At 40.0% G+C, this 72,089-nt stretch overlaps 2 protein-coding genes across 2 annotated transcripts; one reads left to right on the top strand and one right to left on the bottom strand.

The window, feature by feature from the left end:
• Positions 1–6,382: 6,382 nt before the first annotated feature.
• On the top strand, positions 6,383–9,487 carry dusp19a (dual specificity phosphatase 19a). The gene is made up of 4 exons (XM_035407886.1): positions 6,383–6,772; positions 7,105–7,151; positions 7,268–7,420; positions 8,382–9,487. The coding sequence occupies exons 1-4, from the start codon at positions 6,550–6,552 to the stop codon at positions 8,598–8,600; spliced, it is 642 nt and encodes a 213-aa protein (XP_035263777.1). The 5' UTR covers positions 6,383–6,549; the 3' UTR covers positions 8,601–9,487.
• An 8,858-nt stretch (positions 9,488–18,345) lies between these two features.
• Positions 18,346–22,187, bottom strand: LOC118223192. Its single transcript, XM_035409437.1, has 5 exons — positions 22,037–22,187; positions 21,193–21,930; positions 20,301–20,928; positions 19,220–20,180; positions 18,346–18,724 (listed from the first exon to the last, which is right to left on the bottom strand). The coding sequence occupies exons 1-4, from the start codon at positions 22,185–22,187 to the stop codon at positions 19,466–19,468; spliced, it is 2,232 nt and encodes a 743-aa protein (XP_035265328.1). The 3' UTR covers positions 18,346–18,724; positions 19,220–19,465.
• Positions 22,188–72,089: the final 49,902 nt, after the last annotated feature.

Below are 72,089 nucleotides of genomic sequence, written 5' to 3' on the forward strand. Positions count from 1 at the left end.
CAAGTAGTTTAGGTTAGCCATGGTGGGTCTGAATACTAAGCGGGCCATCACAGGTCTATGGTAGGAAATGGTGGTGCTTATGTTGAGTTCTTGTACAGCAGTGGTAACCAACCTTTTCAAGCCCAAGATCACTTTTTATTCCAAAATGTAAGACGAGATCTACCACTCCAATATCTTCCAATTAAAACCCACTTACCACGAGTAAGACTGTTCACTGTCATATATAGTTTTGCAATTTCTGTTACGACAGGCTCTATGTACGTGCATACATACACACAAAGAAAGACAGTTCTGCACAGTTATCTGTTCAATGCACAATATTCATATTTACGGTAGGCCTATCTGTTCAATGCAAAATATTCATATTTACAGTATCTGTTCAATGCACAATATTTCGTTTCTCAATTCAATTAATAATATTCACATTTACCTTGTCATGTTAGTCCTGTAGTTTTATTTTTATTTTTGGAAGCCAAAATAAACATATTGACGCTGAATGCACCTTAACTAACATAACAACATCGATATAGCCGAGGGTTCGGTGAAAAATAAATCAAAAACGTATTATTTCCACCCGGAATGGGAGCATGAATTTCTTTTCACGTCAGCGAATGAGAAGACTATATGCCTCATATGCCAATAGGCGGAAGCCTTGCCAAAACGTGGCAACCTGGACGTTTCTGTAGCTGCCTTGCTTATTGCTGTAGGCGCGTTGAAAGGCGACTGCTGTGCTTTTAGCCCTCTTTTCAGTTCATCGATTCTTTTTGATCTTAATGCGCTATTGAGTGGATACGAGTCTTTGAATGTAGCATGGGTGGTAGCATGATGATGCTCCAGGTTGCCACGTTTTTTATTTCTTTTTCTTTGGACCCTCAGCCATATCGATGTTAGTTAAGGTTGGCACCGCTCGCAACTCCTGCTGTACAAACTGTTAGCGTTAACGTTATTACTTCCTCAACTCTCATTACGTGATTTTTTTTTACCCCCACCCACAATTGCACGCAGCCATTCATAGACCTCAGCGTATCAAATAGCCAATTAGAGATTGTAAGATAACATATGACCCATGCGTGATTCAAATCAACGAGCCAAAGCTAGGTCTAAAGAGCTTGTTAAAACAACTAACCAACCAGAGCATGAAAAAACTTTATTTCTTTTTTCTTTTTATAGAAAATGCGAAAATGCTAGGGATCGACAGTGAAGGCTTTGAAGATCGACCAGTCGATTGCGATCAACCTGTTGGTTACCCCTGTTGTACAGGATATGGTCTTCTGAGAAATGCATTTCCTACCATACTTGTCTGTCATGCATGGAGATGGGAGTTGATGTTCTCAGAAAGCATCAGGGCCCCCCTTCTGTTGGGGTGAAGACCATCTCTCTTTAAAAGAATAGGCCTTGCCAAAAATAGGCTGAAGTTGTTAACATAGGGGACCCTGATGGTAGCACAAATAAATAAATAAATAAATCGATAAATAAGGAATAATATTTAAAAGACTTAAAGGACTAAAAACAACAAACAGAAGAAAACATACATGTCTAAGCAGAAGTTCAAAAGATAATGGTTCTAGGCCATAATGCAGGGTGTCGTGTTTCAGGTATATCCATCGAAAGTGAATTGAATCAGGTCTCACCAGTAGAGTAGCTCCCTGTTGTAGGTAAATTTTGAGGTCTAGGCCTAGGCCTCACAGGAGATAGGTGATAAGGCTTCTGCTTCTAGACAGAAGTCATGAGTTTCCGCTCTTTGTGGGTTGGTAAACAGAGGCTGGGCATCTCCAGGATGGATTGAGCTGGATTTCTTCAGCAGTTAGAAAAATGGCCTTGGCCTTCTCCTTGCCACAGACCCTTGTGGCAATGGAGTGTAAGCCTTACCTCCCAGCCTGCTGCTTTCCTGCTGTGTCTGCCCTGCTGCACCACTGCTGCTGGGAGGAGCTCTCGGCTCTGCTGCTGCACTGCTGGGAGGAACTCTGCAGTGCAGCTACAGGTAAGGATCAACATGCACTAGCATGTTGGGGAAGGTTGAGAGGAAGCTCAGAAGGACGTATAGCTACTAGCTGAGCTGAATGAACTGAGACATATAGCTGAGTGTTGGGAGAGGAGAGTCGGTGAACAAAGCCCATTTGGTTGGACAGTTGATCATAAAGTGGCTGAACATGAAATTGGGGAGATATAGGCAAGGCTTGTAAATGGCTTAGGAAATGTTCCATCATTGTTTTTTTCCAAAAGATACCAAGATACCCTCAATATACCTCCCCATACACATATTTTCATCCTCCCCTTCAGCCCATTCTCTCCTGGTATCAATCAAATCTAAATGCACTCTAGGTTTTGGAAAAAAAAATGGCAGGGTGGAAGCATGGGTATCTATCTCAGAATTTAATGTCAAACTAGGCTATCAGATCTTGTGTCATTTTATTCAGCTGAGCTGATGGCTATGATTATAGGATTAGGATGGATAGTAGAGGTAAAACCTCTCCGAGTAGTGATATGCTCTGATTCTGCTGCAGTGTTTGTCATGGTTCTGTGTTTTCCTGTCTGTGTTTCCCTTGTTGGGCCGCCAGATGGCGGCACTTCTGTTTTGTGTCCTGCTCCCCCCTGTTAATTGTATTATTGTTTGTCTCGTTATTCTATCATTGTTCCCACCTATGTCTTGTTATCCCCTCCTTTTCTGGGTTGATTGTTTTTTGAGTTCACCTGTGTCTTGTTACCCCCTGTCTATTTAAGTTCTTTGTTCCCTTGACTCGGCTGCTGGTTCCTTGTGTTTGTTTCCTACGTATGTTTGCTCTGACCATTTTGTACCTGCCTTTGTACTCTGCCTGCCTGTGTTCTGCCCTGCCCGTGTTTTTGAGTTCCTCTTGTTTTCTGTTTTATTAGATAGTTTTTGAGTTTGTGTTTTTGCCCATCGTGGCCTTTTCTGTTCCCTGCTTGTTTGCCTTTTTTGTTAGTAAAGTCTTTTGTTCCCCTCCCATTTTGGAGTTGTGTTTTGTCCCTCTGCTTTTGGGTCCGTACCCCCCACGAGTCCTGACAGTGTTGAATAGTCTGGTAGATTGGATAGGGGGAACTTGCTTGTGGACATAATGGTGAAGTTTATGGGATTGGAGAGGATGGAAGTTAGGGTTTGTTTTGGCTGGGTAAAAGGAGGAATTATTGTAATATACACAAATCAGTTAAGGAAGAGGTGGGGAATTGGAATTGTAGGAGACAGGAAGTTATATGGAGTAGATTGCTGTATGATTATACAGGGCTAAATGCATCATTGAGACTGACTGGGAGACATGAAACCAAGTTATGTGATGAGTGTTTAGTAGAGGAAACCATAAAACTGTTGTTTTGTGAATTGTATAATGTAGACAGGGAGAGGTTTAGGCAAAAGAATTTAATGTAGGTAGACTGTGACCGGCCTCACACTCCAGCATAGTAGGTGCCGGTGTATGCACCTTAAAGTTTGTGCAGTCCGCCAACCAAACCCAAAGAAGAAGATTTGTAGCATGATTTATTTACATGATTTATAACTTTAGCATATGTTACAAGAGTATGCAGAGCGTTCAACATACCTTACCAAAAAATATGTTTAAACTGAAGATGAGCTAAGATGAGGTGGAGATTACCATTCATACTTAATCTGTAAGGGCAGATACCTTTCAGCTGTTAGAGGCACATTATTAGCAGTGTTTGGTCAATATTAGCTGTAGCTAAATTGCATTCTTCGAATCAGACTAGAGTTGACAATATCTCAGAATTGTTTTTATCAATTTGCTATAAAGGTAAATGGTAACTATAGATTCACTGTGTTTACACGTGGTCACCATAATAATGCCATTGTATCGATGTTTAAAACATGCAACCATCAAGGTTGCCATGTTGTAATTTGTTTTAAATCACAAATATGTCATTCTAAGGCTGATTTAACAATCTACTGGAAACTGAAAGCAATGTACTTCTAGGAAACATAGAAATTTGGAAAAAAATCCAAAAAACCTACTCTTGAAAGGGTTAATAGTAGCCAAATTGTGAATTGGTAGGGCTGGATCTACAAAGCAATATGCAACATAAAATTATTGAATTATCCAAAAAACACTGATAGCATTTCATTTCAAATGAGTAATGCTAAAATGCTAAACAGAAATGATGTGGCATCTTGACCAGGGGACCCTCTTTAATAGTAGGCATTAGGCTATTGTAGGTGGTTGGCACAGAGATAGTAACATCAGGAATTTTCAACATTAGGCTGGTGCTTTCAAGGTTAGTTTTCAAAGTGGCACTTGTAAACTTCCTCACTTCATCATTTTTGACCCCCTCATCAATCTACAGGTGGTGAATGACCAGAGAACACAGCAATAACATTTATAGCTGTTATTACCTGCATGATGGTCCATATCATTGTTTTAACCTGTTGTTGTTTTAACCTTTGGCTCTGTACTCCACAATTTTAGATTTGTAATCAAACAATTCACATGTGGATAAAGTGAACATTCTCAGATTTTATTCAAGGGCATTTTTTTGTGAAATATTGGTTTCTCCATGTAAAAATTACAGCACATCATTTTATACATACCCCCCCCCCCCCCCCCCCCCCCCTATTTCCAGGCATTTCCAGGCTTCACAGGTGTTTCTGATTTGTCTGATAAATCGCTTCCTTAGTGCAGGTATAAGAGAGCTTTCAGCATCTAGTCTTGATTATAGGCCACCTACCACAGTCTACCCACATTAAAAACTGTGAAAAGTGTCACTGTACCTTGTTTCCAGTTCAGTTGAATGTTTTATAAAACCCTTTAAGGACTGACAAAAGTCCCCTGGATGAATGAGGAAACAGTGCATTTTAAAAGAAATTACTGAAGAGTAGAGAGAAAATTGAGAAAGACTAAATAAAATGCTTTTGAACATTAAGACAACTTTGAAAAATACAACCAGGGTATGAAAATTGAATCTGTGTACTTTCAGTTCAGTTCATATCCATTTTGAAATAAAAAATCAGGTCAGAAAATCAGAAAAAATTACGTGTTTGTGTTTACTGATGTATTTCTTTGAAAAGGTATATATATATATTTTTTTTTCTTTTTAAAGCACAAATTATTCTCTGAATATGGTGTTTTATAATACTGGCCTTAATATTGATTTTGGGATTTCCATTTTGCTCTTTGCCGTAGCTCCTCTTAACCCGAAAGTTCAGGTACAGGCTAATGGTATGAACCACAGACCCTGCCCCCTACAGTCTATTCAGCTCAATGTTTTTTTGTCTGAGGGCACTGAGATAAAAGTTCATGAATATCAATTTCAAGGACAGTGTATTGTTTGAAGTATATCACAATGTGTCTGTTGTATACTTGTCTGTGGATTTTGAATGAGGTATGTTAGCAAACATTATTCTGTGTTTATTGCATATTTGTCATACTGAATGGTTTCAGATCTTTAGACAAAATGTAATATTAGATAAAGGGAACCCGAGTAAACACAAAACACATTTTTAATAAAATAATAATAATAATAATAATAATTTAAAAATGATCAATCACCCACATCGCCCATGCAATAATAGAGGAAATCAGGTAGGGGCAAATACTTTTTCACCACACTGTAGCCATAGCACCCATGAGATCAAGGACATTGCACTATACACCCTATACATTGTATTGTAAACTTCAACGCAAGCCACATACTGCACAGCAAATTAGGCACTACAAGTTCAAAGCCAGTCACACTAATCATCTAATCACACTTAAGGGAGAAGGAGAAACCATGGTCAAGTGGACAGTATTACAGGGCACGATGCATAACCCTCCAAAATAACATGCCCTCCCCTCCCCTAGCTCCAATCACTATTCCAAACACTAAACACAAAAAACGGTAGGACAAAAATGTGGGGAGAATAACCATACAGCTAACACCAAATAGTTGAAAACGAATACTTAGACTCCCCCCGGGGTAAGAGTTTTGGCGCCGTCCCACTCCCCCGGGAATTACGGCTGTCCGAACGGAGCAAGCGCACGTTTTTTTGGAGTTAAATTAAGTGTGTTTACTTGCGTTAAAACCCAAACTCGCGAATGGCATATATCTGCCATTGTGAAGCAGACAGGTGGTCAGAAAGTTATATAAACATCTAAAATATGTTCATCCTGCGCAAAAGACCCATGGAAAATATACAATAAACATGAAATAATTTGACATATATCCGGTCGTCTTAATTTTTACATATCGTACTACCTTAATTATTTCACAATTTTTGGACCATATAACATGCGTTTATTTCTCTTTCAAAAGCGACACATGTTCTCAAACGATCCCAATACCCTACTACGGGGCTCACGAAGCCCTTGTGACAGATCTTGCATTCCAAGCCTGTAGATGGCAGTGTCACGCAGCCCGTTCAGAGGTAGATCATAGTTCTCCATTTTCACTGCAAGTTAACATTACTGCCTATCTTTGATAAATGCTGGTTGCACACTGGTGAAGGTGGTTTCGAAGTAGCAGCATCTGTCAACTGCGGAGGGAAGCTTCACCACGGGTATCTTACAGTACTTTCCTGCTTTGAACTGTTACTTATAGACACATGTAATGCATTCGCTTGCGCAGGAAATTAAATCATTTTCCAAGACTAACTTGAGGAAGCAATGCACCCGAGTGACAACATTAAGTGGGAGGAGGATCATAGAGACATGGAAAGGTTCCACCGTACATGTCGTTGAAGATGCCGTGACGCCCGGGACTGCCTGTGGATATGTACAAGACAACAGCTGGGATCTCCAAGTTGGCGTTATTAAGCCTTATCTTCTGCTGGGTGAGGCTGAGTGGTTTAAATGTCTATTTGCACTGTCTTGCACAGTGTACGCCCATACACTGCGCGCTACATCACGTAATATGTAGGTTTTCATAGCTTCCTTGTTAGTTATCATTTGCATGAGACATAACGTAGAGTGTAGAAGTGAGGACGCAGATAATCGCATCACAGCATGCATCTCAATAGATTACATTTTTTCATAATTAGCTGGATGGAACTACTGTTATAATTTCTGTGGTTAAACATACAAGCTATACTATTCCATTTAACATTTACATCGATGTTTCCATGCCACATCACGTCGAAGAAGTAGCCTATGTTTCTTGTTTTAGCCTCGCAAGACGCTGCCCAAGACTTTGGCACATTGAGGAAATTTAAGGTAATTAAGTTAAGTAACTAATTTAAATAAAGTGTTTTTGAGGTCTAGTTACCATTAACGCGTTTGCATGCGGATATCTTTTTGTATTTCATACTAAGCTTTTATTTCCTTTTCAGGTTTCACATATATTGAACGTTGCATATGGTGTCGAAAACGCCTTTACAGACCTATTTATTTATAAAACGTTAAGTATACTGGATCTTCCGGACACTGTCATCACTTCATACTTCGACGAGTGCTTCCAGTTCATAAACCAAGCCGAATCAGAGGTAAAGTGTGCGTTTGTGACCCAACATTTCTGCATCGTGCCCCAGGCGGGCACAGAAGTGCCCATACAATTTGACCTAATGGAACGCTATTTGCGCTAATTAGAGCTCACATATTTTCATTTTTTATAAGCGTTTATTATTTTCTCTTGATCGTTGTAATATATCAACTTGTTACTATATAACATCCATCCACTTTCTGGCTGGTTTAGGACAAAGCTGCCTTCGTCTTTGTGTTAAAGAACCAAACTTTTTGAGTCTTGTCAAAGTAATATCCTGAGTGTTCTGTTTTAGTACCTTGCTTATCTGATACGCAGTCAACTGATGCACAACATCCCTTATTCTAGGTATCGGCATAGCGTAGTAAATAATGAATGCTTAGTTTTCGTGGTGCATTATTTAGCGCGTTGTAGAAAGATAATATCACTACTGGCCATTGTTTGTCATACAGCCTCTTTACCAAACCGCCGAGCTAGCCACTTACAACCTGACACTGTCTCATGATGTAAATTCACAGGGGTTCATAGTTACAATACCTATTTGAAATAAGTTTCCACTCTGTTGTAAAATGAGTATGGGCAGCCTCTCACTGTTTTATTTCCCAAGTAACCTGTGATACACGTAACAGAGACCGAGGCTGAATTAATTAACCCACGATGACTGGCAAAGTCGTTTCTTCACCTTCACCCTCAAGCCATCCCTTCACCTTTTGGCTTCCAAGTGGCTTTGCAATTGCATTTAATGACCTTTCAGTTTCACTTATTATTATTCAGTTAGAGCACTTCGTAACTGCTATTGCCACAGGCAGGTAAATTTGTCACAATTGTTTCCTTAGAATAAAAACTCATGTTGCAGAGGTTTTTTTCTGCATTTGGTTAATATATACATTTTGATTCTTGGATGCTTGGCTTTGGATTCCATACATACTTGAAGTAACCTTTAGTTTGTCTATTCTGCCCTTCAGAAAGGAGTAGTGCTGGTCCACTGTAATGCTGGAGTCTCTCGCTCTGCTGCGGTAGTCATCGGATACCTGATGTCAAAGGAGGGGCTGGCTTTTGATGACGCATTTGCAGCTGTGAAAGTGGCAAGGCCAGCAATTTGTCCAAATCCTGGTTTTCTTGAACAGTTGAAAAAATACAGGCCACAGGGGGAACTGCAAATCAACGGTGTTGGCCACACTTGAACAGCATTGCAATGTATGGAAATATTTGGCAGTCAGTATATATATATATATATATATATATATATATATATATATATATATATACACACACACTGTTTCAAATTTGGAGGGCTCACGTGTGGTATGTGGAGTTACCCTGTAGCTGAGAATTGTTTTGCCCTGTTGAAATGGAAAAAAAATATATGAGTGAGGGGTAGTCTGCTCAGAAGTGACATAATTTGATTTTTTTTTTACTTTTTCAATTGTGCAATTAGGACACTTGAGTCACAATACCCTGCAAATACCAAGAGAGTGTTGTATTAATTTCATTTTCATTTAATTGCACACACACAAGCAAAGAATACTAAAAAGGTTGAAGATATTTTTTTGCAGATGTCCTGACTTTGTTTTGGATTGTCACTTATTAAAAAATTATTACACACAAATGTCTTATATTTTGTACTTTGAGATTAAATTTTAAGCTTATTTGTAACCTTAAAAAGAAATTATATTATTTCTTATAACGTACAGTCTGAGAGAACATTACAGTATATACTAAATAAGGATTTCCACTTTGAATACAGTCTCAGTACCATAGCATTTAAACAAATTTTATCTTGGTTAGTTGTGGTAAGGTATTTGTTTTTAAAATGTAAACATTTGTTGTTCTTTACTTTTTAGTGGTTATTTCTTTCATACTGTTCTGAATGAGTGTAACTTGTTGAAATATGTTATTTATTTTCAGAATCTTTTTATTGTTATGTACATGTATTCTGCTGAGAGTCAGCTTTTGTCCAAGAATTACAGTTTCTGGTTTTTGATTCATCCACACTGTCCTGGAGAGGAGGTGTTCTTCTAAAGTTTGGTTGCTTCCTGAATTTGTCTGAATAAAATATTAATGAAAGTTATGTCTTGTGGGAACATATCAGTAAATTGAATGTCACATTCAAATTAGGAAATGACATGACGAAAAAAGTGGTTTTATGAAAATTATTGTTTATTATTATGGGGGCAAGCACCAACAGTGCATTGGAACCCAATTGATTTTTCAATATTTATTCTTATTTTTCTTCTGCCTCTTGCTACATTTTCACCCCTTTCCCATGCTCAGAAACTCACAAAATTTGTCAGGCAAGTTCAGTGTAGCTGCCAGTTTATTTATTTATTATGCATGACATGCAACTAGCACCACCTGCAAAATTGAAACATTGAAAACAAATATTATGGCCATCCTGTTTGATGTAAATGCACCTGATTATTTCCACATGTCTACATGTCTACCTCCTAATTCTGAACAAATAATATCACAGAACTGATAGTGGCTGACATATAGAATTTTCTTCATTTGTTTTCTTTAATTAAAAAAAAAAAAAGGTATGTATTTCTAGAATGTTTGCCGAATTCTCACAAAATTTGTGCTGTAGATCACACGTCACTGTGTTAAATTGTGAAGAAACGTTTAATATGTCAAAATATGGCCACGGGACTGTAATTTCAATTTGGACAAAAATGGTTGGCATATGCGTATGGCCACAAATGTATGCAAATTGTAAGGCTAATTCAGTGGATAATAGACAACCATATTGTAAATGAGCAGGAACATGCATGCATCAATATCGTGTGATATGGCCTGTAGGGGGAACTTTTTGCAAAATACTAATTTCAATTGGCTAAATGCGGCCAAATGGTATGAAATGTGACAGGAATCCCCAAAAAGCTTCCCTCCAAGAGTCCCGAGAAGCTTGCCCCCTCTGTCCAAGATTATTTAAGAGCATTACATATCAATATGCAAATGTTGTTGAAAAGATATTTGACCACGCCTCTTTTAAATCCCGCCTCTATTCAAAATTGGGAAATAAACAAATTGAAAAGGGATCCATGTAGATCATATGCATCACGTTTCATGCCACTACCACCGAAGGTGACACTATAGCACCATTTCAAAATTGCAATGTTAAAATAATAATTGCAGATGTACCCAAGCATCAAATACACACCAATTTGGTATGGATGATATTTGGATAAGGTTTGCCGTCCATGACAATGTACAAGTTGCTACAATAAATTCTGACTGAACAACAATCACTTTTCTGATAAAACTCGATTCGAATAGACAGACCAACAAAATGTTTCATTTTAAATTTATTTATTGAATAATAATTAGATCAAAAGAACAATATGGACATGTCTACATTCATTCGGTCATAAGTTCATTAAACTCTCACATGTAGAGGATCACAGTATAAAAATCCATTAAACGATGATTAAACTGTACAGGTTACTGCAAAACCAGTAAGATGATTTGCTTTCACTTTCTATCCAATCAATGTTTGTACACATGAAGAGATATACCATCCTTAATGGCTATATGATAAAACATTTACCCAGAGAATATATCAGTTATAATAGATACTGTATATTTTTAATTTAGGAGTAGCATGCTTTTCTTGCATTTCACATTACATTAGTACTTGTGGACGAGAACAGGACGGGCAGAAAGGAAATGATGGGCAGCAACGGGCAGTGGGATAAAAAATCAGCAACTCGAAGGGGAAAATTTGCTACATGGGTTGGTGCAAATTGCAGTAAGTGCTCTGTGGTTCACCCTTATCCCCTGATATCACTGTTTGCAGCTATATTTATGTATAATAATAATAATAATAATAATAATATTGTTATTATTATTATTGTTGTTGTCATTTTGTTGTTAGCATTAGCTGCAACAAACATGTAATTTTCCCTAATAAGGTTCAACTCAGGTTTTGCACAGAATGTAATGTAGGTTATAAGCAAAAAACAAATTTCCACATTTTTTTTTTCTTGAAAGTTTCTTGAATGGACAGACTTGCCAATTTGGACAAAAAAACAAGACGTACCGTATTATACAGTTCCATGTTATATTTTTATGTTTTAGGCCAGGAAAAAGCTAAAACTAACCATAACCTTAACTACAATTAATATCAATTAAATAAATTAAAGGGGGCGATATAGCTCAGGAGGTAAAAGCAGTTGTCTGGCAGTCGGGGGGTTGCCGGTTCGATCCCCCACCCTGGGCGTGTCAAAGTGTCCCTGAGCAAGACACTTAACCCCTAATTGCTCCCAACAAGCTGATTGGCACCTTCCATGGCAGCCTTTCGCTGTTGGTATGTGTGTGTGTGAGAATGGGTGAATGAGAGGCATCAATTGTAAAGTGCTTTGGATATATAAATGTATAGATAAAAGCGCTATAAAAATGCAGTCCATTTACCATACCATTTACTGTATGTGTTTAATGATTTACTGCTAATTGCAACAAGTCATAGATTCTGCCTGTGACATTTATTAAATAATGCCCAAACAAAACAACAGATAGATAACAGATTATCGTTAACCCATTGTTTCCCAGTGGTAGATTTATAAGCATTGCTAGTTCCTCTTAGCACTGTAAATATACATGCCAAAGTATCATTTTCCCTCAAATTTAAATGGATTATGGCATGAAGAAAAATGTATATAATTCTTATGGCCTACTATATGACTTGCTGTATTGAATTGGATTAAACAGTACATGGAATTGCACTCAATTTAAAGAATAAAAGTTGGATTTTGAAATGGAATTGTGATCTAAGTGAATGGAATTGATTCTGGGAGGAACCAATACAACTGGAAATTAAGACGCGGCATTCGTTAATATAATCTGGGATGACTGAGGTTGAGCATTACTAAAGTTTCTGAAGCTTGAAAAGACCAAAGCATCCAGGGAACTGGAAAGAGACATCTGCTTCACAGTCTTCATTGGGTCACTTTCAATATCCAAACCAGACAAACCGGTTTCTACAAAACCAGCCAAATGCTGTTAAACTTGGTCTGATTCATGGACTTTTATTATCACAATTTTACACTGTTTATTGCGACGTACTGTACTCAGAAGATCATTATGATGACTGACTGCCATCATCATCACCATTGTTAAAATGATGAATATGCAATCCATTTATTAATCTCTTGTATCTAAAATAGTTTCGTTCTGATCAAATAAAACATGATGTACGATTTTGCAATGTCGTGTAGCCCAGGTGAGAACGCGAAACGTTGTGATAAAGTAGACTATAGTCTATTTTTCTTTTACTGGATTACCAAAAACGTCGCAAAAATATAAAATTCTATAGCAATAAACGAAATGTTTATTACGTCAGTACATTTCACACAAGAGCAAGGCAGAAAATTAGGGTGCCACCCATCCAAGATTCAGCCACTTTGAAGACAAATTATTGGTCGACCGGGTAACGTGTTGATCACGGACTGAAAATGCGCGCTGCCGGTCACGCAACGTGAGAAATTCTCTCTATACTTCGAGTATTGAAATGATTTACACCAAGTGCGACAGGTAAACAGAATTTTCATCACATACGAAAATGCTGAGCGGTTTATTGTTTTGTTTAGTGTAACAGTGAGATCTGCGCTTCTCATGTTATTTACAAGTTTCCAGAGTCCGTTTTCCACATGGGCACCGTCTCATCCACGCTCGCTAGAAGGAAAAAAACGACAGTTTCGGTTAAAATGCCTCCCAACAGACTATGTCAGGCTGTGGACGTCAGCCAGAAAGCAGTTATTAAAAATGCCGTTCAAGAGGGCAGCCGAGAAGTTCAAAAGGTGTCCATCGTCACCAATGAAGGCAAGTGTTGAGAGCGGTTGCACTCTATGAGCGCTACATTGTTGCAAAGAAACGTATTCATTTTGAATCATACCTCCTAAATTTGTGCTGAAATATTTATGTATGTATGTAAAGCGTTTCTGTATTTTAAATTAAAATGGCTCATTTACTGTTCGTCGTTGAATTGCATATAAGAAAAATTCGCATCGAGAGTTAAGGTCAGCTTAAAACTTAAAAAGACGTTGTTTAAACGTTACAGACTAGTTTGCCCGAAACAATTTGGAATTGTAATCGGTTATATAGGCTACTGTTGCCTGCAGGGAAATAACTACCGGTTTTCGTATTGGGCTGAGATAGATTAATCTTTTTTTTTTTTAACAGAAATCACGTACATCCATTGGCTATGATTCAACACCACAATGACATTTCTGGGGCACATCTTTCACAGGCAATCTGACCGAAATTTGGGGTAAAAACTAACGCGGCGAGAGGAACACTTAACAGTCAATAGCTTTGCAAGTTAACACAAAGTAAGGTATTCAGCACAATTCCACGTTAAACTGTCTTTCATCTATTTTTTTGATTACATAAAACGTTTTTCATGGCCTACCTGTAAAGGTGAAAATCTATCACAGGACTGTAGCCTACTCTTTTCGATCCAAACAGCTGTGTCAGTCGATGTCATATGTCACCTGGACGTAGCCTAAAGTTAAAGTTGAGTTAAATATATTTACAAAGATCATATCTGAGTTGAACTAATCCAACCAATTGGTTAATCAATAATCTACTTACTGCAGGCTGTTAATTATAATTTCTTTATTTCCAACATATCAAAAACCTCCATGGGGACCTCTGTCAGTGGGTCTCTTTTTTTCAAAATTTCTTCATACGAATGCAGATGACTGCTGATTGCCAGATCTACATGTTTGTATATCTTGTCTCTATATTTTGTCATTGGAGACTGTTTTGTGCTTTGTATTGTATGATTGTATGTAGATGCTATCGAATGTTATGATGGAGTCTTTTAAAAACATAAAACATCTTAGGCCTACTGCCTTCTGTTATTGGTAGCATACAAGTAGGGGAGACCGAGGTTGTTCGCACACTTCACTCTTTGCCATATTTTTCCGGCAGAATTTGTTAGAATATTCTAACTAGTAACAAATGAAAAGTTAAGATCTTAGCGATAAATAAATATATTATAATTTCCACAAATATTTTCTAAAATTAGGTCACCAATGATTAAAGTCAGCCAGCTTCAACACAGAGTTGATTGGCACACATTATGGGGTTGGTTGGCACTATGTTAAAATGCTATAGCTACAAGGAATGAAGCAACCAATTGAAACCATTTTTACCATTTAATTCAAATAAGAATCAGTAAATATGAATATTCAATGGAATAAATATAAATATAATAAATATATACAATATAAAATGAAATATAGTTGAAACCAGGGTTGGTTGGCACAATTATTTTGGGGTTGTGCAAACCATAAGGATGCGGTTAATAATGTGGTAACATATGCATTACACATATGTGTACAATGCATGTTATCACATTAACTACACGCCTATACCAAGGTTGGTTGGCATAACCTCAAAATCAGTGTGCCAAAAAAGCCCGCTCACATTGGGACCCACACCTTTGTGATAATATGATAATATTACCCAGCTAACATCACTCATCAGACTTTTAAATCTTACATCAAAATGTAGCTGATTGCCATCTCTACTAACCAGAAGTAACATATTTTCAATATTTCTATCTAACACGGTTTTATGATAAGTTAAGTGTGAATAACCTTTTTTTTACTTTAGATATTACAAAACTGAAATTCCTAAAATGCCTCAAACAGTGAGTAATTTTTATACATGACTGCAGTTGAAAAAAACAAATATTTTGATATTACATTTTTGTGTCTATGACTTTCAAAGGACCAGAAAATGGCTGTGTGCCAACCAACCCCTGTGCCAACCAGCCCCAGTGTCCCCTAGTTGCATACTCCTAGTACTTTCGGTCAGTTGCAGCATAAATGAAACACCTTTCTAGATTTAACTCTGCAGGGGGAGCATTTTGCCTGGTTAGCAATCCCAGCAAGCTAGCACGCTATATGAAAATTGTGCGATCTGTTTGTCACTAAAATACTGTTCACAATTACATACATTTGGATTCCTTGACATCCATACATGATACAGTAGCCAAAAAACACTTCCTGTAAAAAATATTCACTAGCATATAGCCATAGCAGACTTTTGGCAGTATCTCCTTTAAATATTTATTGAAATCTCCCACCGTTCGTTGGAGACAAAGCGAGAGTAATTATGCATGTTTAACCTGAAATACTTTGTAAATGGTAAATGGACTTTGCTCAAGCTCGGTGCACCTAAAAGTTTGTTACATTTTACCAGGTGTTACATTAGGTACTGCTGTCCCTCATTAGCAAAATTACTTGTTATCTTCCCAGGAGATACACAACTTGAATATCATCATATTTTCAGTTCCATTTTCATGGTGCTTGTTCAGCATTCCTTCTCAATGGGTTAAGTGAGGAACACTAAAATAGTTACAACATGGAATCTTCCTGTTTTACGTTATATATTGGCTTGGCTGAATACTCGATTCTGATTGGTCAATACAGACTCCAAGGGTGTGCATTAAATAAGGGATAATCCATGATGAGTGTGTGTCCCAATACTCAAATCACACCCAGAAAAACTTCTGAAAACATAATACTGCAGCCTTTTTCTCAAGATCTTGGTACATCGGCTGTTGCCGATTTTGCCCTGTACTGCTGTCTTGCCTTAATTGAAAACAATAACATCCGGTTTTGTCCTACCATCTATCGTCTGCTCTGTGGATGGTGCATTAAAGTGACAATGGTCAAATTGACCGCTGTGGCACTTCTTTCTGCAGCGTGATATGAAAAGAGTCCTAAGTTATAGCGGTCCGTTACCCATAGATGTGGTCATTATGCAGAAATATTTGACCAAACATTCAACAAAGCCATGTTTTCATCAGGCAATTAGCCATGTAATAAGGGGGATAATCTACGACGAGGCAACCATTCTTTGTATCAGGGGTTATTCGCCGCCGTGCTGGTCATTATTTCTCGATTCCTCATTATTGGTTATCCGTGACATAACAGGATACCTCTGCCTTTTTACAGTACTAAAATCAATATGCTACAAAATCCAACGTTCTAAAGCAGTTAAACAGCAACATCAATTTTGAATTAACGTTCCATATATTACATTGCTCGCTAAAAATATTTGATGGCTCACTAATATTGATTTATCAAAAAATATTGTTCAACCTTTTTGGCGAATATGTCGATTTTGACGCTTGGTGTGATGATGAATTTAATAATAATTTCACTAAACACCTTTAATTGTCGAATATTAATGTGGGCTAACCGCCATGGTAGGAATAGCTCTGTTATGATTCATGTGGTCATTTGTACCTAACCTCTCCGTGATGGAGAATGAAGATAAAGTATTCCATTTTTACTCGTGAACTGTTTCAAGCACACATTGTACGAGTTTTTGTGGTAAAACACATATTTTAAGTTCTTCCTGTGTGACAGAGTTGAATATTGTGTCATTTGCTGTGTGGAATTCACTATGTCCAGGGTGGCTTCAGGTTGAGTGGGACATCAGGTGGAATGGGGCACTTAAGCTGTTTGTCTGTCTATGTTCATGCACAGACAGACATGATGTGGGCCCAGACAACTGTGTCAGTATTAGGGATGAAGCTGAATACAAATATCATATTCGGCAATAACCCGAATAATGCATTCTCTCTGAATGTTTTCTCTTCCCAAATTTGGCCAATATTATTTGGATACCGATCTTGTCTTTCCACCTCTTTGATGTGATTCACTCAGGAGTCAGCACCAAGTTTCTCAATTACACACACACCTGCAGAAAGACAACGAGCAACAGTTTTCCTTAACACTAGATAGGCCAGAGCGACATCATCAGGCTTTGGAGACTTAAAAATTACTCCAACACTGTAAATGCTATATCCTCCTCCTTCCACGACTTTCCTAAATATTTTGGCTTAAAATAGCAGCATTAAAAAAAGAGACTCAGTGAAGAAATACAAGCAGTTTGTGTCATTTTCTTTACAAAACCCCCACCAGACAATAGACAAGTGCTTTTAGGCTTTGAGATCGTGGAGATAACGCCACCGACATATTTTCAGGTTTTCATTGAAACCGAGACTTTGAACAAACTAAATAGAATAGCTACATGGCAACTGCATGAAATATATAACCGACTTGTGTGCGTGCAGTCCCAGAAAACCACCAAAACTGAGCATTCTCTGTGCAATTGTTCAGAGGAGAGCAACGGTGCATAGGCTATGTAAAAGTGCACTCCATGGACATAGGAGGGAGAAATGTGCTGAATGACCGAAGAAATTACTTTAAAAAATATATTTGTATTTCTTTAATCGCTTCTCCATTTTCAGTTTTGTCATGCTCATATTAGCACTCTCAGTGTTCCCATAATAGCCTGTCTCGATACACTTTTCCTTAGTCTATATAACAAAACCGCTGTAATTTAAAAATACAAACATTGAAATCGATTCAGTTGCAGTAATGCTGGATACGTCTGATGCTGCTGGCCATCAGCATAGTGGTAGTACCTATTTTTATACAGTCTATGGGTAGTACATAGTAAAAAACATGGCCTTTCTAGCATTAAAACTTTACAGACACAGGTTGTCAGCTAATGACACACCTAGCACTGGCTCAGGTGGCTGTAAAATATTTCACCTGCCCCCAGTCTAGCAAAGCATGTTGTGCCTCCTTATCACTCCAGACTGCTCCCAGCTCATGTACAGGAGCTTGTTTCTACAAAATACAACTTGGGGAAGTTCGAGTAAAAGCATAATAGCTCAAGATGTATTCCACCCAGGGAAGCTTTTCAGAGTTTCCTTTAATTTACCCAAGCTCATGCAAACATACAGGTAAAGTGGTGCTTCAACAACGAAGTATTAACAAACAAAATCAAGAAAACATTTTAGCCTTACATTCTGTTGTTCTTTTTATTTCATTAGGGGTTCATTGCAAACGGTAGTGCATAATGAAGATGAGGAACCGTTTTTTTTAATATAAAAGCATTTTTCCTGTTTATAATTGACTGCAGTGTCCCTCAGGTAGGGGTGGTGGGGTTCATGCAGTTTGTACTATGCAGTTCAGTGTAAGGATAAGTAACTATGTTTTGATCTATAAAAACATTTTGCTTGTCTTCGAAACTGTTACGGCGAGCAGTACAGGTGGATCCAAACGCAAGACGCAGACACAGATAATGCAGGGAGAAACCAGACGTGATTTATTTTTCTAGGTGCAGGAAACCAGGCTGGGAACCAGGGGGACAAGGCAGGTGTGGTTTGAATGATGGACGGAAGCTGGCACAGGCTGGACAGCGACAGGGAGCAGGCACAGGGCTGGACAGGACTGGACTGGACAGGAAGGCCGGCGGAAGGTGAGCTGGAACCGGCAAACTGCAAACAGGAAAACAAGACCGGATGAAAGACAAGACAGAACGACCACGGAGACTGACACACTGGACCGACAAGACAGATACAATTAACAAGGTATTGAACAAACACGGGATCGGGGAAGCAGGTAGGCGAACCGAACGAGAGAAGAAAAAACACGAACAGAAAAAAGTAGTTTTAACTAATCACTAGGACTGGAGCCGACGTAACACATCAGATGAACTGAAAAAACGATCAGATGCTGGAAAACCGAGAATATATGCTGCGATCAATCAGCGAATGCTCTGGCAAAGGCGTGCGGAATGCAGAGAGCAGGTAGGGGAAATCAGCTGCTAACGGGGTGGTGGAGCTGACAGCGAGAACCCGCCTACACTGCAGGGAGAGAACAGAGAACAAAGATCGTACGAACAAAGACAAGATACGAGGCTAACAGAAAACATGAGAAACAAGAGGGCTATGACAGTACGCCCCCTCAACGGGAGCCTCCTGGCGACCCACCAGGCTTCTCAGGGTGGGCCCGATGGAAATCCTGGATGAGGGAGGGATCTAGGATGAGCCGGGGGGAAATCCAGCTCCGCTCTTCCGGACCGTAACCTTCCCAGTCCACCAGATATTGGAGCCCTCTGCCTCGGTGGCCTGGAACAGTGGGGGTTGGTAGCCTAGAGAGACAGACCGGTGGTGGCACAGGTAAGGGAATTGTGGGCATACTCAACCCAGGCGAGGAGTCTACTCCAGGAGGAGGGATTACGAGCGGACATGCATCGCAGTGCCGCTCCCAGGTCCTGGTTGGCTCTCTCCGTTTGCCCGTTCATCTGAGGGTGGTAGCCAGAGGAAAGGCTCACGGTAGTCCCCAGAGCCTGACAGAATGTCCTCCAAACCTGTGAGATGAACTGCGGTCCCCAGTCCGAGAACCTCAGTGGGAATGCCATGGAGATGGACCACGTGATGCACGAGGAGGTCTGCGGTCTCCGCTGCAGTGGGGAGGGGCACGAAATGTACCGCCTTGGAAAATCGGTCAACGATGGTTAGAATGACCATGTTACCTTCGGATGGTGGCAATCCAGTAACGAAATCAACCCCGATGTGGCTCCAAGGTCGGCCCGGGATGGGTAGAGGGTGGAGGAGACCGGCAGGAGGCTGGTGCGAGGTCTTGCTGCACGCACACACCGTACAGGCGAGGACGAAGGACCGGGCATCCGCCCCCATGGATTCCCACCAGAAATTACGTCTCAGAAGGAACAGGGTGCGGTTGATCCCCGGGTGACAGGCGAGCTTGGAGGAGTGGACCCACTGCAGGACCTGGGAACGAACAGAATCTGGCACAAACAAACAGCGGTCAAGTCTGGTTCGGGGGTCGGGTTGGCTCTGCTGGGCTTTCTTAATCACCGACTCGATCTCCCAGGTGACAGCTGCCACTATACATGATGGGGGAAGGATGGTGTCTGGTTCGGCGGGGCTGCTGTCTGAGGTGAACAGACAAGACAGCGTGTCGGGTTAACATTCCGAGCCGGGACGGTAAGTAAGTGTGAATTTAAAACGCCCAAAGAACAACGCCCAGCGAGCCTGGCGGGAGTTTAACCTCTTCGCCGTCTGAATGTACGCTAGATTCTTATGGTCGGTCCAGACGACAAAGGGTTGTTCAGCTCCCTCCAGCCAGTGCCTCCATTCCTCCAGGGCCAGTTTGACAGAGAGTAGCTCCCGATTCCCGACGTCATAGTTGCGTTCGGCTGGAGATAACCTGCGAGAGAAGGCACAGGGGTGTAATTTTTGATCCTTTACCGACCTCTGGGACAGCACAGCTCCAACTCCGGTTTCCGAGGCGTCCACTTCAACCACAAACTGGCGGGGAGAGTCAGGGTGGACCAGGACTGGTGCTGAGGTGAATCGCCTCTTGAGATCCCCAAAAGTGGTGTCGGTTTCCGGGGTCCAGGCGAAGGGGATGGTGGATGAAGTAAGGTGGGTAAGGGGCACTGCCACCCGGCTGTAGTCTTGGATGAACCGCCGGTAAAAGTTTGCGAACCCCAGGAATCGTTGGAGCTGCTTCTGGGAGGAGGGTTTGGGCCATTTGGCTACGGCACGAATCTTCTCCGGGTCCGTCCGGACCCGTCCACTCTCGATGACGTACCCCAGGAAGCTCACAGAAGTTATGTGAAATTCATACTTTTCCGCCTTCAGGAACAATTTGTTTTCGAGCAGGCATTGGAGTACTTACCTCACGTGCTGAATGTGTTCGTCCAGGTTGGGGGAGAATGAGGATGTCATCGAGGTAGACGAAAATAGACCGGATGGAGATCTCAGAGCACATTGTTGACCAGAGCCTGGAATACAGCAGGTGCGTTGGTTAACCCGAACGGCATTACCAGATACTCGTAATGGCCCAGGGGAGTGGTGAACGCGGTCTTCCACTCATCGCCCTCTTATGCGCGCCAAAGGGTATGCACTGCGGAGATCCAGTTTAGAAAAAATGGCACCTTCCTGGAGGGGTTCAAAAACAGAATTCATTAACGGCAGAGAATATTTGTTTTTTACTGTAATGTTGTTGAGCTCTCGGTAATCGATGCAGGGGCGCAGGGATTGGTCCTTCTTATTGATGAAAAAAAACCCTGCACCAACTGGGGAAGGTGATGGTCTTATAATCCCTGCAGCGAGGGAGTCGTGAATATAAGTCTCCATCGCCTTCCTCTCAGATCGGGACAGGTTGAACAGGCGACGGGAAGGTATGGCGGCTCCAGGAAGCAGGTCGATTCCGCAATCATAAGGGCGATGAGGGGGCAGTGAGAGTGCGCGCTGTTTACTAAATGCTTCTCCCAGGTCGTGGTACATTGGAGGAATAGTGGCAAGGTTAGGAGGTTCGGCGACCGCTGAGGGGATGGCGACCTCTGCAGGCGCAGGAGCAGATTTCAGGCAAGCGGAATGGCAGTGTGAACTCCAGCTCAGCACTCTCCCTGTGGCCCAATCGATGTGGGGGTTGTGGACATGGAACCAGGGCTGACCTAATACAATGGGAGAATTAGGTGAGGGAATGACGTGGAATTGAATGGTTTCACGGTGGTTACCCGAAGCCAAGAGTTGTAGGGGTTCGGTGATGTGTGTTACTTGGCTGAGGGCTCTTCCATCCAGTGCATGGGTGGTCATGGGTACCTCTAAGGGCTGGGTCGCAATGCCGGTTCGTGTGACGAAGGTGGCGTCCAGGAAATTAGCATCTGCGCCTGAATCCACGAGTGCAAGCAGGGAGAGTGACATCGGGCCCCTTTCCAGCTTGGCTTCCAGTTGGGGACCGGAAGGAGTGACTTGAGGGGAAGTGGTATGGCTCACCAGCGTCCCCACTCTCACTGGCGAGCCCTCTCTTTTGGCCGAACTGGATAGGAGTAACGGAAATGGCCGGGCTGACCACAATAGAGGCAAAGCCCCGAACTTTGCTACGGAGGCGTTCCTCCGGCGAGATGTGGGCCCTTCCAATCTCCATCGGCTCGTCGGTGGTGATGGCGGCACTTGGAGGACTGGGAGGAGCATGGGGTCTAAGGAAGGAACCAGGGCTGGGTCGAGTGGTCAGCGGAGCAGGTGCAGGGCGTCAAGCCTTCTCCCGGCGGCTCTCCCGGAGGCGGTTATCCAGTCTGATAGCGAGAGAGATCAGGGAATCAAGGTCGTTAATCTCATCCCACACCGCTAGTTCGTCCTTCACTTGCTCACACAGGCCGGAATGGAACATCAGCCTGAGCGCGGCGTCATTGCACTGAGATTCAGCAACCAGGGTTCGAAACTCCACAGAATACTCTGCGACGCTGCGGGGCCCCTGCTGCACAGAAAGGCGCCGTTCCACCTCCCTGCCGCACACCGGGTGGTCGAACACCTTCCTCGTCTCCTGAACAAAACTGGGGTAAGAATGGTTAGCAGAGTGTAGTTGACCCCACACAGCCATCGCCCAAGCCAGAGCTGAATCCTTGAAGTCCCCGAATAAACAATATTTTCTCCCGGTCTTCTCTGTAGGTTACCGGTTGCTGAGAAAATACCTGATCGCACTGCATCAAGAAGGATTTGCATCTTCCCCGGTCTCCGGCATAACGCTCAGGGGCAGGAATGTGGGGCTCTCTGGACATCACGACCAATGGGGATGGGGCTGCAGACGGTTCAGGTGCTGGGGGGCTGGAACAGAGGGACCGGCCGTGAGTTGGGTTACCTGGTTAGCGATCTGTCTAACGCTGTCAGTCAGGGATTCCAGTTGTTACGCGAGGTCTTGAGCAACTGCTCGTGCTGCCCCACGAGGGCATACGCATCGGGTCTGCGTCTGCTGGATCCATCTCTGGCCAGATCGTTCAGTTATGGCGCGCAGTACAGGTGGACCCAAACGCAAGACGCAGACAGATAATGCAGGGAGAAACCAGACGTGATTTATTTTTCTAGGTACAGGAAACCAGGCTGGGAACCAGGGGAACAAGACAGGTGTGGTTTGAATGATGAACGGAAGCTGGCACAGGCTGCACAGCGACAGGGAGCAGGCACAGGGCTGGACAGCAGCAGGGAGCAGGCACAGGGCTGGGCAGGACTGGACTGGACAGGAAGGTCGGCGGAAGGTGAGCTGGAACTGGCAAACTGCAAACAGGAAAACAAGACCGGATGAAAGACAAGAGAACGACCACAGAGACTGACACACTGGACTGACAAGACAGATACAATTAACAAGGTATTGAACAAACACGGGATCGGGGAGTTGCTGGAAAACCGAGAATATATGCTGCGATCAATCAGCGAATGCTCTGGCAAAGGTGTGCGGAATGCAGAGAGCAGGTGAGGGAAATCAGCTGCTAACGGGGTGGTGGAGTTGATGGGGAGGACCCGCCTACACTGCAGGGAGAGAACAGAGAACAAAGATCGTTCGAACAAAGACAAGATACACAAGGCTAACAGAAAACACGAGAAACAAGAGGGCTATGACAGAAACTTGATTTGACAGTTTGTTTACCTCAGTGTTATAAAATCCTGTTATGGCTATATAGCATATAGGTCATTGTTTTTTTAAATACAGCTTTAAAAAGCAATGAAAAACCTGTTGTTAAACTGGATTATTGTAAAACCATGACTTTAATGCTTTGATATCTCAACAATAGCAGTGCCAATGATAATAATGGTAAAAATCTGTGATTTTTGGCATTTTTTGCATCTTCTGTGTTAAGCCGCGTTTCCACCGCAGGAACTAGGAACCTTTTGAGGAACTCAGTGTGTTTCCACCGCAGGAACTAGGGTCTAAATTTAGTTCCTGGGGCTTTATTTTACCCCCCAAAAGGTTCCTGCTCGGGGGGTAGTACTTTCCGAAAGTACAGGAACCTTTTGGGTGGAGCTTGCAGCGCTGAACATTTCTGATTGGTCGAGTACTCGCAGCATTGTTTTGTATTTATTTTCCGCCATTACCCGCCATGTTTGAAAATATGCAGCCGCAAACCAATTTATTTTCATAATAACTTCAAATCAAACTTGTATGTTATGCGGCGCAGTAGCTTAGTTTTGGTTATAGCCTGCCAACGTCTTGGAATTATAACGTGTGCTCTTCTGTTCTTTTCTTGCTTTAGTATTCATTTTATAAAATGCTAAGCATTCGTGCTGGGACAGCATATTACGTAGGCTACCAAAACATTCAAACGGATTAATTCGGTTGCTGAATATTTTCTTCCGGATTTTCTTTGTTAGCCCGTTGTAATTGACTCAAAACGTTTGATACAGTTATGTGAGGTATGCGGTAGTTCTGCGTAATTAACATTGGTGATACAGTACAAGCAAACTGGAAATCACCTTTTGCACTTTTTGTCAGGGTAAAATAACAGGTTAATTCTAGTAACCGTCCCTTTAGCTTTTTCAGACTGCTGTAATTTTACTCCATTTTAGTGCCATTCTTCAATTCCACGAAAAGACCAGGAAGACTATGGACTAATTTATGGTGCATGGTTCGCATCTGGAGGGCACACTTCGCTGCTCGGCTAGCAGTAACTTCGAAGGAAAGCAAACGGTGGCTGTACCACTAATTTACATTTTCACGCAAGTCCGAGTTTTCGTTCTATTCTTGTCATTTTGCGATTAGCCTATATGGAACTGACGATGAGAAAGTAATCAAACAGAAAATTGTTTACAACGTGTGCATGTTTTCTGCTGTTGTTGCCAGTTATACATAGGGCCTATAAATGTGAATGCATTCTGTCGCTTCGGATGTCAAGACATGAAAGCGAATGTTCGCATAAAAACATAATGAATGTGTTTGAGAGAATATATGAAAATCAATAAATACAAAAGTAACCATATATAGTCATTGTTGGTAACCCGTTGTATATAAGTGGAATAAACCCCTCCGGGCTGTCCCGGTTATTAGAAAATAATGTAGGCTACTTCGGTGGTAGTATGGGGTTACAGAAGAAATCATATGACAGATGGACCGACGACAACGTCGCTTTTTCATACGTCAGTGGGCTAATTTGCCTAATCTTCGCGGGACTTTAGACCGCGGTGGAAACACAGACAACCATGGGCTGAAGGAACCTTTTAGTTCCTGATAAAGTAGTTCCGGGTAATGTTGGTGGAAACGCGGCTTTAAACTCCACCCACTTCTGGTTTACACCATGCCCACTTTTGGTATTTATGCAAATAAAAAAACAAATACTTTTGTTGATTGAACAAATGCAGATACAAATGCAAATAGTTGCATCTCCCTCAACCTCTAGCCTGTATGCGTGTGTGTGTGTGTGCATCTGTGCATGTGTGTGAGCACATTGTACATTGAAGTAATCCAAAATGTAATCATGTTATCTTTAGAAAAGTAGCTGTAATCAGATTATGCTCATTATAAATGTTACCTGGCCTGATTAGTTACTTAATTTTATTTTATTATGTAATCCAGATTACATGTTATCCATTTCTACCCAACACTGGCGAAGATATAGTTGGTTTTTGGTTTGGTTTTTGAATCCTCAGCAGCCTGTCCCGTGGTCAGGGTATCAGAAAATTGTGTTGCAAGCTGTGTGAATGCAAAGGTCAAGATAATGGCCACCATTATCTCACACTAAAAAAAGTTTTTGGGTTGAATCTGTAAATGCTTCCTGTGCATAGAGACAACTTCACAGTTACAAACAGCAAAGTTGATCACAGTGTTCTTGCTTTCTCTGCGTATATAGTCGTGTATATTTCAATTATGTGTAGATTTACGCTTTGGGCTTTTGATTGAAGGGTATTGCAGCTCACTTGAAGAACAATGAATATTTTTTGGATGTGTGTGTGTGTGTGTGTAATATATTGTTTATAAAATAGGCATAAGTACCATCAAGTGTCATATGGATGAATGCTGTATGTGAAAGCATTGTGGTCAGTGTGCTTTTCACGTCTCTTTGTCATGGCAACGCTGTGTCGTTGTACTAGAATCTTATTATCATGGAGCAATAAGTACGCTTTTTGGAGAGTACATGTTAATGATGAAGTCTTGTTTTATTTCAAGCATCCTGAGCACACTGGGATGAGTAGGCAGAACAAAAACCATGGAATTTATTATGCGTCCTCTCTGGCTGGAGTACAACACACTGTAGCTTAATTTGCTCTGTTTGTTTTCTCTTGCCCACACTGTTATTGGAAGGCTGCAAGGAAAGCAATTAAAGATTTGTCTTATAGCCAAATGAACCATAATTAAGAATAATTGATTCAGCCTTTTTATTTCACAATCACAGTGAAGAGCTGTTGGACATTAAATTACCAGAAGTGCTGCAGGGTCAATTTGTACAATATTTTTCCCCAAGGGTTACCCTTCAAAGGAGAAACTGTAGCAGCTGATTTGGTCATTCAGATGGTTGATGGTTATTATGGCTTTAGGATTTTGTTTAAAAAGTGCACCGGTCACACCATTGCATGCCCACTGAGAATCAGAAATAATATTGCCCTTTTTAAGCAGTTCTCTTTTCAAGCACCTTTTTCTCGCTGTGATTAAATAAGTACTAGTTATAGTGACAAAATGATAAAATAATAATGAACAATGCAGCTATGTAGCCTCATTGCATAAGATTTTACACTGCACTGTGTGAAATGACATTGTTTAGACTTGGAATTTACTAAGTAAATTCATTAAGGTATGTTGCAATGTATATTTTAAAGACTGTCATTAAGTTCTTAATGTCCTGCGGTAATGAGTTGTTCTAACTATGTAATGACTTCCACTCTCAGCATTGACCTGCTATATAGAATTCCCTCATACTGTATCATGTCTATTTGAAACTGTGTCCCAGTGAAGTGATATCCACTTTGAATTTAATTAACAAAATCATACCACACTATGCGGAACCAGCAATGCAAATAACCAACATGACATTTAGAATTTAAAAAAAGAGCTGTGATATCCTGCAAAGATTAAATCACTGAGTGAAAGAACATTTTCTCATGGTTGGTGTCACAATCACTGTATATAAGTATGTACAAATGGAGTGTAAGACATGCTAGGAGATCGTATTAAAAGGCTGTCTGCCTCAGGGCTCTCACTGCATAAATGTAAATGGATACCACTTAACGAAACCTCATTAAAAAGAGCAATTGAAATAAGAATAAACTAAGAATGAGATCATCCCTTGTGATAAGAAGTGGCTCTCAGAGAGTAGATGGGATAATTGAGTTTGAAAGGTTATGTTACATCTTCTATAGTAGCACATGTAGGGACTGCATGTATGGGACTCTACCAAGTGGAGTTTGTGTGTTCTGGTTTTATACAGTTTTTATCTTTTTTTAATCCTAAAAACTAATTATTTTGATTGTTAACTGTGTACTGCATAGATTAAATAAATTATTGTAAACAGTAAAACATGTAAATATGCTATTTTAAGTGTTTCAGTATAATTGATTTTTTATGCTTTTAGCGACTATACAAAAAATACTGTACAACAGAACCACTAACTCTTTAGACCATAGACTAATCGAAACATTGCATCACTAGGGAGTTGCAGCAGGTAATCTAAATTCAGTTGTGGCTTTGTGGCTTTTATGTTACATAAGCCTGCAACAGGCCTACCTTGGCTCATACTCTTTGAAAAGGATTCAGGTGCAAGTATTCAGAAAGTATATATACCCGTAGAAGTTGGGTAGACAGAATACTGAAAACATTTTTAGATTCAATTATTGGGATAAACCTCCTAGGTGATGAAAAAAAATCTTTGATCTGTTTGTAAAAAAAGTACAGACATATGCAACTGCGGTCGCCTGTGTACAGAAGATAAAGGTTGATCCTTCTGGGCTTCTAAACTCATTTGCAGTCACATCACTGTTGGCTGTGTGCTTTGCTTTCTCCTAATGTAAAATAAAATAATCTCTCTCATTCTCTCTCTCTCTCTATATATATATATATATGTGTTATTATTATTATTATTAATAAATTAAAAAATGTTTTTAATGAATTTATAATTGAGTGGAACTAAAACAGTTGTGGAAGCATCACAGTTACACAGAAGATGCCATTTTATGAGAAAGAGTTACAGCAGTGAAACAACACTTTTTGTTACTTTACAGGAGTTCTAATCCTAGCATGGCCACTAGTGGGCTCCCTTGGACCATATAGTGCTCATCATTTGGTGACGATGTGGAAGATTTTCATTGCCAGACTGTGGTTCACATTTAACAAGTGTCACCAGAGCTAAAGCATTATTCCATTTGTTGTATTAATTATTGTATACCTACATATTTTAAGCCATTGTCAACATGGTTAACACAACATTCAAAATAGGTCCTCTTTATAGGAGCTACTTTTACAGGGGAATTCCACATTTAAAATTTGTTGAATCATTTGGACTAAAGGAAAAAATTTAATGAAATGAAAAATGTTATGATGTATGTGATTATTAGCAAGTTACATCAAGAAACATTAAAGATTTCTGCCATAGTATAGTCCATAACTACTGTGACGTAATGTTTGTTATTTTGGCTTTGTACTCCAGCACATTGGATTTGAAATGAAACAGCTTTAATTTGAGGGTATTTATATCCACATCTGGTGAACCACATAGGAATTACTGCCCTTTTTATGCATAATACTTAATATATATATAAGTATGGGATAACCGGGGATAAGGGATGACAGAGGTGGCGGTGAAGAACCCCCCGACACGAAGCGGAGGCAGAGCTAATTGATATGGTATAAAAACGAGAAAAGTTTTTTTCCTGATAGAATCATTTTTTCATAGAATCACAGAATTGATGATGAGAGATTTACACCTCTTGAAGATGGCGACACTTTTACACCGAATTTTATTTTCTATAAACATGAAATGCCCTGTCTTATTCACTGGCGTGTTTCACCACTGCAGAATCGTTCATAGAGGCTGCAGACTTGCCTGCACAATGTGTGTGCTTTCACTCCACACTTGTGGAACAGAGGAGTTGTTCATGCACGATGAGAGGACATACCATTTGACTGAAACCCTTCCTCTCTGGGTGACGCTCTGAACAATTAGGTTCTACTGGCCATAAATGGTACTGCCACAATCATGATTCAGTACCAGACTATCAAGACAAGTCACTTGGTCATGACACCAGATTGACACATAATCTTTATTGTGGACTGTATTCTTTTTAGTTTTGTTGTTTTGGCTCTAACAACAGTCTTATCGGTGGAAGGTTTGACATTTGGCCCTATTTAATCAGAGTGGATTATAAATTCACCTAAGGATGATTCTCATAATTCATTCATTCATTAATTTACCTTGTTGCTTTTCCAGCACGCAGACTAGGTCCGAAGGTCCATGTGCGGACAGATTACAGTGGCTTTTGAACATTTTTTGTAGTAAAAAGAGATTATATCAAACATTGGATCTACTTTCTAATAAATCACAGAAGCAGAGCTGATGCTGAGTGACCCTCTGGGCCAGAACCAGAAAAATATGTCACTGAGGTGTGTGGCTGGCGAAAAGGATTTAGGAATAATTTAATCTCCTTTCTAAATCTCTATTTAATTTATTATAATATTTGTGTATTATTTTTTAATGAAATACGGCTCGAATTACGTGAGTGGCCTGTTGGTCTGCTTGTTTATCACATGTTCTAGGGATCAAATATTTCTGCTTTTCAGTTTATTGAAGACTGAATTTAAGGCAGAGTGAAAGGGCTCAAAGTTTGAAATAATCACGGATGATCAAAAGTGAATTTTGTGCAAAGACCTATGTTTTATGGGCAGTGAGCTATAATAATGTGATTGATTCACTAGCTTCAGATTCAGTCTCAGGTATATTACTGCAAGAAATACCTGCAACTGGAGGATCAACTGGAATATGACAGTTACTGATCATTACAAAACTGAAATAGTATCTCACATCTGCAGTAAACATTCTAGTTGCACTGAGTGCTGATTTAGCAAAAGTAGAAGTTGCCTGAAAGCTATGTAATCTCTAAATCAACACAGTTGGGCCTACATATGCTTTCTTGTTGTGTGGTTTCTAGAATAGTGTTTCCCAAACACTGAGCCCAAGCCCCACCTGCTGAACCACTGTGTTTTCTTTAATCTGCAATTATTGCAAACTGGAGCATTCTTTTGTGAAAATAGATAGAAAATAGAACTTGGAACACTAAACTTTGAACCGCTGAATTGAATTTTAAGAGAGTGTATTTGCATTCTCAAAAGTAATCTGGCTGTACTCTGACTTCAATTTGTGTAATAAGCATGTTTATTTCCCTGGATGAAGCATAAAACTGAATGTGAACAAAAGCTCCAAGGTAAAGTTAAAAGCAGAGATAAAACATAGAGCTTTAGCACTGGAAAGGTTTATACCCAACCTCATATTAATTTCTTACCTAAATAGTGTTCCCATGAAGAAAACCTCCCATTCAGATTTAAATATGTTTCAAAAATATTTTGAAGTGCATTCTAGAATAGAAATTTTCTCACAAGCATGTCCCAACTCCCGCATACTTCTCTGCATTGTGTCTATGAAGACTCACCCTTTTCAGAGGATCCATTTCAGTTATGGAAAATCATGTTCTTACTGTACATATTAGCATACAAATGAACTTAAGAATTATTTGCTCATTTGTGTTTGAATTCACTGAAAATGGCTTTAAATCACCAGAAAAATATGGCTACAAGAAACATGTATTGGCGCATGGGAACCAAAGAACCAACAGAAATTCATGTGATTTACATAAACTTTGGTTTAACATCATTTCATTTTTAATCACAATTCATGGCTGGTTATTGGATTGAAAAATGAAGCAAAACATGCCCAAACTGAAAATCGAAAAGTTAATTGTTTGAGTTGTGATTGCAGATCATTTGATAAGTATAAATCAGAAAATATTGTTTTTCCTATAAAAAAATTATATGATGATATCTAAATTGCACCATTACAATACTTTTTGTTGACTAGCAACTGACCAACATGGAACATAAGGATTTCGGGCTTGGGCCAATTGGGCAAGTAGACTGGAATTTCTGTCAGCCCTTTCTACTATGTGGAAAGATATATTAATACAAAATAGTGATCATATGAAACAAACAGGAATGCCTGTAAATACACTGAACCAAAATTAGCTAGCCAGCTAGGTAGTTAGGCTACAATACCAACCATTTGTGTTTGTTTGTTAGCTAGCTGAAATATATGCAAATCACTTGCTAATACTTGCTAAAATTTAGTATTTCTGTGAATTCTGCCTAGCAACTGTTGCGTTAAGTGAATTGGTGGGTTGAATTAGCAATCTGGACCATTTTACCATTTGTGTGGAGATTAACATTAACTGTAGACCCATGTCATTGGTACCATTCATGGTATGGTGAACAATATAGTACTCTCATCCACATTTAGTATTGACATGGGAGAAAAAATAGCAAATCTTTTTTGATGTTTTCACAGGAGTAAAATTCTTCGACATGAATGCATTAATAGCTCACATTTTGGCTGGGGACACGTCCAATGCAATATTGAGAAAGGCCTTATTTGTCCCTTGTGTCAATGAAGCACTGAGTTAAATTTCCTTGTTTTTGGGACTGTGGCTGGGATTGTCTCATTGAAGAAGTACATGCCTTAAACATCACATTTTAAAAACCAGTCATAAACAAATAGTTACAATGGAGCAGTTCAATCTGTGAAATAGCTGTCAGTTATTGGTCAATGGTATGTCATTTAGAATAGCTTTCCAACTTTTTACAGTGGCATTATTGCATTCAGCTTTTGTGAATGAGTAGTTTACAGCATCAGATGTGACTGGAAAGCCAACTGGACAGATTTGATTAAAAAAGACACATGAATGTGTTAATTTGTGCCTTCATACCATAGCCTGTTTATGAAAAGCCAATGAATTGAAAATCCAGAAGGCATTAGAAGCTTGCAAACTGTAGCTGGTAACAGCAGGTATGTTGTTAATATCACTTTGAACATAATCTTGAAAATGGTATTTCGAAACACAAGGCCTAGTTTTGAAAATCCCCAGAGTTTCTGGCAGGATCTCAGTAAGGCTAACTATAGATGCCAGGCAATAGCAGTTTAGCTTAGTCTTAATGGATTTTGTGTGTTTCCATTTGTCATTTCAAATTATTTGCACTGGCGATGTAACCATGGAGTACAACCATTCACCTGGTCTCTCTCACACTCTCCTTCCGCTAACTCCTTAACTAACAATCCCAAATTTGTAGTATAGTCGGTAGTGGATGAATAACTAGCTTTGTTACATGTATCGCTTAAGACCTGAAGCTACGCTTCCCTCTCCGGCACTACTGGCAGCGATTTGCAGCCAAGTTATTCTGTTGTGCCAGTGCCATTATACGTATACACTGTATACACACACCACATAAATGTGAACAACACACTGTTTGCCCTTTCCCCTTTCGTCCACAGACAAAGGGACACATGCGTGCACGCACGCACACACACACCATCCAACCTTCCTATATTTAGCATAGTTTTCCCCAGTTAGATTAGTTTGTGTATGCTCTGTGTTTGTACGTTTGTTTAATAAATTATTTTTATTAAACCTGTATCTGTTTTGTTGAGAATCTGAGTCTAAATAGCATATCCAAGAACTATCCTTCAGGTTATCTCTTAAATCTGTGAATGAATTATTTGATCTTTAATATTTGTAATTTTGATTATTATCTGAAGATCCAAATTTATGGTCGGATAGGCTACATAACTGTAAATTTATGAGACTGATTTTTAATTGTGCGGTTACACTGCTATGCCTACATAAGTGGTGCCCAATGTGAGAATATAGAAGTATATTCCAATATAAGTGGTGTGCTGTTTAATGCTGACAATTTGCATCCAAAAATGAACTTTTTTGCATGTAATTGCATGCTGGGAAATATGCTTATTTTAATGTGTCTAATCCCTTGAAAAATATTCATCATTTTGCATATGTATTTTCTAGTTTTGTCCAGAATGTACTTCTGTCCTGTCTGAGTTTAATAAACCGTTTTGTCAGGCCAGGTGTCAAACAATTATCCATCTTTGTAATTACTAAGAGATAAGCACAGACAATGATTGACAGCAATGTTTACAAGTCACACTTGTGTTTTAAATTCAGTCTGATTATTTTTGATTGTGACAGTATTTTTAAATGTAAATGAGATGTTGATTTTTCTTTGAAAAGGGAAATACCCATTAAAATGTGATCAGATAATTTTTTTTATTTAACCAGTTTAGTCTCTTGATATTCAGAATCTCTTGGAAGAGAGAGCTGGCCAAGAAAGATGCCTTTAGAGGACTGTACAGACTCTGTATGGACCTTTGGCACAATATAATCTAGTGAACATATATAGTTTTTGTTATTTTGAGTTATGATATGCATACACAGATAGGAAGGACGTTGTCTCAATATGGCTTTATAATGTCTGGCTAGCTAGACAAGGCAAACCCACTTTCTTATAGAGATTACAGTCACTACAGAATTTGAGATAAATTTTAGCGCTCCATTGCAAACCGTATAAAGGAACTGCAGGGAAAAGGTAAGGGGCAACCATGTACACTGTATCTTCATAATCTAACAGAATGAGAAACATGGCAAAACAAGTCTCTTTCTGACTTCAAAACAAAAGCTAAATTTGTTTTTAAGAATCCTAATTTTAGTTTTTTCACTAGGTATTCAACGTGAGATTTGAGGTAATCATCAATCAGAAGACCCAAGAATGATTATAGCATGATAAACTGTCTAGATATTTGCCATAATTTGTTACTATAGAGAGTGTAAGGATATAGATTTCTTGGACTTTGGGAATATCATGAGTTCTTCCTGCTTTCAGTCCAAGCCTTAGCTGATGACACTAGGGCTGTATAATGTTGAAAGCAGACTGCAGGTCAAGATCCTCAGTCAAGAAAAAGCAGAGCAATAAAGAACTGTGTTATCTGCCAAAAATAATAATAGCTAGCATTTGATACATTTCTACCAACGTTGTATAAATAAATAGTACATAAAAGATGGCCAAGGACCAAGCGCTGGGGGACACCATTTAGGAGCAATCAGTTTGGGGTCTTCCCTTCAAACTGAAAAAATAGTGTCCTATTAGAAAGGTAAACCATTTCACAGCTTGATCTGATAAAAATATATTTAATAGTCTTTGTGTCATAATATTGTGATCTTGTGATCAATATTCATTACATATTTGAATAAATCTATTAAGATAGATATAGTACTGTTTCTTGTCTAAAGCATCAACAGTGTCACTCATAACTTTCATTACAGCAGTAATAGTGCCATGTTGTTTTCTAAAACCTGATTGAAATCTGAATATCATTGTCATATAAATACTCTTTCAGCTGATTGCTCACAAGGGTTTCCAAAAGTTTTGGCAAAACAGAAAGCTTTGAAATAGGCATGTAGATGGTTCAAAATTTATGTTCAAGAGTAAAGATTAAAAAGAAAAGACAGGTTATGGGTTCAGCAATGACATCAACAGCAAGCCAAAGAAGATAAGGATCTAAGTTATCAGATCTTGAAGATTTTTTAGGATACACACCTCGGTCAATATACCTCACTAACAGAGAAGGGTGTTATATAGCATTTAATTTGGACAGAAATAGTTACATACATTGTTTTACTAATAGTTTGCAGCACATGTATATTTAAAAGTATATTTTAAATATATATAAATAAAAGTAATGTAGTGAATGTCATGTCAAATGAAAATGCAAGGTTGTCAACTTAAATTTGATCATGGTCATTTGCTTGTCATTGATTGACAAGGCTTGGTGAAAACATGTCCATATACAGATGCAGACACACATATTTTGTATTGGCAGATTTGTTTACAAAGAGTAAGTATCATTTTTCAAGTAAAATTTGGAAGTTTTTCCTCAGCGTCTTTCCAGAATTCACCCAGTGACAATGCAGTGCTGTTTCCTTGCGCAAATTATTTGTAATTGCTCAGCTTGGATCTTTATTTGTGATTGAAACCTGCAATTAAGTCTAGTGGGAGAATTGTCATGTCAAGTCTGCACACTTGCTTGAGACCAGAATAATCCTTAAGAAATTTGTGAGCTGGTTGACGGAATTGGGGCTTATTTTAGATTTGTAATGCATATTGTAATACAAATCCCAGCTGTGGCCTTTCTGTGTGGAGTTTGCATGTTCTCCTTGTGTCTGCGTGGGTTTCCTCTGGGTGTTTCAGTTTCCTCCGACAGTCCAAAAAAAGCAGGTTAGACTACTTGGGGGGAATTAACACGGTGTTGCTGTAAAAGAGCTTGCATGCTCAATCAACCTTAATTATTATATCAGGTAATTCACAGAAGTATGACACAGTTTATTAACAAGGAATTACTTTGAAGAACAAATACAATATATAAAACATACTTTCTTGTCTCATCTGTTGATTTTGTCCCAGCTGACCACAAATATGCTGTTGTTTTGATCATTTGTTTACATTTTATTTTATGATTGTCCCACTGGTTATTACTTGCTTTGCTTAAAGATGACCAGCTGCTGGGATATATAGCCAAAAGTATTGAGGGAAGCAGTGTTTGAATTACGGGAGGATTTGGGGGGGTCTGACCCCCATAATTAAGACTTGTACCCCCCCAAAAAGAGGTAAAAACAACAGGTCGGGGGTGTAGAAAAATGTATATATCCTTCTTACCTGTAATCGTAAATATTACAATATATTTCCCATCAGTGGCGTCACCTTTTGGGGGGATCCAAGTCTTAATTATGGGGGTCAGACCCCCCAAATCCGCCCGTAATTCGAACACTGGAGGGAAGGCTATGTGCAGGCCATCTCCGTTCTCCACAGGTAATAAACACCAAGATTTAATATTGGCACGAGTCACAAAAAATACATTTATATATTCAGAAAAAATACCCACATTCACAGATTGAAAATACCACGAAAATATTGAGAAAAGCATTTCTGGACCACATTAAACAATTTGGGCCATATTTGCTAAGCCTGCAGCAAATTTCCGTCAGGGCCACAAAATTACACATTACTGCATGTTTTCAGTTAGAGGGGTATTTACTGGTTGTGTAAATGAGCACAGCCGCAGAAAATTAATTTAAATGCATTGCCGTTATTTGATATGCGTCTTATGCATTGCGAGCAAAGAAATGCAATGCAAAAGTTATTTTCCATGGAGCTGGAAATATTGGTTGATGAAATCACTAAACACATTTCAGAACTGTAGTCATGGAGTTCCAGCAAGAAGAAAACTGTATGGGATGAAATTGCATACAGTAAATATGGAGGAGTTCCCATAACTTTAAGGCTTAATAAATGTAACATGGTCAGAAAAATAATGTACAGTGCGGCTACTGTAGCAATGTCAGGTTTGTAGATGTGCAATTCTGTCCTCTACCACTTCCCAAAGGAACAGAACAATGTGATTACCTTTCCGGAAAATATTTCCAAACAATTGTTTTTGATTGAACTAGGTAAAAATCTGTTCTTTAAGTAATTTTTGGCTCCAAGGCTTTATTTTTATTTACAATAAATCAAATCATGCATCATTTAAACAAGTTACCTGTCCTGCTAGGTGACAAAAAACATGGTGTCCCCATCTGCATAAATGAAACAGCTATTACAGTCATGCCGCCTCTGAGTTGTTATAACAAACAACATGCTTTTATATGTTTACAGAATGCCATCTAAAGAGAAAACAAGTAGTCGGTACCCAGGGAGGTTATGGTGAGGACTTCAAATTTTCACACCTCCGTTAGAATCATACAGACTAGGTGGTATGAACATAACATTGGACAACATGTACTTTGGTTTTTAAAATAATAATAATAATAATAATAATAATAACAATAATGTTTTATTTATATAGCGTCTTTCTCAAACCCAAGACAGCTTCCCAAAAAAAAGGCAGGTAAATGCATAGAGAATTACAGTGAATTAAAAGAATTACAGAGAATACAGAGAATTGAAAAAAAAACATAAAACCTAGAAAGACTGCTAAAATAAGCTACATGTACATACAGTAACATGATATGGAATCATAAAACAGCAAAACGCTGAAGAGATAAGAGGTGGAAGAGGGAGTATGTGTGAGAGGATTGTTAAGAAAGGGTATGAGTATGGTAGTGCTCATAGAGGAAGTTATTTTTTGAGTTTGGTTTTGAAGGAGAGACTCCTGAATTCATGGAGGTGTTGTGGTAAGGTGTTCCAAAGTCTGGCGGCAGTGGCACAAAATGATCTAGTTCCCAAAGTAGACAGGTGTGTGTGTGGAATGGAGAGTAAACCAGTGCCAGATGATCTGAGCGAATGGATAAATGTGTAGGGATATTTATTGTGTAGGGGAGTTTAGAGAGGTAGGAAGGGGCAAGTCCATTCAGTGCTTTGTATGTAATGATGAGCTGTTTGTATTGAATATGGGCAGATATGGGAAGCCAGTGTTGCCGATGAAGAACAAGAGTGAAGAATGCTGAGACAGGAGCAGAGACAGGCAATGTTATGTGAGTGGAAGAATGCTGGTTTGGTTATGAAGGAGTGTAAGGTCGAAAGTATCTCCAGATTGCAGCAGGGGGGGTACCTTTGATGCCATCTATAATAAGATGGAAATCACTGACCTTTGAGAGAAAGGCCTTGGACTCAACCAGCATTATTGTCTTGTTACAGTCTAGCTTAAGGAAATTCCATGCCATCTAGTGTTTAATGTCGTGTAAACAGTTTATCAGGGGGGATGGTGGGAGAGGAGCAGTAGGTTTGGTGTGGAGATACACCTGTGTGTAATTAGTTTTAAAATAAAATTGCAGGCTTTGCTGACAAATGATAGAGCCAGGGGGGGCATGCAAATAATAAACAAAAGAGGGCCTAAAACAGAGCCCTGTGGTATACCTTGATAGACTGGAGGATAGTGTTATTTTTTTTGCCAATGGAGATAAAATCCTGATTGTCAGTGAGGTAGCATCTGAACCAGCATCTGCAATTGCTAGAGCAATATTTCAGATATTTATATGAGATTAGAGGTGAGAAAGTAGGATGTTGTGATACATTACATAACATTACAGGCATTTGGCAGACGTTCCTATCCGGAGCGACGTACAACAAAGTGTATAACCATAACCAGGAACAAGTGTGTCGAAAACCCTAGAGAGAAGTACCGTTCCAAGTGCAGGGAACAACCGCATAGTTTATCTTGGACCCTGTAGGTTAATCTGATTAACACTAACACAAACAAGAACTGCAACAACGCAGTCTATGCAAAAAACACAAGCAGTAGTTAAGACATGAGTGCATTAACTAAGTCAACTAAGAAACAGCTACCTAGTTACAACCCTAAGCTTACAGTCATTTAGAGATTACAGGGAGGTAGGGAGGGATGGGGAGAGGTGCAGCCTGAAGAGATGAGTCTTCAGTTGTCGCTTGAAGGTGGTCAGGGTATCAGCTGTTCTGACCTCCACGGGAAGGTCATTCCACCATCGTGGGGCCAGAACAGACAGGAGACATGATCGGAAGGGCAAGTGCGAAGAGGGGGAGGTGCCAGGCGTCCTGGGGTAGCCGAACGGAGGGGTCTGGCTGGCATGTAGGGTTTGAAGATCTTGTGGAGGTGTGCTGGGGCTGATCCCTTGACTGCCTGGTATGCTAGGATTAATGTTTCAAATTTGATGCGAGCCATAACAGGCAACCAGTGGAGGGTAGTGAGCAGGGGAGTGACGTGGGAGTGTCTGGGGAGGTTGAAGACCAGACGAACTGCAGCATTCTGAATGAGTTGCAGGAGTCTGATGGCAGATGCCGGTAGTCCAGCCAGAAGAGTTGCAGTAGTCCAGGCGGGATAGTACCATTGCTTGGACCAGGAGCTGGGTTGAGTAGGTGGTGAGAAAGGGGCGGATTCTCCGGATGTTGTACAGGAAAAATCTGCACGCCCGGCTTACCGCTGCAATGTTCTTGGAGAGGGACAACCTGTTGTCCATCACCACTCCGTGATTCTTGGCACAGGGTGATGATGTCACTAAGGTATCCCCTAGGGAAATGGAAAAATCAAGGAGGGGAGAGGTGTGAGCAGCAATGAAGATTAGCTCTGTCTTACCTGGGTTGTGGTGATTGTCCATCCAGCTCTGGATGTCCCTCAGGCAAGTGGAGATTCGGGCAGGGACCTGTGTGTCCGATGGGGAGAAGGAGAGAAAGAGTTGTGTATCGTCGGCATAAGAGTGATAGGACAAGCCATAGGCAGAGATTACAGGGCCAAGGGATCTGGTGTATAAGGAGAAGAGAAGGGGACCGAGGACTGAGCCCTGGGGAACTCCCGTGGCGAGGGGACGAGTCGGCGATACTTTACCAGCCCAGGCAACCTGGAAGGAACTATCGAAGAGGTAGGACTCAATCCAGTCAAGGGCTGTGCCGCAGATCCCTGTTGCTGCCAGGGAGCACAGAGATCAAGGAGGAGTATAATGTTAATGATACCAGAATCAGCAGGGCAGGTCATTGACTACTCTGAGAATGGCAGTTTCTGTGCTGTGGTGGGAGCGAAAGCCTGACTGGGAAGGCTCATACTGGTCATTACTGCACATGTGTGTAGGTATTTGGGAGGCTACTATGCTGTCCAATACCTTTGAAAGAAAGGGAAGATGGAGATAAGCCTGAAATTTCTAAATAATATAATTTATAAATATGGCCCCTTGTCTCATTAAAACTAACATTAGTGATCTCATAAACTTGACAAACTGACAACTAAAATTAACAACACTCACACAGCCAACCAAATCTTATCCTCGCAGATGATAATGGTAATCATACAAAACCCGACGATAGTGACCTCATGTCGATGTGCAGGGATGGCTAAGTAGAGAGCCTATGTACAGAGATGGCACAGTGCATCAGCAAGTGCATTTTACTGTATCTTATTTGTGTGGCCCAGGGGTGCCTAATAGCAATTGCATTCGACCAGTCGATCGCAGAGGCCATGCTGGTACATCACGTCATTTTTTAACAGGAAAATCAGTTCAAATTTGAATTATTTCTGCTTTCTTGTCTCTTCCCTATGGCTCCTACCTGACTGACAGGTACACTTGATTGACATAAGATGTGGCCAAACTACTGCTTTTTGTGAATTTTGAATGTCCATTCATGATATAGACGCGATTGTGCACTCACAATGTTGTTGTATGGTCACGTAAATGTCCATAACGATGCGATTTTGTGTTTCAAAACTCTAATGATAATTCCAATGAGCTCAGAAGATCCCGTGAAAGCTTTGAACTGGGTGTTTCAAGGCCCTTGAATTTGTGGCTAGCCTGACCAAATTTTTCCCCAAACATTTCTTCTTGTGAATGAAAATATCCATCCAGGCAGGTTTCTAAATTCCTAAAAATGTCCATTAGCTTTTCTTGTTCCATAGACCATATGTAAACAAAGAAATAGCATAGTATTATATTCATAATGCCCACCCGCACCTGTCCTCTTTTTTGAAATGCAATATATGGTCATCATATTGGTCTAAACCAACTGACTGAAAGTGTAGAAAAAACAGTCTAAGTCCATAATAATATTAATGGACTGGGCAATATAAAGATCACTGAAGGGAGCCAGACAGTGAAGATACTCATTTTGTAGTGATGCTTTAGTTAGTTGTATGAGCCTTGTACCTTGGAAACAAAAGTGTGCAAGGTTACACTGGATATGCAATCATGTTGTACTAGCTATTCCCGCAACATAGAACAAATCCCTGTATATTATCCCTTTATATTATATTACTTATATTTAAAGTTTTTTTCCTCCCTAATTTGGAATTTACTCTTATGCCTCTCAAGTCAGTACTGTGCCCTCTGTACCTCACACAATGACCTCTGCAGCTGTAGCAAGTGTACTCCAGCAATACACCTGCCAACGACCGAGTAACTACTCTGCAGGCCACATAATGCGACAGCAGAGCTGGCACTGATGGGAGAAGAGGCTTATCTCTATTTGAGGACAACTGCCTAACATATCATTGGGAGGAGCTAATGGGTGGTGGTATGAGGAGCTGGACAAGCCTTGTGCAATTAACTATGATGACATATTGCTCCATTGTTCTGGAACCTTCATTTGGAAAGTGACAATTATTCAACTTGAGTTCAGGATAAAGCTGGAGTTCATTAAAAATGGATGGCCCATTCAATATGGGGGCTATTTTTGTTCTTAGGATGTGAAAAATTATTTCATAATGTCTTTGATATTTAATTCAAAAGGCATATTGGCTTTGATGAAGTTAGCTGACATCATCATTTTTAAATATACTGTAAGTTCTGCAGATGAACATTTAGCATGTAGTTACAGCAAAGTACAATGGGTAGAATATTCAGTAGTCATTTGGTTGGTGGGTGGATCTCCTCAGACAGATTGAGGATGTCACTTAAATAAATCCTGCCCTCTGCATTTTGGGTTCACGCCTTTTACTTTTCAATCAGGAACATCTGACTCATGTTTTTGCTGCAGAATGCAATGGTAATACACTCATTAAATTTTTTATAAAGCAAATTATTCAAAATCACACATCATGTTTTAAATAAAAATACACAGCATGTCTGGGGTTTTTAACTGTTTCTGAAAGTCTAAAAAATACCAAAATATACACACACACAGAAGGCCCATTTTGCTGATATTTGCCTGCCCATTGAAAGTCAATAAGCAAGTGTTGTTGTAAGTCATTCATAAATGTGCAAGGAAATTAGATGTAATATACAAATAAATACACATCAAGCAAGCCAAATATCATACAATACTCATTTAAGTAAAATTAAATTAGAACTGACTGATGCAAAATAAGTGGCTATGGCATGCTGAATGGTTAGCCAATGTGGCCATGCTGCCAGTAACACGACATAGCGGCCACCCTGAACAAAAGGTAACTGAACATTACAGGTTGGGTAGGCACAGTAAAGTGTATTGGCCTGTTTGTGAATATAACTCCTGTCGGACTCAGTAGAAAATAATTTGTTGTTTTAGCCAACACAGTTTTTTACCTGTCTGCCTAAAATTTTTTATTTAAGAATATAATGTGGAGTTAACTTTAGATCTTTAAAGTGAGTCCAAGGGTTAAAATTTGTGAAAGTGACCGATTACACGTTGAGTCAACTTACAATTCCTATTAATGTCATTTAGTTGCAAATATATATATATTGCAAATATATATTTTTATATTTTTGGTTGTGATAACAAAGCCATTCATGTTGTTTGTACAAAATATCATATGGAGTTAATTATTTATGTTTAGTGAAACAGACTTCTTGATTGAACTTTCATATTTATGTAAATTAATTGCAGGATGATATGGAGACATATGACTTACAGTTGCTCTGTCTTAGGGCATGATGGTTAACTGGTGGGGACCAATAGTCAGTGTCATCTCCCCACCTCCTTACGGTATATCTAGGGTGTGTGTAACTTTTTTGCTACTGGAGTGTCTACTGGCTATATAAAAAATGGTTTCTTTAACCCCTTAGCGCACATGCCAAATCTTGCCAATCCTTGCCCATTTAGGAGGTACCCTATTTAAAGCCTTATAACTCCAGATGTGAACACCACAGAGACTTTAAAAATGGCTTAAATGAAGCAAGACATTTGTACAATTTACAATAGTAACGCAGATTAGTTTATATTCATAATTTTGGAAGAAATAAAGTGCCACAAATGCAAAAATGAATTAGCACTTTTTTTAGTTTGTAATGAAGTACTGCGAGATTGCATATATACAACAGGTTAAACTATACATGTGCTGGATCAAAAACTTCTTGACCACAAGTTCATAAAATCTAAGGGTGGATATGTAGAACTACTATAGATTTATGAAGCAAAAGCAGTGTACCCAGCCTCTCCAAATCTATCCAAAATGTCTAAATTATGCATTGGTGTAAATCACAACATATTCACATATTTCACTGCAAATCAACTGTTTTGTCTCAAGAAACTCACTGTTGCACCATTTTCAAGCGGGAATTACAAGCTTTCCATCAGTACAGTGGTCTAAAATATCTAGGGGTCCAGAAACATATCCAAAATTTTTCCAAAAATGAATAAAATGCTTTTTGTCCATTATAAAGCATATAAATGAGCCCCTTATGAAGGTTTAAGATGGAACATTGCTATCAGATTAAAAAATAATGCAAAATATTGTCACACAATGCGGTAGAGTACCTAAATGTGTAATAATTAACTCTTGTATGTATTTCTATACTCTGTACTCTTGTATGTTTTCTTGTATGGGGATGAGACGACATGAAAACAATTTTCAACCGTCTACCACGTTTTGGCAATGTTCCAACTCGTCATCACTGTTGCATGCTTCACAAAAACTATTACAGTCCTCACTAACGCTTACATTACAGTATGAAATATCCACATTATATAATACCACTAACCTATTTAAAGACACTCAATTTTAAAAATAACGTATATAACTATTATAAGTTATACTTACATAGCAATGATGAAATCTTATCTATGTTCAGTAGATGGAAACAGAGACAGTAAATAAATGATACTGTTCTATTCTCTTTTGTTTTGCTCCAGAAAACGATGTCAGCTCAGTCTGTCAGCAAACATATGGCTTAGCTATGCTCAGAAGTTCTCACTATTAATAGTATTTTCCAATAATTTATGAAAAATCGTTGACAATGTTTCTTTGTTTTACTGCTACCACAAAGTGAATGCGTAATTGAATGCGATGATAAGAACATTTTCAGTTACGCTGACCTATAAAACGCTATTCCAAAAGCAAAATTAGACATGTTATACATCGTTAGAAAGCTTATACTCTCATCTACTGAATAAATGAATTGTCCATCAAGCCAGACTGTACTAAAAAAGGCGACAATGCCGTAAACAACACATGTGGTATTACGCACAGCTATTTTGGAAGGTACCCAGGCATCACAAATGCGCGTATATTTCACAAACGGATTGTCCAAGACAATGTATGACCACTCAGTCTTAAAAGGGACATCTTTATGCGTAAATACCAACGGTAAGGTTGTATATTTATTCAATATTTAGTCCAAGATATTGACTGTAGAATGACATGATATCATTTTTAAAAACATTTTCTCGTTTATTTCGTTATTCAGTGAGCAGCATTTTCACTGCTGTATTGGCATATCTTAGGGCTATTGTCGGGTTTATCTTGTTGCTATGCCGGCATACGATTTTTTAGTGATTTACTGATTGATCAAACCAACTAATTGCATTATAGGTTCAAATCTATAATACCTGCTTTATCTGAACTTCTCATAGGTTCGATCACCATTGTGTCATACATGCAAGGCTCCGGGCCCAATGGGTGCCAAGGCCACAACAATAAGGGGCCCAACAGCTTGCTTGCATAACTTCAGATTGCATTTTGACTTGACATTTATTACAAAGTTATGGCACAAAAGTTGAAAACAATTATATTGTTCGACAGTATTAGGGATGCTGGAGGCCATGATCTGTCCCTGCTCATATGTGTCACATCCCTTCCAGTCTGTGGACAAACATGTGAGACAGGGCAACATGCATGGGTTCAAACAGCCAGGGTTGTCAATCATGTCAATCTGTATGTGGACCAGGTGTAGACAGGTTTGTACTAAACTATGTTGGAGTTTTATTTATTTCGACTTGACATTCAAATTCTTGTTGACTGATAAAATTCAAGTAGGTGAACTCAATACGAATGAAAGAGTAAGATTAATTGAAAACGGTGGCGTACATCCTACTGGGAGAACTTATTAAATGAATCTTTAGTGCACTCATTCTATAAATGAAAAATATAATTTCTACATGTTGCCTAACTTTGCCTAACCAGTTCAAGGGCCAAGGGCTGTCAATGTGCACACGCAAACACCTTGAAGAGTTCACCAAACTTGAAATTTGTAGTTGTGCGCTAGCTGTGACAACTTTAAATCAAGTGAATTGTGTAAACTTAAATGATCAAGTTTTCTTACCTTACAAAAACAGCCTAGTTCTACTGACTAAAATGGAATACAATTGAGGACTTTCAAGGGGTCATTAAGATTCCTGTAAGCACCTTTACTCTGTTTCAGGCAGCTGATTAACTTGTCGATTATTGCTGAACATCTCAACATGGAATTTGTGGCTTCCATCAAGTGAGACGTCATGCTCCATGGCTTCGTCTGTGAATGATCCTAAAGCGATGCCACAAACAAATGCAAAGATTTGTGGAGTAAATTAGCCATTCTCTTGACATAAGCTCTCCATTTTGTAAATGGCAGCTGTGTAAATGACAACAGATTTTACCATACCAACCATTTTGAGGTATTTGGTTCTACTATTATGAAAGGCAAATGCCCATGTCTTAATGAGGACATCTCAGGCTCATTGTTACTAGCTTTGCCCGTTACAGCAGGGTCATTTGTTTTTTGGCTGGACCGCAACAGCGGGGCCAGCCCTACAAACGTGAATGTTTGTGACTGAGTGACTGACTGAATGATGAATTTACACCATTGGTCGGCCGGGTCACGTGTGTCATGACAACCAAATAAACAACAGTGCGAGTACAGCATTTTCTCCTCAGGCAGAGTGACAAACAGGGCAGATGATAGGATTATATTACCGGAGAACAAGAAAAAAGGTAGATTTAACTAGCTAACGTTAAGTTAGATAGATTTTACAGTTTAAATAAACATTCGCAATGTATTCTCTATTGATGTTCATGGCCAACTAATTCTTATGAATATTAATAATATATCGTGAAATAATGTTCCAGCTAACGTTAGCTAGGCAACGTAAACAGATTTGCAACTATATATGAAATAGGCGAAATATCGCTAACAACCTGTACCTAGTTATGTAGGAAAAAATGTCCTTGTTATCCTCCAGTGGTTATTTTTTCAGTACTTTCGTGATTTTTTTCAGTGCCGGCAAATAAGTCAGAGGTGGCCCAGTGCTAGCTTTTGGTTGCTAAGGGGACCTGTATCGACCACCCCATATAAATGAATGGAACTTGACATCAATTTGCTAGCATACTGTATGTGTCCTGTCTTGCGTATTTGAGGTTAATATGAGAAAGGGTGGTTGCTATCAGCACGTCCAGGAATCCATACATATTCACAGTTGTGACCAAAGTCGCAGGACGCGAAATAGCCGTTAGGAAAGCAGTTTGAAATTTTGAAGCAACTTCTGCACCATTGGGTTTAGTGGGTCGCGATGAGATAATTCCGAGCGTGTTGCTTGTCTTAAAGTTGATATAAAAATAAGACTGTATTAATATAACTAAATGTATATGTATGTAGTTGGTTTTTCACATTTAGACAGTTTATTATGCGTATTTTTATTGGACTTACATTAATAGGTAACAATTCCAGTTCTCTCTAATAAATTATGAAGTAAATGCACTAGCGGTTCAGGTGGTCGATACACGTCCTGCCCCTCGGGTGGTCGATAACGTCACTTTCGCTAGAGAGGGGCTCAAGGTTCTTAGCTATGACCCAAAGTTTTGAAGGGAAAGATACGCCTGCTAGTTCTAAAATATGTAACATTAGTGGTGGCTACTACAATATTTTAATGTTCTTACTGGTTGCGTGATCAACTATTTGTGATGTGAGAGAATTATCTAACGTTACTCATTCTCAAATGTAATTATTAGACAAGTACACAGGCAGGAGTAGTGGAGGCGAGTGGAGCAGGAGAGCAGAGTGAAGCAGGAGAGAGGGCAGAAAGAGGTGAGTGGAGGAGGACAGGAGAGAGGAGAGAAAACAAAGACTAAGCACAGGTTATCAGGCTGGGACCCTCAATGGGTAGACAAAACAAAGTTCTACCCATGGCTCTCAATTATTTTATATGGGGGTCAAAATGACCCCGGTTGGTTTCAGCATATAAATATAACACAAATAATGTTTACTTGAAATTACTGAAAACTAAATGATACCAGAATCAAAGTATAGTAAAGAAGCTGTTAAGTAATAATGTGGATTGTACTTGGGATAAAAGCTGCAATTTGTATTAAATAAAAGTATATATTTTTGTTTTACACAATATGCAAATTAACTGTAACTTTCCTAAAATAATAATAATCTGTTTTTTTTTTCAGATGACATTAATTACGTAACTAATAATGTTTTGAGAAGAAATAAGTTAACATTTTGCTATGATGGTTGTTTCTTACAGTAATGTATTCTTGGGGTCCCCAGGGACCCCAGTCAGTAGTCCATGTATGTTAAATATGTTGGTAGGATGAGGGTTAAAAAAATGCAAATGGAGGGCATGTTAAGCAGTAGTGCAGCCTCTCTTTTCTGTTTTTTCTTTATTCCATTTTCATTTTACAGAACCACATGCATGATGCCTTTTCAGGCATGTGGGTAGACATTTTTTCAGTTTTCATGAAAATCCACGTATCCCTATCATTATGACAATTACAGCTACATTTATTTCCTAACAATGCACATTGTGGTCTTGTTGGCTCATGAGTTAAAGTACATGTACAAACATAATGTCATACAGTGACTCATTACATTACAACAGTGTCCTACACCAGTAATCCACCCATGCTTGTAACCATAGTTATGTTTGAGAAATGAAATACATACAATTCATTTAAACCATAAATTCCTTGTTAAATAATTTGAAAAAACATATTTGTGTTGAGCTACTGGCCTGTAATTATGAAATCAACCATGATAATACAGCGAGCCAGTTATAGACCATCTCACAAACCTTTCTGTTAATATCACTATAGGTATGTCGCAGCCACGGAGCAATTGGAAACTCTCATGTTCACTACAGAGACTGATGTCCACAGAAGGACAGTTGTAGACTTTCTCATGCCTGTACCAGGGCAATTCTTGTAACATTGACTGACAAATGACTGACATTCTTGTGTCAGTCATACACCATATATGGACTTTATTGTAGGTTGACTAATGTTGACAGTTGAAAGCTTTATCATGTCAGCCACAGAGAAATGGAGATATTATTTTTTCAGCTTTAGGGTAGTCAGGGACTTTTTCATGTCAGACATGGGCCAGTTGAAAACATTCTCATTTAAGTTGCTGGGTGGTTGGAGACTTATTGGACAGGCCTGGAAACATGTGCCAGAACAACCCCCAAGTCAGGTTAATTTTGGTGGGGGGATATGTAAACAGAAAGGACACTTACCTGAAATACATTCAAGACATTAACTGTGATTGTAACTGACATATACTCAAACTATTAATTTTCAAGGCAAAACAGAAGATTTAAAAATCTTGTTTTTGCAAATGAACAACATACAGTCATTTTTTTCTCAGAAAGGTATGTTGTGAATGATTTGTTATTCTGAATTGTTTTATTTGAAAATTAATAAATGGGCTTATAAACAGATTTTTATTTGGCTTATAAACAGGGCTTTATTGCACTCATATTCATAGTAAAATGCTCTAGAGATGGTAATTTTCTTTATTAGGATTGGTGGATGAGGTCATTTAATTAGTAGATGAGGCCATTTTCAGTATTAAATTCACTACCTCTCATTCTTAAAACTAGTTAGGGACCTATGGTGTATAATTAGTTTACAAATACAAATGTATAAAAATTGAAAATTAAAATGCTATGTATGTTTCATGTTCTCTCTATTGCTGTTCTGTTGAGTAATGGTGCTTGATTTTAATGGAACGGAGGCATAATATTAGGTATTTCAACCAAACAAGCTAATTAATTCATAAAGAAGATTAATTGAGTTACTTGGGTGGCACTCTGACAGGCTCAGTCCCAAAGGTGCACATGTAGTATATTTTGGTTTGTCTCACATTACTTCCAAGTGCTAAACATGACATAAGGAAGATGACTAGTACACAGATGAATGTCTGTCAAAGCTGTTCAAAACAAACAGACAATAATGCTTGTTTCACCATATACAGGCATGTTTTCTGTAAGGTTATGTGCATGCATACAGTGCCATGAATAAGTATTTGCCCCCTTCATTATTTCCTCTAGTATTGCATTTGTCACACTGAATAGTTTCAGATCATTAGACAAAGAGAATCTGAGTAAGCCAAAACACATTTTTAATAAATGTAATTTATTATTTTATTAATTTAATAAAAGATAGTTACCAAACATCCATATCACCCATGTGGAAAAAGTATTAATTGCCCCCTTAAACTTAGTAACTGGTTGCACCATGTATAGCAGCAATAAGTGCAACCAAATGTATTTCACATCGCTGCGGAGGAATTTTAGCTCACTCTACCTTGCTTTAGTTCTGACAAATTTGTATGTTTGCGAGCATGACCTGCTCATTTCAGGTCCTGCCATAGCATCTCTACTGTGGTCAAATCAGGACTTTGACTGGGCCACTCCAAAACTTTAATTTTGTTTCTTTTTAGCCATTCAGATGTGGACCTTTGTGTTTTACACTTTAGCTTTAGCTCACAGACAGATAACAGTACATTCTCCTTAAGAATTTTCTGGTTTCTTCTGAAGGCACGCTTCCTTCAATAATGGTTCCTCCAGGTCCCAAGGTTGCAAAGCATCCCCATACCATCACACTACCACCACCATGTTTTACTGTTGGTATGATGTTCTTACTGTGAAATGTTGTATTTGCTTTACGCCAGACATAATGGGACCCATGTCACACAAAAAGTTCCACTTTTGAGTTATCGGTCCATAAAACTAATTAAAAAATATGTATATCCACAAGAACAGCTTCAGTGCACCCTCAAGGCATAGATTATACAAGTCTCTCAAACTCTACTGGAGGGATGGAACTCCATTCTTCAAAAAGGTATTGCCTCATTTGGTGTTTTGATGATGGTGGTGGAGAGGGTGGTTCAGTCTCCCATTGGTGTTCAATTAGTTGGAGATCTGGTGACTGCAAAGGCCATAGCTTATGATTCACATCATTTTCATACTCATCAAACCATTCAGTGACCCTTCGTGCCCTGTGGATGGGGCCATTGTCATCCTGGAAGAGACCACTTCCATCAGAATAGAAATGTTTCATCATAGGATAAAGCTGATCACTGAATTTTGTATTGATTTGCAGTGACCCTTCCCCTCAAAAGGGACAAGTGGACCAAAATCATGTCAGGAAAATTCCCCCCACAGCATAACAGAGCCACCGGACCCCCTCATTGTAGGGGCCAAGTATTCAGGCCTGTACCATTCTCTTGGTGTATGCCAAACATGTACTCATCCACTCGTCCACTTGGTGAAGGATGACTCATCTGACCATATCACTTTTTTCCACATCACTGTAGACCAGTGCCTATGGTTTTTGGACCACTGAACTCTCAAATGGGCATTCGTCTTAGTAATGAGGGGTTTATGCACTGCAACCTTACTATAATATCCCTTTCTATGTTGTTGTCAACTGACTGTTCTTGCTGACACAGTCTGATCATGTATTGCATTGACATTTTCAGTCTCCTGAGGAAGAATTGCTCTTTTGTTTTTCCTTACATATCAAGCATCACGAATTGAATTGAATGTGTGCTTTGCACCACAATTTCCACACTAGCCAGATGAGCCATCTTTATGACTGAAGCTCCTGCCATCTTTGCCCCAATAATGAACGCTCTTTCAAAGTCATTTAGGAGTTTTCCTCTTGCTGTCCTGTCGAGGTCAGCATTTTTACACATGCCACGAAGTGTGATAGGATGTTAATTGCTTAATTGTGTCATGTTGTTCCTTTCAGTTCTCGCCTGTCTCTGTGTGTAAATATATATAAATATATATATATATATATATAGTGAGCACCATAATTCATTGGACAGTGACACATTTTTTGTTGCTTTGGTTCTGTAGTCTAGCACTTTGAGTTTGAAAGGATACTTTAATTTGAGGGTATTTTCATACATATCGGATGAACCGTTTAGAAATTATAGAACCTTTTGTACATAGTCCCCCCATTTTCGGGCATCAAAAAATATTGGACAGTTTAACATAATGTAGAATAAAGCAATCATTTTTAATATTTGGTCGCATGTCCTTTGCATGCAATGACTGCTTGAAGTCTGCGATGCATAGACATCACCAGACGCTGGGTATCTTCCCTGGTGATGATCTTCCAGGCCTGTACTGCAGCCATCTTCAGTTCCTGCTTGTTTCAGGGACTTTTTGCCTTCAGTCTCCCCTTCAGCATGTAAAATGATTCAGATCCGGTGATTGACTTGGCCAGTCAAGGATTTTCCACTTTTTGGCTGTCAAAAACCCCTTTATTGCTCTAGCAGTATGTTTTAGGTCATTGTCTTGTTGCATGATGAAGTGCCGTCCAGTGAGTTTATAGGCATTTGATTTCATCTGAGCAGATAAAATATTTCTGTAGACTTCAGAATTCATTGTTCTACTTCTGTCCGCAGTCACATCATCGATGAAGACAAGTGAGCACGTTCCACTGGCAGCCATACAGGCCCAAGCCAAGCTTTCTGGGTGAAAGCTTTAACAATGATGAGGGAAACTATGCTATGCACCAGAAAGAGCTTTATGAACATTAGCGCTGTGGTTTTTATGAGACTGTGGTTTGTGGGTAGCTCACAGCTGAGTTGAGATTCATAGTTTCTGGATGTGTCTCCTCCTTATGTGCTATGTTTGAACTTCACTTACAGACTTCACCTGTGAGGATGTGACTCATCACCGACAGAATATGTGTAGACATCTGGAAAGTGAGAGGGAGGGAGAAAGAAGAGAGCATAATCACCCCTCATTAATTTCATTTGGGACATAGGCTGCAGTCCATAAAAAAAGTTTTTTGAAGTAGATCTAATCAGCCTCTTGACCCTTCATTTGGCATGAGGGAGCCAGTCTACAAAACTGCAGATCATAATTTTGAAAATTAACCTATTATCATGGAAAAATGAGTGAAAATGTAGAAGGTCCCTGACAATGGAAGTGCTTCTTGCAAATGTTTTGTTCCTGAGGGCTGTTTGTTCCTTAATGAGTTCTTTCACAGTGAATGCACTCATGTTAGTTAATTCCTTTTGGACCACAACAATGGGGATAAGGTATACATTGTGGCATGAATAAGCTTCCCATATGTTCAGGCAGATAAGATTCTCTAAGATTAAACTGTCACATATTAATTTTTTCTCACAGTGGTTATTATTTATAGTTGACTTGATATCCTTACCTGAAATCAGGACTAGATTGGGGGGCTTACATTGCTAATTGCTAATTGTCAGCATTAAAGCTAGCCTGGTCGCAAATGTGTTTTTATTTCTTTTTTCAATTCACTGTGCCCCTGGTTCCTTCTTTTGGTTGCTGTTGCTTGTATATAAATGTCCTGGCATTAATAGCAATAATGACAATACAAATGTAGTCTACATCTGCCATTAACTGTCTATGAGTAGCAGTGAATTGGGACCTTTTTCTGTAGTGTAGCTATCATTACCTGACTAGCTAATGTTACCATTTTAAACTAAATTAAATCGTAATGCATAGACATTTCATACCGAAACCAAAGCAAAGTACCACAGATGCTGTTGCAGTTGCTCATAGTTCAGATTCAGTGGCTCCCTCACTCTCAGCATTGGATCAGTCCAAGTTCAAGCAAAGTTCTCCCACTAATATCACCTTGCACAAAAACAGGGCGGTCACTCAGTGGTGCTGCTGCTGACCTCAAAAAAAAAAAAAAAAATTAAATAATAGTACAGTCCTTGAATAGGGGGAGCGCCACTCTCCTTGTTATCCAAAATTGAAAAGGCTGTCCCCTTTGTTAAGATAGGCAATTCTGTAAAATGAAACATTTATTTGCATAAAAGGGAACGTTCTTGCCCGAACAAAGCAGCTGTTCTAATGTTCAATGTTATATCAGCAGGTTGGGGGTTGGAGCATGCACACTACAGGCAGTACATATTAGTGTGTACTTCAAGTTCAATGCATGATTTTGATGGCTAATGACATATTGATTGCCATAGGAGGGGCTATGGTAAAGTATAAATTGGTGGTAGCTGTACTAGGAGGTGTGGCGTGATTTATGAAATATTTGTTAACTAGAATAATGTTAGCTAGTTAACAGCTAAGGCTGCTATGGGCCATAACCAACAAAGGAATGGTCATTAATAAAAAGAATGGGATGGCAGGTATGCCTTCCTGCCCCATACCTATACAACAAACAGAGAGTTTGGCACTTTTAGGGGTCCTCTACAGAAATAACCACAATGACCACAGACTCTCAGCACTTAAAAACATTAATTTCTGTACCTTCTGACCCCATTTCAACTGACAGAATTCACAAACAATTTCACACGTCCACACAATAAAGCCCCAAACTTAGGGAATGCAGCATTTTTCCCCTTTTTTTGTTCTTCATTTTTCTGCTTGATTACATCACCTCGAATACTCCAGGCCCACAATATGTCTCTCCATTGGGCATTTAGGTACATCAACCAAAAAAACATTGGATACAGATATGAAATGGACACTTCCCTCATAGCTCACTGGGTAGCGTGTTGCCTTTGGAGCTTTTTGGACGAGTGAGAAACCTGGGTTCAAATCCCCTTTTGGACTGAAGCCATCCTCTAACTCATTAAACTGGCTTGCTGGTTAACTAAACATAAAACGGGTATAAATGCAGTGTATGATGCTGGAATTCTCTCACAGCAGTTCTTTCTGTAATTGCTAGCAATTAAGCATGACCATTCCCCAAAATCTAGTAAGGCTGCTTTAAATGGTCAGGCTTTGACCCAGATTGCAATCATGTGGGTCTGGACAACAGATCACTACACTATATTAACTAGCTACATTCTATAAATTTTCAAAGGCATTGAATTCAACTTTTCAAACTTGCAGGTTCAGTTGTGTAATTTTAAATATATATAATCATCAAAGTAAATCATCTTCATCAAATGATTGCAATGAATTAATTTTGTGTGGTTAAATGTGCAAAATTAGTTTTGATTGTTGTTGAATAGCGTGCCGGGGGGAGAGCAACCCATTCCTATCTGGGTACCAGCACCTGATATCTATTGCCTAGCAAGGGTTTTTGTGAAGAAAATGGCACATACTGTTTTTCTTTAATTAGTTGATTTTTTAGAATTCTAAAAATGCAATTATTTTCAGCCCAAATATTCAGGAAAATGGATGGAGCCATGGATGGAGGAGGGTATTGCATTTGTGGTGCCGGCATATTTTTAATTTTAAAGACCAAATGCCCAAATGTGTTGCCTCAGGCCTTTCTGATGTTAAATAGTTGAATTCGTTGATAGACAGAGCAACCTGTTAGATCAACCTTTATAAAAATGTATGAACGAAGATTTATTATGTTACAACAAATATGCAACGTCCTATCTAGAGACAAAGGTTCAACTACCTCAACAATGAATGTTACAGACATAGATGAGTTACAGTCACTGAAGATATTAATGAAAGAAGATACCAAACCACAGCTAGTCTACTCAAAAATAATCCCAAATTGCAATGCCAATTCAAAAATTCCTGGGGTGATATGTAGAATGCCAGACCTGGATGCAGGAGCCTACTTCCTAACTTAGATCTCCCAGATGCCAACTTCCCAACCCAGATCTCCCAAATGCCAACTTGAAAAAAAAACTGCCAAGTAAAGTCAAGACCATATTTTATGTATTGAAATCGAGGGAGGGACACCTCCTCATGCATAGGCCTCTTCTCTTGGGCTTTGCATACTCAAAGAATGATCAGGGGATAATACGAGAAATACTGGTTTCTTGCCTTTTATATATTATTGGTTCAGGTCACTTTACAAAACATCTTTTTTAGATGATTAAGAAATTAACTCCTGGTGAGCATTACGGTGACATTAAATGTTAAGGATTTTGAGATATTTTTGGGAGGGACAGCTTTGGCTCTAATGGAAATTTTTTGTGAGATACTATGTGGAGATCAGATCAGACAATAATTAAACCAAGTTACAAGGCAGCAGTGACACTCTGGCTTTAATCTGGTATGGCTCGACCCAGAATCTCCAGCATAGCACCTGTAGATCTGTTTACCAGTTTTTAGGTATGGAATCCAAATAATATGACGTATGCCAGTGTGAGGTTTCCCAGGCCGCACCTGTTGACACACACACACGCACACACACACACACACACACACACATTCGTTCCATTGCATTTTTGAAAATATGACCAATACATGTAGCTGAAGTGATACCATTATTTTGAGTACACAGACTACACACTCTTATACTACAGGGTTCCCAACTCGTCCTGGAAAACCTTGAAAACCTGGAAATGTATCGACTAGTTTTCCAGTCATGGAAAACACCTACAAAATGTCCTGGAAATATTTGTGAGGTCCTGGAAAATTTTAGGCTAGGCTATAATTCAAGCTGTTAAACAGTATATTTAGAGCTGAGATTGCATATTTTTCTGTATTTTTCTCCGCTTTTCTAATTTTTGTTAGCTGCTAAGATTACACGGCATCACAAAGTTTTGAATGGTTATTGTACTTGCACATTGCACTTTGCTTCAAGGTTTGTAGGCCTCATTTGTTGATCAAAGAGATAGCCATTGCAGCAATCTTAGCACTACACAACACAATCCTGAAGTGTATACAATTGGTCGAAATGATCGGCCACATTTATTCATGGATCAGTTACATTTATTTGTGGATCAGCTAAATCTATGTGTGGATCTGCTATATTTATTTGTCGATCAGTTGCATGTGTTTGTTAGCTATATTGATTGTCTGCACTTTAACCTCATATTCATTGTTTTGTTTAAAATCCAATGTGCTGGAGTAAGGAGCCAAAACAAAAGGAGTCACTGTCCCAGTATTTTGCATTTAACTTTGGGCATTTCAGATATGGAACAAAACTAAAATAAACAGCATTCACTTGAGTTTCCAGCTCAAGTTTGTGTGGCTAATCATACGATATACAGGCAATGCCAGAGAGTTGTCTTTTAATGATTACATTTACATTACACAATGAATTAATTTACGCAGTTAAAGTAATGTTCATGGATATAATAAAAATGAAAAAAATCTTTTTTAAAAAGGGTGCCATGTCCATTAATAGATTTTAATGATAGTGATAGACAGTATTTACAATTCTTTAGTAATGTGCTACCAAATACAGTGACTTTTACATTTTTATTTAAATGTCATGGTGTTTTAACTTATTATAACACCATTGATATTAACATAATATTCATTTGAACATAATACAAACTAAATTGCCATAAAAATTCAGTCACCCAAGCCAGGATGCATATAGGGGAAAAAGTGCTTAAAGTTAGGTGCATGTACATCAAACCAGGATTGCGACCATTATGAATACAGATATTTTGAAAATCCTGCCAATTGCAGTCTGTGTTCCTTTTCAAGTACATTCATTTTCTGATTGATGGACGGAGTGCTATATTTTATAATCAAGTAATCCCCACACAGTGCATTTGCCCTTGAATGTGGCCCAGGCTTGATAGCAGCTGAGCTCAGGTTGGCAGCATAGTCTTCCTTGTTGCTATGGAGAAATAAAAAAAAAAAAAAAAAAACCAAGAGACACTCCTACTGTGAATTCTTTCAAGGACAAGAGGCATGAATCCCATAACGACTATTTAATTTTCACAGAGACTGAAATATGCAGCTACAGATTTTTACAGAGCCTGCATGAAAATATTACTGCATGTGTACATAAAACGTTTTAAAATGTCACAGAACAATAACAAAAATCCACTGTCTTACCTGTACTAGATTTTGAATGATGCATACTGAAAATTAAGGAAGAAGAAAAATCTTTAACAAACAATTTTTTTGTCTCAGAATGTCATGTTCTGATAGCGCATGATGGTTCCCCTCTCTACTGTATGTGCAATAAACAGGCAATTTATTTATAATTCCCAACAAGCATTTTTTTCCAAGTCTCCTCATGAGCTTTCAAGTCATGTATAGGTGGCTGTTAAGAACCATTAGAGCACAAGCTTTCTTTAAGTGTAGTGTACAGTGATTTGACCATTTACACATCAAAAAATATTACAGTAAGATCAAACTAAAATCCTAATTCCTTTTAGAAGAATGTTTAATGAAATTATCAGTAGTTATTTAAAATGCTTGTCCTGCCTGCCATTTGAGTGAGTATCAGTGTGTGACACCTGAAAAAACCTGCTTTTAGCTTGTCACCAGGGCAACCAGCATTGCATGAGGAATACAAGTTTCTCACTGTTTACTTTGGCTGAAGCAGATTTTTATTTTATTTTTTGTGGGGAGTGGGGGTGGTGAGGGGTTTACCATCTGGGACTAATGTACAACTACTGTTCAAAGGGGGGGAGGGCTCAAAAATATTTCACTTTATATTTTCATTGTTTAAAAGCGTACTAAACTTTCCATCTAACACATACAGTAGAACGACCAGCACAAATCCACTGATTCGCTGTGTTGCAATTCACCCCAACAACAGGGTGTCCCCTGTGAATACTTTATGGATTCATCAGTGGATTACCAAGATTACTGAGAAGAGTTGCTCCACCATTCGAAAGCTTAACATTGAACTCTTAGGATTCATCTGTCATCCAACTACAGTTGTCTTCCTTGGCCGGCTGGCACAGTATATCAGTCCACCAGTGGTTTCTTTTTCAAGACTTTCCAAACTGCTGTATTTGATTATTGATACCCAGTTTCTGTACTATCCTTCTCATTTAATTCTTCTGTTCTCTCAGTTTTCTGCCATAGTTAGTATTCTGGTCTTCATGGTGGTGTATGCCTGCTGACTGGAAATGCTATTTTCACAGATGAAAACAAAGGCTAAAACACTCACTGTTCTTTTATGTGTAAACAATCCATGCAAAAGGAAACACCTAAGCAACATCTGTCAGTCATCCTTACTTTTGCACCGCTGAAAATGGAGTACACAAAACAGTTATTTATTTAAAAAGCTGATGTTTCAAGCTTTCTTTCCACATCATTATGTAAACCAAATTGAGCTGCATCTCTGTATGAAATGTGCTATACTTATTATTATTATTATTATTATTATTATTATTATTATATCCATTAAAAAAAAAATCTCAAATCCAAACACACCATATGACCAAAAGTATGTGGACACCCCCATGACCCAATCCAATTACATTCTAGACAATTCTGTGCTTCCAACTTTGTGGCAACGGTTTGGGGATGTTGGGGATGTCCTGTTTCAGCATGACAATGCCCCCAAGCACACAGTAAGGTTAATATAGAAAAGGTTTTGTCAAGATGGGCGCGGAAGAACTAGCCGGGCTGCACAGAGCCCTGACCTCAACCCCATTCAACACCTCTGGGATCACTTGGAAAGCCAACTGCAAGCCAGGCCTAATCGCACAATCATTGCCCGACTTCACTAATGCTCTTTTGGCTGAATGTTAACAAATCCCTGCAGCAATGCTCCAAAATCTAGTATGAAGCTTTCCCAGAAGACTGGAGGTTGTTATAGCAGCAAAGGGTGGACCATCTCCATATTAATGTCCATAATTTTGTATGATATGGTGGATGGTGTCCACATACATTTGGCTATGTAGTGTACCTTAGATGAAGCCATGCATTTAATTTTTTAATAGACCTTTAATCCCATTGCAATTTCAAATACATAAAAGTTTCTGTTTTCTGGGGAGCTGTATGTCATAGAAAATTTTATAATTGTATACAACTTTGGTTTGGCTATGCTACATTTTTATGCATTTTTTGGCTATGTAGTAGATGTCAACCTCCAGGAACATTAACAACAGACAATGCAAGCTATGTCAGCATCACAGCCTGCAGCTCCTGCTGTTCTAATGGAGCTGCTGAAGGAGCCTCTTCTTGGAAAACATCAGTCTCCAAAAGATTGGACTGGAGGACAACCTGAAGGCGTTCATCAAAACCTTTGAGAGGACGGCCATGTCATGCAACTGGCAAGTGGAAGAGTAGGCATTGGGTCTCTTACCACTGTTTTTGGGGAAGGTGCAACTTGCTGCATGGAATATACCGGTCGGTGGCCTGACTGGTTACTCTGCCCTCCGGTCTACCATCTGGGACTGAAGACAAAGGGCCACCAGAAATAGCTTTGTGAACTTTCGTTTGCTGGAGTCAGTCGGCCCTTCCCTTCGCTTCGCTTTGCTGGAGTCAGTCGGCAGCTCTGCTGACACTTGCTGCAGCCAGAGTGCCACACTCTTGAATAGACTGTGGAGCAGGTAGGACTGGAACAGTTCGTAATGGGGCTCCCGAAAGGGATCTCTGACTGGCTCCAGTGCCACAAAACAATGGCTATTCCTAAAGGTCCTTTATATGTGATTCCATCGAGGTCCCCTTCAAAGAATTGGCATGAACCCCACCAGGTGATTAGAACTAAGTGCCAAATGTTATTGCTTTGTGTTAGCCCTAGTGGATTATGCAACACAATACCCAGAGGCAGTGCCCCTCTACAGACTCTAGCAAAGGCTATTTAATTTTTTCTCCTGTGTGGGAATCCCGAAAGAGATTCTCACAGATCACAGAACTGTATACATTTCTGGATGAATTCACACTAGCATTTACCACCCTCAAACCAATGGGCTGGTGGAGTGGTTCTAAAAGATGCTGAAGACATTGATTTGTAAGTTTCCACTTTCCACCGATATTTGAGCAAACTAATTGACCCCCATTTGTTTGCTGTGATGGAGGTTCCCCGAGCCTCCACAGGGTTTACCCGTTTGAAGGCCCAGTTGAATATTAGACCTGCTAAAGGAAATTTAGGTGGAGGGTTCAAGCCAAAGTAAAATTTAAAAGCTACATTCACTAGGTCAAATTGCAAATGAACATTTGCGCCAGGCTCAAGAACATAGAGCCGGCAACACAACTGGGGAGCTCAACTGCAAACATTTAAACCGGAAGACAACGTCCTAGTGTTACTCCCGTCATCAGTATCCAAATTACTTGCCATGTGGCAAGGGCCTATTGAGGCATATTGGGGATGTAGGCTATGAGGTCATTCATTCTGATGGGGATGGAGGGGGGCACATGAGATCTACCATATCAATTTACTACAACTGTGGAGAGAGGTAGACCCTGTTTTGCTGGCTAGATCGGAGGCCATGTCAGATGAGCTGGGGCCGGAACTTCCTAATTTTAACAAAACTCATCTGGTCCCATTTGACAGCCATCTGACTCCAAAGCAGCAGGCAAAGGTAGTTTGACTGCATCAAGACTTTGTGTTCTCACCCCTACCAGGAATAACCTTTTAGAAGAACATATACATACCCCACTGGGTACTCTGGTTATAAGTTGCCTATATTGAATGCCTGAACATAAAAATAAATTGGTACAGGAAGAACTGGGCAAAATTCTGGACATGGGAGTAATCGAGGAATCTCACAGTGACTGGTGTGAGCCTTCTATTCGGTTTGCATGGGGCACCTGCTACCTTTCAGAAACTGATAGGCCAGCTTTTAAGACCACATCCTACATATGCTGTTGCCTATTTGGATGACATCATCATCCACAGTAATGATGGGCAGATGCATATGAAGCATTTGCAAGCTGTACTGAAGACACTGCGAGGGATGAGGTTCAAACCCGGAAAGTGTGCAATTGGCTGGAGGGAGGTACGGTATCTAGGGTTTGCTTCATGGCGGGGATGAGTCAGTCCTTTAGTGGGTAAAACAGTTGTTATGTCTGCTTGTGTCCAACTCAAGTCTAAAAAGGAAGTGAGGTCGTTCCTGGGGTTAACGAGTTCCAAGTGGCGTTTCTGAAAATTAAAGTGTGCTTAGGTGGTGGCCCTCTTTAGATTAGCCCTGACCTTTCCAATACTTTTCTCTTTAAATTTATTTACATATCAACAGCAGAGTTTATTACTGATCACTCTTTCATCATTTGCAAATACATGTTGCCAACTTGGTGTAACGTGATAGCCAGCTGAACTGTTTGCTAACTAGCTGAACTGTTTGTAGCTAGTTAATTTCTTCTCAGAGTACCTGTTAATAGTGTCTAATGTTAGCTGAGAAGGAGAATCTCTTTCAGTAGCTACTGTACAACAGCTAATGTGACTTAGCTAGCGAAGACTTTCACAAAGCATCAAAGTATATGATAAACTTTATATTTAGCTAATTGAGTCCTTGCAACGAACAACCGTATAATCCAAAAAATAAAAAATCGACATAACCCTGTCACATGATCGTGTGATGCCCACTTTGTATATTGGGGCTGTTATATGGATGTTTTCACGCGATTGATACTCTATATTTTAAACTTTAAAATAGTCTCACGTGGAAAAACCGTATATGTCCAGAAGCCAAAATGGAAGTATAAGCCGTATGCATGTCTGCCGCGGACCTTAATAGGCGAAATGTAGGAAAGAAAAGAAAAACAAAAGTGAATGAATGGATGGACCGAAAACACAAGACCTTGAGGGATGCGGGGAAACCATATGTAAACAGAAAAGGAGAGGCGAAAGAGGGAAAAAGTCCACCCAAAGAGGTATGTGGAAGAACCGTATATGAAACATTCTAACTAGCTAACTAACTCGCTAACAACGGTTGTTGCCTGAATGCTGCTCTGTCAGGTTTGTTGGGGAGCGTTGCTGCACAGCTATTTTCAGGTCTCTCCAGAGATTACATTACATTACATTACAGGCATTTGGCAGACGCTCTTATCCAGAGCGACGTACAACAAAGTGTATAACCATAACCAGGAACAAGTATGACGAAACCCCTAGAGAGAAGTACCGGTCCAAGTACAGGGAACAACCGCATAGTTCAACTTGGACCCTGATGGTTAAACTGATTAACACTAACAACGAGAACGGCAACAACGCAATCTATGGAAAAATAAAAATAAAAATAAATAAAAATACAAGTAATCGTTAAGACAGTTGATGCGCCTAAGTCACCTATGAAACAGCTGCCTAGTTACAACCCTAAGTTTAGTCATTTACAGGGGGGAAGGGAGGGATGGGGAGAGGTGCAGCCTGAAGAGGTGGGTCTTCAGTCGTCGTTTGGAATGGGTCACAGTCTCAGCTGTTCTGACCTCCACAGGGAGGTCATTCCACCATCGTGGGGCCAGAACAGACAGGAGACGTGTTCTGGAAGTGCAAGTGCGAAGAGGGGGAGGTGCTAGGCGTCCTGAGGTAGCAGAACGGAGGGATCTGACTGGCATGTAGGGTTTGAATATCTTGTGGAGGTATGCTGGGGCTGATCCCTTGACTGCCTGGTATGCTAGGACCAATGTTTTAAATTTCATGCAAGCTATAACAGGCAGCCAGTGGAGGGTAGTGAGCAGGGGAGTTACGTGGGAGTGTCTGGGGAGGTTGAAGACCAGACGAGCCGCAGCATTCTGAATGAGCTGCAGGGGTCTGGTGGCAGATGCCGGTAGTCCAGCCAGAAGAGAGTTGCAGTAGTCCAGGCGGGATAGAACCATTGCTTGGACCAGGAGCTGGGTTGAGTAGGTGGTGAGAAAGGGGCGGATTCTGCGGATGTTGTATAGGAAAAATCTGCATGCCCGGGTTACTGCTGCAATGTTGTTGGAGAGGGACAGCCTGTTGTCCATCATCACTCCGAGATTCTTGGCGCAGGGTGATGATGTCACTACGGTGTCCCCTAAGGAAATGGAAAAGTCGAGGAGGGGAGAGGATAGAGCAGGAATAAAGATTAGCTCCGTCTTTCCCGGGTTGAGCTTCAGGTGGTGATTGTCCATCCAGCTCTGAATGTCCCTCAGGCAAGCGGAGATGCGGGCAGGGACCTGTGTGTCCGATGGGGAGAAGGAGAGAAAGAGTTGCGTGTCGTCGGCATAGGAGTGATAGGACAAGCTATGGGCAGATATTACAGGGCCAAGGGATCTGGTGTACATGGAGAAGAGAAGGGGACCAAGGACTGAGCCCTGGGGAACTCCGGGGGTGAGGGGACGGGGTGGTGATACCTTACCCGCCCAGGCAACCTGGAAGGAATGGTCAGAGAGGTAAGACTCAATCCAGTCAAGGACTGTGCCGCGGATCCCTGTTGCTGCCAGGGAGGACAGGAGGGTAGAGTGTTCCACAGTGTCAAATGCAGCGGAGAGGTCTAGAAGAATCAGGACAGAGGAGAGGGAGGCTGCTCGTGCGGCATGGAGTGACTCACTGACCGAGAGGAGTGCAGTCTCGGTCGAGTGCTTGAAGGAGAGATGAGGGGATAGGGTCGAGGGGCGCAGGTGGTAGGGCGGTGAGTGAGCAGAAGCTGGGAGACTTCAGTGTCTGAGAGGAGAGAAAATGTGGAGAAACGGGGCGGAGGATGCAGAGGGGGCGGAGGACGCAGAGGGGGCAAAGGAGCTGCAGATGTCTGCAATCTTTTCGTCAAAGAATGCTGCAAAGTCATCTGCAGTGAAGGAAGACTGGGGTGGAGGAGGTGGCACGCTGAGGAGAGAAGAGAAAATAGAGGAAAGTTGACGAGGGTTAGAAATGGAGTTATGAATTTTGGTTTGGTAGAATTTTGCCTTAGCGGCAGTGACAGCAGAAGAGAACTCTGTCAGGAGAGACTGATAGGCTGAGAGGTCAGATGGGTCCCTGGATTTGGCCCACTTCCTCTCAGCAGCGCGGAGGGTGGCCCTGGAGGTGCGTAGGATGTCAGACATCCATGGACTGGGAGGGGATGAACGTGCTGGCCTAGGGACGAAGGGGCATAGGGAGTCGAGTGCTGAGGAGAGAGATGACGTTAGGGTGGAGGATGCAGAGTTAGTGGGGAGCTTGGAAAATGATTGAAGAGGGGGGAGGGAAGCAGTCACTCTGGGAGCAAGAGAAGAGGGTGATAGGGAGCGGAGGTTACGGCGGACAGTGACAGTTGGGATGGGAGGGGGAGAGGGAGGGTGTGGAGAGAGGGGGAGGGAGAAGGAGATGAAATGATGGTCAGACGTATGCAGGAGGGTAACCGTAAAATTGGAGCTGGAGCAGGTCCTCAGGAAGATCAGGTCTAGGAGGTTGCCTGCCTTGTGGGTTGGAGGAGAGTGTTGTAGGGAGAGGTCAAAGGAGTGAAGTAGTGGTAGGAAGGCAGCAGACTGGGAGGCTTCTAGGTGGATGTTAAAATCTCCAAGGAGGATCAGCGGGGTGCCGTCCTCAGGGAAGGAGCTGAGCAGGGTGTCTAGCTCATCCAGGAAGCTTCCCAGGGGCCCCGGGGGACGATAAATAACAATAATATAAAGGTTAGCAGGGTAGGTGATAGAGACAGGATGGAATTCAAAAGTGGACAGGTCAGGGAGGGGGAGAACAGAGAATTTCCAGGTGGGGGAGATCAGTAGACCAGTACCACCACCACGGCCAGATCGCCGGGGGGTGTGGGAGAAGGAGTAGGAGGATGAGAGGGCAGCAGGAGTGGCAGAGTTGTCTGGTGTGATCCAGGTCTCTGTGAGGGCAAGGAACTGCAGGGATAGGAGGGAGGCATAGGCGGAGATGAAGTCTGCCTTGTGCGTAGCAGACTGGCAGTTCCATAGCCCCCCTGTAACCGTGAAGTTCTCACAGGGGGTCTGCGGGGGGTAGCAGAGGTTAGAGGGGTTCCATTGTCGAGGGGGGCCACGGCGCTGGAAGCGCCTTCTGAGGGGGAGAGCACAGACTGGAATGGGGAACTGGCTCATAAACTAGGAGGGAGCGACGCAAGCGTCGCTCCGAGTGTACCTAATTAGCAACTGAAAACCTGGGTCGAATAACGCGCTGATTACAGAGGTTCACAGTCTGTAATAGTGCAATAATCGCAATCTATAAATTCTAAGAATCAAAGTGAAGCTCAACAACCTAAAAACAAAGAAACCCAACGCAACCTAGAAACAAAGAAACCTAACACAACCTAAAAACAAAGACCAGTTTCCACACAGGGAAAAGTTTAAAATCTAACGCGGTATGTAATTAGTAAATGAACGCAGATACTTATCCACTCTAGCAGGACGGATTTCGGCAGTTCTACGCACCTGGACGAATTATACACTTACTACCTAAACTGCGAGTTAGCAGGACTAATAAAGCGTCGCTCCGAGTGTACCTAATTAGCAACTGAAAACCTGGGTCGAATAACGCGCTGATTACAGAGATGTTCGATCAGGTTCAAGTCCGGGCTCTGGCTGGGCCACTCAAGAACATTCACAGACTTGTCCTGAAGCCACTCCTGCGTTGTCTTGGCTATGTGCTTAGGGTCATTGTCCTGTTAGAAGGTGAACCTTCGACCCAGTCTGAGGTCCTTAGCACTCTGGCGCAGGCTTTCTTCAAGGATCTATCTGTACTTTGCTCTGTTCAGCTTTCCCTCAATCCTGACTAGTCTCCCAGTTCCAGCCGCTGACAAACATCCCCACAGCATGATACTGCCACCACCATGCTTCACTGTAGGGATGGTATTGACCAGGTGATGAGCAGTGCCTGGTTTCCTCCAGACCTGACGCTTGGAATTGTTAAGTCTTTCTTATGGTCTGAGAGTCCTTTAGGTGCCCTTTGGCAAACTCCAAGCAGGCTGTCATGGCTTCCGTCTGGCCACTCTACCATAAAGGCCTGATTGGTGGAGTGCTGCAGAGATGGTTGTCCTTCTGGAAGGTTCTCCCATCTCCGCAGAGAAACTCGGGAGCTCTGTCAGAGTGGCTATCGGGTTCTTGGTCACCTCCCTGATTAAGGCCCTTCTTCCCCGATTGCTCAGTTTATCCGAGCAGCCAGCTCTAGGAAGAGTGGTTCCAAACTTATTCCATTTAAGAATGATGGTGGCTACTGTGTTCTTCGGGACCTTCAACGCTGCATAAAGTTTTTTGTACCCTTCCCCAGATTTGTACCTCGACACAATCCTGTCTCGGGGTCAACGGACAATTTCTTTGACTTCATGGCTTGGTTTTTGCTATGACATGCACTGTCAACTGTGGGATCTTATTTAGACAGGTGTGTGCCTTTCCAAATCATGTCCAGTCAGTTGAATTTACAACAGGTGGACTCCAATCAAGTTGTAGAAACATCTCAAGTATGATCAATGGAAACAGGATGCACCTGAGCTAAATTTTTGAGTGTCATAGCAAAGGGTCTGAATACTTATGTAAATGTGATATTTCAGTTTTTTATTTTTAATAAATTAGCAAAAGTGTATAAAAACCTGTTTTTGATTTGTCATTATGGGGTATTGTGTGTAGTTTGATGAGAATAAAAATGAATTTAATTGATTTTAGAATAAGGCTGTAACGTAACAAAATGTGGAGAAAGTGAAAGGGTCTGAATACTTTCCGAAGGCAATGTAGGTCTAATAAATAAGGCTATGAGAAAAGCAGATACATCTGTCTGTCCTAGAGATAGGCATATTGCAAATTAAGAAATGTTGCTACAACACTCAAAAGAAATTGTGTTATCAAAATAGGATCTGTGAGATCCTATTTGACAGTCCTGTCAGGATAATTCACATATTTAGATTAAATAATGAACATGCACTCTATTTATTTTGGTTTGGCACTGAATGGATCAGTTTCAGTACTTCTGCGCCCGCACCAACATGCACTTTCAAACAGGGAGCATGATACACCTCCCCAACTAAAGGGGAGAAATATCAACAGCCCCCCCAGTACCTGGAAGCAGATCCAAACAACAGATAGAAGCAGGGGTGGTGGAGGGTGAGTGCAATTCTCTGTGCAGCAGCAAGCGAAGCATGCAAAAAGCAGCACTTGTTGTGCTCAGACAAACAAACCAAACTCACTCTCTTGGTGTGTGCTCCTGGTCTCGGCCCTGAACTGTGGAGAGGAACACACCCTAAAGCAGTGGGATGATTAACACAACCCAGGTGCATGTGCTCTCTCCACCAGATAGTGTCGCCAACATGAGAGTCTTGCTCAACATGAGAACCAAATATGTTTCAATGCCAGTAAAGCCATCATGAGGCTGAAAAATCTGAATGACGTGTACCTAATAGGGGTGCACCAAGCATTAATTCTTATAGCCGATTCCTGTTGCTGATTTTATTAAAACAAAATGAGCTGATTCCGATAGCCGATTTTAGAAATTTTTTTAAATTCTTTTTTTAAAGCAACGGGTAACAAAGGAAATATTTTTTACCTTTGTTACCTGCTTGTTACCATTTGCTCTATAGGTTATCAGTACATTCAGATACTTTCATTATCCATGCATCCATTATCTATACCCGCTTATCCTGGGCACTGGGCAGGGTCGCGAGGGGTGTTGGAGCCTATCCCAGCATGCATTGGGCGAGAAGCAGGGATTCACCCTGGACAGACCACCAATCTATGACAGGGTGCATACACCATTCACTCACACACTCATAACTATGGGGAATTTAGAGTCTCCAAGTAGCCTGTCTGCGTGTCTTTGGACTGTGGGAGGAAACCGGAGTACCCAAAGGAAACCCACGCAAATACAAGAAGAAGATGCAAACTCCACACATAACAGGCCCAGGCTGGGATTCAAACCCAGGATACTTATTAAATATTATTATTATTATTATTATTATTGTTATTATTAATAATAATAATAATAATAATAATAATAATAATAATAATAATAACAACAGTAGCTCTGATTCAATGTGGCTGAATTTTTTCTCAACTGCTTCCGAAAGAGTGCATTTTGACAGCTTCACACCATGATCTGTGCCAGAACTTTATCTTAGGAGACGTATAAGTGCAACAATTGACAGAATGACACCTGCCGCAGTCACTGCAGAAGAGTCGATTTTTCTAGTAAGCTCCTCAAAAGGTGCAAGTAGGATCAATGTGTTTTCCCTTTAACGTGGATTACCTTTATATGATAATGTTGAAAATCCAATTTAATGTATGTAAACAAGACCAGGTCAAAACCAAGTATATGGCTGGACCTCTTCGGCCGACCAATGGTGTAACTTCATAACTCGGCCGACCAATGGTGTAACTTCATCACTCAGTCACTCAGTCAGTCACAGACATTCGCGTTTGTAGGGCTGGCCCCGCTGTTGCGGTCCAGCCAAAAAAAGTTGTGCTTTGCATTTTATGTTTGTGTGTGTTTGTGTGCGTCCATGTGCATTTGTGTGTTTATTCCCGTTTTTAAGGGATCTGAGGCACAGTTTGTTAGCCAGTTGTAAAAATGATCAAAGTCTTGGAAATGTAAAGCCTTCCAGACATTGTGGTTGGCAAACAAACAAATTAATAAATAAATAAGTTAGAGCATAAATAATGGCTCTTGAAGTTTCAGATGCACATTTCACTTATTTTATCTCAAAAGCACAACAATTTATCATTGCTATCACACCAAATCTCACTCCAGGAGGCTGGTAGGCTTTAAAGGCACAACGCAATGAATTGCACCTGCAGGAGGAGAAGTTTATGTGGTTAATGCAAATGTAATTCAAAATTTTCAAGTCAGCAGCAGCCTACTTCCATGTCACTGCAAATTAATGGACATAGCCGAAATAAATTTGTGGTTGGCTATCATGGCCCTAATGTTATTAGGGCAGAGAAAATTGGCTATTATTCATCTGTCAATACTTTATTAACTTGAAAAGGCCCAAATAAGCTTGATATGATCAACAAATTGTTGTTTTATTGTATTGTTGTGAAATGCATTATTCTGTGCTGCAGGCTAAAGCCAATCAATGCATTGTCTACTCCCCAAATAGGCCTATTTGCCATGGTGAATTGCGGAAATTGCATTTATTAGCCTAATCCTTTTTTCATTTATATTCAACAAATCATTATTCTTGTTTATTTAGAAGAAAAATATTTAATAAACAACTAATGATGCTTTAAAAAAAAATGAATGTATACCGTATGTAAATTTGTATATTTCCTCTTTATATTTCTCATTTTCTCATTGTTTTCAAAGTCCAAAAATGCAACATTTTGTTGTTGCATTATTAATAATCACATTCATAGTAGATTTGGCCAGAATTTTAACCATTTGTCCAACAAACCAAAATCCTTCCAGACACATTCGATGGCAAAAAATAATATACAATTATAAACAATCCCAGCACAAACTCTGATCTGAGGTAAAGGATCAAACAATGCAGCCAACTTGTGTTTTGCCTGAGAGTTAAGAGGAGAGATAAAGTAATGGAATCTCATGCTTACAGGTGCCTTAAGAAGGACTTTTGTTTACGCTCCTTAAATTCAGTGTGCTGTGTTTGCAATTCGCCTTTGTCATTGTATGTATAAACAGAGAGTACGGGAAGCTATAGATAATGCAGACACATTGAGCTCGAGGGAGGTTGTTGCCCATGTTAGTTACTGCCAGGGGAAATCTGTTCATTATTGCTCAAATCCGTGAGTACATTTTTCATGCCTAATTTCTGTCCCTGCAAGCATGACTGCCAATGATGTGTTATCCTTTATAAAGAGATACACAGTGAGAGTACTGTAGCAATGACCACATGTCATTGTTCATTCCATAATATGTTGATATGAACAAAGAAACTGAAAGCCTACTTAGTTTGAAATAGTACTTCAAAACTAAGAAGCACAGGCGAAGTTGTTTAATAAGTACCCACAAGGACCTGTATTGGTGTTCATTCTATTTGTTGTTTGTTCTGTTCTTCTATGCATAGAATGAACTATGCATAGAATGGATGTCTTGGGGAAGTGCAGGGGGGGGGGGGGGGGGGGGGGGGGGGGGGGGGGGGGGGGGGGGGGGGGGGGGGAGGGGGGTGGTTTTGTATTGTTAATTTGTTGTCAATTATAATAAAATTGGCAGAATTATTCTAATTTGAATATTTGCATATGTAGTGGCATTATCCAAACTTTTAATAGATTCCCAGGATGTCTGCTAAATCTCACTCTCCGCATTTGAGACCCGTGCCACAGTTTGCTGCTTGACAGTTTGCCCTCTGTCACAGGAGATGAGATTTCGTTGCTCTGACCTCAGCTGTAATTGCGTAGATGGGCGCAGTTGCTTCTGTAGATACGGTGCGTGATTTTAATTGAGGCGAGCAGAGTCCCACCTGCCCCCCTCGGAGTGGAGCGCTCAGTGTCCTTCGCTGGGGTCACATGGCTCCACTGGGAGATAACGCTGGTGCCACGCTCCCTCATTTTAGGCCATGTGCCAAGCCTTTATTCATCAGGCAGAACAAGGTAACCATACATTGTGACTGATGTTCCAATTTGTTAATTCACATTTTTTGACATTATAGAAGAAAGGACCACATCTGTGGCATTTGGAGATTTGGTTTACATGAATGCATCTGTGGAAACAAAAGGGATCAGACTCATGTCAACCCAGTAACATAAACCGGTGACTCTGCTGTAGACCACTGACATGTGCAGTAGGTACATATGTTGCATGCGCACACGCAGACACAGACATAGGAGTTATTTTCTTACACGCCTGAAATTATAATGTATAAATGACATTTAAAATTAAAAAGTGGGGTCTGGGTTTTTGCTCCTTGGACCAGCATTTTTGTGAATCAGCCTTGGATACAAGCAAATGGCATATACAAGATAATATGAGGGACTTAAATAAAAATGTCATAAAAGCAGTGTGAACTGACGTTATTTTTGATCTTTTTATGAGCATTTTCAAAATGCAAACTACAGTTCCCCTACCACAGAAATCCAAATGAAACCATTGGAATGCATCAATGATGTCTAGAAAAATTATTATAGAGTCAACAATATCAATCTAAACACAAACAGGCATAATTTGTTTTGCACAGCATGCAATTCATTGTTAGGCCAGGCTGCACTCAAAAGGCAAGGAAACAGAATTTTAAATATAAAAATATAAACAAAGTGGCAAAGATTTGGGGGCAGCTTCTGTCAAAATACAAAATGGAAATGATAGCTTAGAGAGCCAGTATTATGCTAGTTATGACTGATTTGACAGAGACAACTACCTGTTGTCCTTTTAATGAATTAAGGCATTGTCTATGTTTGCCAAACACAATGATGTCTAATCTTTGTCAATTGGTTAAATAATCTAAAACTCAATAGGGCACCCACAATAGGGCAACTCAGACATGTTGGGAACTCGAAAATGTCAGAATAGAAGATGCCTCCAGTTTACATTTCTGTACATTTGAGTTCAACATTCAACATTCATAAACCAATGTCCTCAGAAATATGAAATCTTTAGTTTACCTCAGCTGAACATTCAAACTCAATTCCTCTGGTTAACAGAAACTGTCTTTTTGGTTAAAATACAGCAATCTTTCCTGAAAAGATCACATCGTTCTAATTTTCACTGATGTGTATTTGTGATCACCTTTTGATTGATTTTTTTTAATGTATAAAATTGACAGGATAATAAACTTATGAGTAAAATCATATGATAAAAACCATGATTAAAATATGATTTAAAAATATAACTAACAGAATACTAGAACATTTCTCAAGGGAGTAAGAATTTTTTTCCTGAAGAGATTTTGCTGTAGGGTTTTGTCTGGCCCTATTGTTGCAAGGGACAGTTAGTGATGAAACTGTTGGCACAAATAATGAAACATAATTAACTGACTTCCTTCACTCTGCCGTTCCCCACCACTATCACCCATCATCTGAGCCGCTACCTCAGGACTGTCATTTAGCTAACACCAAATTGATCGACGTAAACATTGACTGACTGACCGTGCTGGTTGCCAATCTACACCCTGAGCCGACCAGAGGAGGATGGTTTTCCCCCTTGAGCCTAGCTCCTTCCAAGTTTTCTTCCCATCTGCCACAGGGAGTTTTTCCTTGCCACTGTTGCTTTAGGCTTGTTGCTATGGAGGTTTAGGCCAGGGTTGTCTGTCAAGTGTATTGTGACAATTGTTTGTGAAATGCTCAATATAAATACATTTTGATTGATTGATTTATAAATAATTGAGATGTTAAATATGTATCCTATTATGAAACAAGATGCTTGAGAAGAAGAGACTGCATCTATACTACTGGTAAAAAGTTTTTGTACACCCACAATTTTCAAGCCATCAGAGATCAAAATAAAAATAAATAAATAAAATATTTTAGATATTTTACAAAAAAATATTTAAAATATATCTGAATATTTTTAAAGATTCATCAAAATAGCCACATTTTGCAGTAATAAATGCTGACCATATTTATGCCTTTTTTTCTACAAGGACAGTCATGTGGTTCTGAAAGTTCACACTAACAGTGCCCCTAGAAAATCTGTGTATCATTCGTTCTTTTCATATTCAATTGAGAATCCAAAATCGGAAAATGAAAAAACTATTTGTTATTTCGTTATTCGTTTATGAATCTGAT

This window comes from Anguilla anguilla, chromosome 3 (genome assembly GCF_013347855.1).
Source record: "Anguilla anguilla isolate fAngAng1 chromosome 3, fAngAng1.pri, whole genome shotgun sequence".
NCBI lineage: Eukaryota > Metazoa > Chordata > Actinopteri > Anguilliformes > Anguillidae > Anguilla > Anguilla anguilla.

Excerpts from the sequence above, each read along its gene's own strand:
- dusp19a (XM_035407886.1), top strand. The coding sequence starts at position 6,550 with ATGCATTCGCTTGCGCAGGAAATTAAATCATTTTCCAAGACTAACTTG. Across the intron at positions 6,773-7,104 it reads TAAGCCTTATCTTCTGCTGG|CCTCGCAAGACGCTGCCCAA; the intron begins GTGAGGCTGAGT and ends TTCTTGTTTTAG. Across the intron at positions 7,152-7,267 it reads GCACATTGAGGAAATTTAAG|GTTTCACATATATTGAACGT; the intron begins GTAATTAAGTTA and ends TTTCCTTTTCAG.
- LOC118223192 (XM_035409437.1), bottom strand. The coding sequence starts at position 22,187 with ATGGAGATTGGAAGGGCCCACATCTCGCCGGAGGAACGCCTCCGTAGC. Across the intron at positions 21,931-22,036 it reads CAGTGAGAGTGGGGACGCTG|GCGCAGATGCTAATTTCCTG; the intron begins GTGAGCCATACC and ends TCGTGGATTCAG. Across the intron at positions 20,929-21,192 it reads TTTTGAACCCCTCCAGGAAG|TACTCCAATGCCTGCTCGAA; the intron begins GTGCCATTTTTT and ends ACGTGAGGTAAG.